Here is a 72,089-nt window from a genome sequence, read left to right as displayed (position 1 = left end):
CCCATAGGAGATAACTGATTTGGAGGTATCACAAGATCATCCTTTTTTGGAAAGCTTGGTAGCCACGTATTCTGAGGAGCCAAAATAATGAGAGACAAATCAGAAGTTGATGATTCACAACAAAAATTGGAACGGGCCTACCTGAAGGAATATTTGATACACCTGGCATTCTGTAGTGTTTTTTTTTGTCTTTTGTATGATGCTTTGTTCCTTGGACACTTGTCAGATCACAATTGCCCTTTGGTTATTGCAACTCATGCTATATAAATGAGTTTTCAAGGCATTGAGATGGTCTGAGACTTGTGAAATTTTTTGTTTCTTTCAAGAAGAGTGCATATTTAGTCGGTCCAATAGTATGTAGAGGTTTTGAGTTTGCTTCCATTGTACTTTCTAATAAGAAAATTGAAATGATAGAAATGACAATCGATTATGGGCATTCAATTGGTTTTCTATTGGTTATTGTATTAGTCATATGAAAAAGGATAATACAAAGGGGTATTTACACTATATTTGTGGATCATCAATTTCTATCTCTAGTTTATGGGTTTGTTTACTTTGAAGTCATTTAAATAAGGTTTATTTGGTTGAATGCAGTCTGGATGGGTTGTATGCTGGTTTTATTATTGCTTTTAATTCAAGCAATTATATAAATGCTTCAGTAAATTAGTAGGGTTTATGAGTTCATAAAAGGGATATTGCATAAGAATGGAGATGGGTGATTGCAGTTGATTAATTCTTATATAAGTTATTTGAATTAGATCTCCCGCCAATAGTCAATTTCTTGCCCAATGGATAAGGCACTGGTCCTATAAATCAGAAGTAAACAAGGATGAATTCTGCTGCTACATATCAAATCATCTTACAAAATCAAAATTATTTTCAATCCTGTTCAATAATTATAAATGCTGGTTTGAACTCATTTATATCTAATTCCTAAGTCTTAGGTAGCTACTATTTCTAGGAATATTTGTAAAATTTAGGAGAATTATGACCAGATCTACTAATAAGGGATGTGTATAAGTTTGAGAGCATTGAAGAATTGAAGTGAGCTGTATATGTATGTGAGGGTAACAGAGGAGAATCAGAATGAAACTAAGATAATTTCATTTTTGAATTCTACTACACCATGCACTTGTACAGATCCTTTCTTGTTCCTCTTTGTGCCCACCACTTAGCCCACATTATTGAGTGTCCTATACAAGAAATTCTTATAGCAAGTAATTTACCCAAGATTCTTGGAGTTGTTCCACTATAAGATATGATGAAATCATGAACTAATTGCCTGTTATTTAAGAAAATGAGAAACACTATAAGACACTTTGTAGTGTTGCAATAATAGCCAAATCACCAAAGTAGGCATGCTTTTTGGATCATATTCTCTCTTAGACATAGATGTAACATGCATTTTGGTTGCAGGTGATTTCTAGGAGCTTGGGGTTCACTATCAATTCCAACACCTTCGACTAAAATTTTTGAACAAGTCAAAAGTTGTTCCACTATAATGATTACTAATAAACTTTATCATTGTTCAAGTCAAAATTTTATCATTAGCAAAAATGGTAGATAATTTTGTTCATGGTCTCAAGGAAAACGAAGACTGCTTAACAATAGCAAGAAACAACATAGATGACTTAGAAACAGTCTATCACAATGAAAGACATATTTTTCCCATCATAACACTAGCAATGCTCTACTGTCTCATTTTTGGTAACAGAGAAACCCCCAAAATAGGAAGGATTCACCCCCCAAACATCTTCAAACATGAAATGATCCACTATCTATTAGACTGGTGTCTAATCCAGGTTAAACCTCCATCAGCAATTACCATCCAACACTACACTTGCACCAAGTTTTCCCACTCTCCTGCATTTGGTTAATATTGTACAAATAAATTATCACAACCTCATTGTCTCCCACCAATAACAATGACTACAGGTGGTAGGAGAGAATCTACATAGGAAACTTCAAAATAAGTACAGTTGACTGTGCCTAACTAGTCACTGGTTTGAATGCACCAGTCTATTATTCCTTACTCAACCCGCATTGAAAATTAAAAGAATGCATGGAAAAGATAACAAAAATAATAAAATGTTCTCACATTAAATATTAGTCAAAATGCATTTGATACATCATAGGAATTCACTATTCCATGGGACAGAGACTGAATTGCAGAGAACGGGATTATTTTATTGATTATACTTTTTTCACAATGCCTTGTCTCACCACCCCAACTCTACTTCTCCCCCAAACACTCGACAAATCCCTTCTAAATAACCAAACAAAAGTAAACAACCACTGCTGTCTAACTATCTGACTGTTACCAGTTAGTTATAAACTAAAATTTGTTGTCTAAGTTGACACAAAGTGTCAACTTCAACAACTTACAATCATATATGCCTTTAATATATTTCACTAACATTTTCAAAGGTTTTATAACTTCACTAACCCTTCCAAAGACACCTAAAACCCTTATGAGTTGTACTAGGCTTAAAGACACCTAAAACCCTTACAAGCTTTTCTTTGCATTTTTTCTACATTTGATACTTTTCTTATAGGTGGAAATGCCCATCAAAAACATCCAACATGTTTGTCCTTGGACGTCATGGCAAAAAAACTACAAACAACAAAAAAAAAAAAAAAAAGGACATGAACCATCTAAACATCTCTAATAGCTTGTGGATATCCCAAAGATGCATAAGTTCATGACTTGTGAAAACCAAAAAGATAAGACTAACTTGTATAACAAGTGAATAACCAAAATGATTTTATATCTAAATATATATAATAAAATATGCAAGTTTCTATGCCAAACTAACTCCAATGTGGAAAAATATCTAATGATTGGGATTTAACCTAAGCAAGAACAATATGTTCAAGGAACCAAAAGATGATTGCAATGAGACTATTACAAGCAAAAAAACTTCAGTCTCATTAAAGAGAATTGGGATGTGTGTTTGAAGACTTAACAAATTTGAGCTTCACTTGGTTTCAAGAATACTATAATATTCTCTACTTAACAAGGCCAACCACGTGAAGGTGGAAGCTCATCTGGCCTCACCCCCCTCCCCCTAACATCAATCTAAAGTACCCATTATCATCTAATTACATACTTCATTCATTCATTCATCCATTTATGAACTATAAAATTCAATCAATACAATCACATAACATTCATTAATATGATATAAAAATCATTAATACACAATAATAATCAAAACTTCATTAACACATAGTAATACTCATTAAAATAAAATAAAAATCTGTATTAATACGCATCATTCATACATAATTACTTAAAACAAAGTTCTTTCATTATCCAACAAGGTTTATCAAAGAATATTTTTAAAACATCATTTCTTTTTTTTGTTTTTTTGAGCTCTCTTAAGAAAAGTTCTCATAGGGACATCTATATCTACTTCATTCTCCTCCTCTTCTGGTACGTGTAATGTCAAATTATGATGGCTCCTTCTCTTTGGAGGAGCAGGAGGTTGCTACACTAAAGGGGGCTCTGTTGCAAGAACAAGTGAATGCGATAAATTGGCATACTCTTTTTCTTTTTCTAACTGTTACAAGTTTGTAATTAAGTACGAGTACAACATAAAATGCATTTTTCTTACCTGACAATGCCACATCATGTACATTAACATTTTGATCTACCACTGTGTCAACATGTTGAACACTTGGAACATGATCCAGTCCTTCAGCATGATGTTCAACATGCTCTGAAATATTCAAAAAAAGGATACATGTCAAATTCCAATTGAAGATGTTAAATTGTATTCATAATTGCATAATTAATTTCCAATAGAAAATTAATACCTCCACCACTATAATGCACATCATGGCCTTCATCAGGAGCAGGTTCTGTGGTAGGATATGAAGGCTACAGTAAAATATTATGCACATTGTTATATAGTCAATTTACATTTAAAACTAATATCAAAAAAGAATCTTCTGAACTATTTAATTTCATTTACTTTTCATATGACCAATTTACCTGTGAGATATCATTTGGTGCACTGGATTCTTGGGCAAGGCTTACAGATTCTTCACGTAGGCGTGCAACCACAACTTTATAGCCTTCCTTTAAGGAAATTTTTCTATCTTCATCTGTGACCTCCACATTGAAATCTGTGCCCTGTGGTTTTTTCTTGATAACGTCAATTTTCCATGTATGGTTTCATTAAACAAAATTGTTTGCAACATTATATTAAAAACAAAAAACAAAATTCATTGCTCTACTTACAAGTCGAGATTGTAGATTCATATAGCCACCCGAGCCAAGTTTGCGTTGGCCAACCTTTTCTATTCTCGCTTTTGTAGCCATGGATGTGTCCTGCAATCTATGAACAATTTCAAACATCTTAGATTATATATTTACAAATATCAATAATTAGTGCATGATTAGAATGTACTTTATACTATAATGGCATACCTCTTTTTTCCCTGTGCTGCTTCATTATCTCTATCTTCACATAGCCTTTTCTCCTTTGCATCTTCTATTATTTCATTCCACTCCATTGGTGGAATTATAGGAGGATGGTCGTACTTTGGGTTATCCTTAAGACCCCTTCTATATTTATCCCTCACAATCTTTATATGCTTTGCTACTCTTTTCAGAAGTAGGCTAGTGTCAAAAATGTTTTTCCCAAATTTCTCCTCAATGGATGCAATCAGCTGATTTTTTAAATCCCCAGCTTGTAAATTCCACCTTTTAAAAAAAAAATAGATTGTTAGATCAATAACTTTAATATATTACAATAAATAGAAGAAAATAAAAATTATGTAGCAATGATATGAAACTACGTACCTTTTACGTATGGTGGGTCCAAATAGTCTCAATGTCATATGAAAAAGATATTCAAAGAAAGCATTATTACCTACAAAAACATAAAGGATTTATCAGTCCAAAATGAGTAATGTAAAAGTAAACTAAATTTACACTTTAAAAAATATCAATTTTAAAGCACCTGGAAGCTTTCATTCTCTTAATGGAAACATAGTTTTCTTATTTAGCAACAATGTCCCTTCATACAAACTAGTACTAATCACACGAACTGCTCTAGGAAATGGATCAGCTTCAGTAGTACTACTCTCTGTTGCTCTATCAACTGAAACATCATAACAATTAAATGACAATTTAAGTGCTGCTCTCTGTTGGTCTACCTCCCTACCTATGTCCATGTCTCTCTATGTGTGGCTATATATGTATGTATGTATGTATGTATGTATGTGTGGTTTCTGTATGCATGTGTTTGTGTGTATGCAAGCTTCTGTAGACATCATTTAAGCACTAATGTGCTACTTCATTATTCATCAACTTGTAGAAAGACATTACAAAATATAGCAAAACAAGGTTTTACCAGTTCTACTAGGCGTAGACGATGATGTTTGCATGGTCCTTGTTGTTGACAATGCAGCAGACAATAGTGGACTGCCAACTGAAGGAGGAGTCCGCACTTCATCATGAGCTAAAGAATAGAATATTGTTAGCAAAGATATTTGCAATGGATAAAGATCAAATGGGATACTAGTGAGAAACATCAACAAAAAAAAAAGGTAAGTGTTATAATGTTGATCAAAACAAACAAAGTGTTACTTACATGAAGGTACTGTGAAACAACCCTGACCATGTTCAGCATGTAATGTCACAATTGGCACATATGTCTATACAAGAACACATAAAATCAGAGATCATAATCCATAAGATACTATAAAATATTAATATCTATTGAACTTCTATTACTGCTTTAGTCAAATTTTCGCTTACTTTCAAAGATTGGATTCTACGGTCCAATTCTATTCTCAGTGCCTCTTTCTCCTCACTTCTGTCACCCTTGATGATAATTTGAACAAGCTCATCAGTGTATCTTTGTGTAATTTTTTGGGTGATGACTACAAGGTTAGTACTAAGGCCAATGTCATGTAGATATGACGCCCGTATTTCAGATTGCATTTGATCAGCGATCATTGTAGCTTTTTCCTATCATTTGTGATATCAAATATTCGTATACTTTCATCAAAATAACTCCAAAGCCATAAAGAAAAGAACATAATAATAAGAAATTTTTTTCTATATTGACATTAAAATTTACAATAATTAATGTTTACCTCTACTGAAGGTGTCTGACATGGTGCATCCATATCGCCTTGTGAAAAAAATTAGTAAGTCATAGAAATCAGCAGTAAAATTAAAGTAATAGACTTACCAAAAAAAATATTAATAATAAGGTAGATTGTATATGTAAATCATTTGTCTTAAGTTAAAAATTTAGCGTAACTAATGTTTATATCTAAAAAAATATTTGGCATGTTCTACTTAATGTTTATATGTGCACATATGGTTTGGAAAGAAATATTTGGTCATACAAGACCCCATCATAGTTGACATTGATCATACCTGAAGATTTCATTGATCATCATGATCATCATCCATGTCATCATCATCATCATGATCATGATCATCATCACCATCATCATACTCGTCACTTTGATCATCATCATCACCACCACCATCTTCATCACCATCATCATCCTCTTGATCACTATCATCATCATGACCATCATTGCCATGATCATCACCATCTTCGTCACCATGATCATCATCATCATTAGCAACATCATCATCATTATCACCATTATCATTAGCATGACCAAAATCATCACCATCTTCTTCTTCTTCGTCACTGGGTAACTGTCATTCTTGATAATCATTTACTTTCTCTTGTGCTTCTTCAATATCTTCTTCTTCGATCACATTATACTTTACCAGCCTTCCTCTTGGGTCATGTCTAACAAAAAATGACCAACCTAGTTTGTCTAGAACACCAAAGTAAAACAGTTACTTGCATTGACTTGGAAGAACATAGGACTCATCTCTGACTGGCTCAAATGACCTTGTATTAATCATAGTAAATCCATTGTTGTGTTCAATAATAGTCCTATCAAGATCATTTCGATTCAGTCATAACCTAAACCATTTGACAAAAAATAGAACTATTTTGAATGAATTAAAGTTGCACTCAAGTATATCATCCAAAATGCCATAGTATCAATTTTCAGATTGTTGAGGATGTATGTCAGTTCTAGATGAAATATTGGTGACTACAAAGACAACACTTATCTCGGAATCACATGTTTTCTTCATTTCATCTAACTTTTTTGTGCAAAATTTATAGCCATGGTAGTACATAGCTTTGTGCTTTTTGACCTGGAATTATTCAAACATGTCAAGAATCTTCTCATTGATCTGTGAGTTGATATTAAACTTATGTCTCATGATTAGTAATCTTATGCATACCTTTGTATCTCTTAAGCCATATATTAGATCAAGTACCATTGGCGTAACATTGGGATCTCCATTATGATGAGCTTCTTTAACCAACGATGCAACACCATCCCATGTTAATGAGTGACCATTTTTTTGAGACTGTTCAATCCACACTGTCATCCAATCAAGATTGTTTGCAATATACAAGTGTAGTGCATCCCACTCACGACCAACTATAAAGAAGACAATTACACTAGTTAGAAACAAATTATATATATTGATGATGGATAAGAATTGTTAAATTACAAAAAAAAACTTATAATTACCTCTCACCCTCCTCAATCTACCTTTCCTTGTTAGGTACTCCCCTTTGAATTTGTCATTACGGTTGGGATCCCAAATGCGATCTAGATGGATACTTGTTGCAAACTTTGGAAGATATTCACTGATATACACCATGGTCTAGTATATCATATATCCCTCTATCATAGAACCCTCAAGACATGCTCTTTGTCAAAAAAAGCCCTTCATAAATTTCAAATGCCTCTCAACCATCCACATTGATCTAGCTTGTACAGGTCCACACAATTCAATCTCCTCAACTTGATGTATGAGGTAGTGTTCTTGAGCATTGAAAAATGTTCGAGATAAACACTTTTGCATTTGACACATAAGCTGTGGAATTTTTCTCTTCCAATATTTTATATCTTTTTTATCAATTTCTTTAGATGATAACCACCTAAATGAGATTCAACACGAAAAAACACATAGAGGAGATTTCAAATAAAATTATACAATAGATTTCAGATAAAAAGCTACAAATCTAAAAAATAACACTCTTCTAACCTCATGTATTTTCCAAGATCATATATAACTTGTTTAATACTATTGTCAAACTATTGTGGAAGGGATAGAAGTAGGACAAACTACAATCATTAAAAAATGATCATTTCAATATATTATTAAATAATGCAACTGGTACTACATTCAATCTTACAAATATACTGTAAATAGAAAACATGACTTACCTTGAGGAAGGTATGTCAATCATGTGTCTTCAACCCTGGCCCAAAATCACCTTTCTTTGATAGAAGAGTGCTTATATTTGCAGCAAATCCTGTTGGAAATTTTGTTTTTTTTATGACTTCTTTTAATGCATCACTTTGTTGCTCCATTAATAACCAAGGAAGGGCACTTGTATTTATGCGATCTCCATTCCTATTTGATTCAATGAAAACTTTTAGTGCATGATTAGATTCATGAATGTCAAATTTTTTTTTAGCAATTTGTTCTCTATGACGCCTTCCATCCAACATTTTTCATAGTGTCTCTGTTACATTCTTTCCAATATGCATAGTATCAAACAAATGTGCGATTGGGAGATCCTTGTAGTATGGTAACCTACTAAATTGAGTAGGATAACTTTTCATTCCTCTAGGAAGTTGGTCATTGATGCCTTGATGACCTTCATGAGCATCAATTACACATTAGTAAATATAAGACAATATCAAAATACAAATTGTAAACTTCGGACGACAAATTGGACATTACCTTGATGATTTAGTCGATCATATTCCAACTTCCATAAATGAGGTGTCATTCTTCGTGGCCTTGATGATGTTTCTTCTTTCCCATTGAAAAGATGTTTTTTAGCAATTTGACCCCTATGATTATTGTGGAGAAAGTGTCTAAACTCATCAAACACCTGCTTTCCTAAACTTCTCGAATTATGACATTTCATATTTGGACCACAAACTGGGCATGTAAATTTAATCTTTGTTTGAAGACCTAAAAGATCATGTATAATTGGATCATGTACAATTATCATGCATAACTTAAGAATTTGATAGTAATGTGTAAGCACTATAACAGACTAAAAATATGTGATCTTAACAATATAACATACCGCAAAAATGAGTTAGCGCAGGGGTATCATGTATTGTCCACACAAGCATTGCATGGAATTGAAATTGTTGATGTCTTATCGATCTAGAGATGTCATTCCATAACTTCAACAACTCGTCAATTAGGGGCTCTATATACACGTTCATATCTTTAACTTGGTATTTACCTAGCAATTGAATGAACATAAACATTACGTAATTATTATAACCATTTTCATGCACTATTTATAAATTAATTTAGATAAATATTAAAAAAAAATACCTGGCACAATCATTGACAACATTATGTGCTCCCTCTTTATGGACATCCAAGGAGAAATATTATTGTTAATAAGAAAAATAGGCCATATTGAGTAAACAGATCTCATATCTCCATATGGATTGACACCATCTGCCGCCAATGAAAGTTTTAGATTATGAGGTTCTTCTTTAAAGTGTGACCATGTTTCTTCTATCTTTTTAAATGCAAAACCATTGGCAGGCATTTGCATAATGTCATGTTGACTTCTATTGCGTGCATGGTAATCCATAAATTGTGCCAAGCTAGCGCACCTAAATAACCATTCCAGACGTGGAATAATAGGAATGTACCGAAGAACTTTGTAAGGCACTTTTTTTGTTATTTGATTTGATCGATATCTACTAACATGACAATTAGGACATTCTGTTGCAAATTCATGTTGTTTATAATATAGAATATGATCATTGGGACATGCATGTATTGTCTGATACTTCATTCCAATATGATCCATAATGTTAGATAATTCTCAGTACGAACAAGGCAAAATGTTTGATGGTGGTAAAAAAAATTCACTAATCAACCTATAACAACAAATATGCATTGTTAATATAATGAATAGTAATTGTATGCTAACATTGAAGATGAAAAAAATGACATACCTTAGCATACGTGACATTGCTACTTTGGATATGCTATTCATAACCTTTAAGTTCACCAACAACACTATAGCCAATAGTAGAGTTGTTTGGGAGCATGGGTATAAGGGCTCGTGTGCTTCTCAAGTAAAGGTATATCAAGACCATCTTCATCATTATTATCAGATTCGCTAGTACCATCATTGTGAGCCTCTTCATCACTTGCCCCAATACCATCTTCTTCAATCATGTCCTCTGGCACATTATCATCTTCTTCCATGGGAGTGTTATCTTCAACTTGGATATTCACACCTCCATGTTCCTCCAGTAGGAAATCCACATTTAGAAATGGACAAAAATCATGGCCCCCTTCAACATGACCATATTGCCTACAATGACTCTGGGCTATTGTGATTAGAATTCTTTGATTCTTTAAACCCTTACACTTTTTGCAAGGACAATAAAATTTATCAAGTTTTCTTCGGAATTGAGCCCACAATGCAGCCATTGTCTCATTATTTTCTTCTAGATTCATATTTTCAGGCATGGTCTTTCTTCACAAGAAAATATACCTACAAATAAGTTGGACATGTTGTGATTAATGTTTATATCTGCACATATGGTTTTTGTTAATTAATGTTTTCAAATGTAACTAAAATGATTACAAACATATCAAAAAGGACCTTCATAGGGTCTTATTACATCAACTATTCTAACATGGTCATGTTGGTTATCTTGAGACCTTAATGTCTTCTCATGCCTTCAACCTTGACCTTGATTCTCCTGCATCATTCTCCCAAGGATCAAAGAAAGTTGGATAATCATGGAATTGAGTAGGTAGACCTTCTAGGAAGTTATAATACTTCAACCTTGTAAGTGTCACATCAATGCAATGGGTACTAAACAAACAATTTAAGTTGATGAGAAATGGTTGTTATGAATTCAAATTGTAAGTGTCACCTCAATTCATTGGGTATTAAACAAACAATTCAAGCTAATGAGTAAGGGTTTTTATGAACCACAACCCATGAAATATGCATTAAGTCCATACCTTTTGTTTACAATGAGTATGGGTTTTTTTTCTAAGAACATAGCTATTGTTTACAGTCAGTAAGTTTCTATATCCTCTAAAAAATTTGAAGCAATGAGCCAAAGTCACATGGTTGAAGATGATCATTGTCCCCTCAAAATGCCATCGGTTGATAAATTGTTGCATTTAAATATGATCTAGAAAGGGCCTTTCCACATAGTATGTTGGCACTATTTGGCAATCATCGATCATGTGGTTATTGCAAAGAGGCTAAGGACCAAACATGGAATCATGGAGATAGTGCATGGATGTACAAGGAAATTTTGTTTCTCTTTAGCTACTAATCTTGCTTTGTGCTTGTCAATTAAAACATTATTTTTAAACTTGATCTTAATACTTTTTATAATCAATGGCTTTCTTTCCAATGTCCATCTCTCGACTCAACACATTTTTTCATTTTTCCTTCCTTCTTGCTTCATCATAAATACTTGGCTCACAAGCACTTATGGTGTTCTTCTTGCTAAGATTATGAAGTGGACAATGACTTTCAATCTAGATAATCAAATGTTTGGCTCAACTTTTTTGGGTAAGTGTGATAATATGTAGTGCACTATAAATTTTATGTTCAATGAAAGGATTAATACCTCTAATTTTCAAATGGTGATCAACCAGAACTAGCTAACAATCCAAACTAAAAAATACATTTTATGCCAAATTCAAATCACAATTAAAGACATTTAGCTATTGGAAAATGGCAAGATTATGTCTTATTTTAGATATCCAATAAAATGGGCAAGAAATGTGGAAGAACGTTAAGTTTTTATCCACCAAAACATGAGTAAAATTGTATAAACTAAATGTATTTTTAAAAATAATGTCAATTCCCTTCAAAAGAAATATTTTGCATGCAACTTACTTGCTGGAGATATTTCAAGTTCAGCAACTCTTTAATCACAGGATCCAAAATAGTTGGAAGCTTTGACTTGTCTATCAGCTGTGGCTTGGCCTGTATCAACAAAAAAAATTTAGTATATGCATCTCAACATTTAAAAAATACATCAAGAAATTCAGGTTAGTTACAGTCTATAAATTAACTAGCATTTGTTTCTTCTTTAACATATTTGACAATCAAGTACAATTAATAGGAATACAAGAGCAAAACTTGGAATTCTACTAATGTCATCAATGTTAATCTTGGGTACTAGTACAAAGCCAGTAAGAAATCTGCAATTGTACCAACCAAGATATTTACAAGACTTGATCACAAAAGGTTCATTTAGCACAAAAAAACTTCAAAAATATTGTATATATACACTCTTTGATGCTATCAAAGGGAACAATTATTTTAATGATGTTTTACATAAGAATTGCTAGAGGAAATGATAAGCATGAAATATATTCAAGTTTTGACACTAAGGAATTGAAACATCCACACTCAAGAATTTCTTGGAGTATTTAAATTCACTTGAATTATGCCTTACAACTTCTTTGAAAAATAAGGATTTAGATATTCAGTGGTATCTTAAGAACTATTTACTAGTGCTTGCACCAAGCATAGGTGCAAGAGTATAGACGATAGTGGCATGCAGTTGATCATTTTAGAAATGTGGCAGCTAGTAGCATTGTTTTATAGAAAAGCCCTATACTATTATTTGGTAGGAAGATAATTAGAACCAAAGTAAACATGGTGTACACAACTAGCATCATTTGATTGTTTTCTATTTTGAGTTGTAGAATATTTGGTGGATCTTAATTTTTGTGGAAACTATTTTGAGCAAGGATATGCTAAAAATGAGTTCTTCTTCTACAACCATAAAAACATTATCAGATTCACCATCCAAACTATTGAGTTTCAACCAAATATCAATATGTAGTTTACGAACAGTTGGCCTAAATGGTTGTTATTATAATTGAGAATAACACTGAGCTTGATTTGATGAGTTTTTTTTATTGACTCGTAAATTTTCTAATAATTCAGTAGATTAACCAATTGATAAAAAAACATGGAAACTCATTAGCTATTATTGTGGAGTTAGATCTCAACATTGGCTCTAGCATTTCTTTAGTTGGCAATCGTGCATTGGTTACATCTGGATTATCACTAGCTATTGCAGATGATGGAAGTGATACTATGTATGAAGCTTCTAATATAGGAACTCCATGAGAAGCTAGAGATCATTTAATGGAGAATTGGTGATGAAAAATGGGATCTCTAAAGATGAATAGAGCTCGTTGAAGTTAAGAGGGCTCGTCAAAGTGTTTGTTGAAGTGTCCTATGTGTTTTTTGACAAGTAGGATTGGTTTTTGACAAGTGTAATGTCCTCATTTTAGCTTGCCATGGTTTATGCTTGGATTGACCTATTATTGGCCCTCGTAGGTTAAGGCTGATGGCTAGAGGGCCCCATCTGGAAAAACAAGAGGATCTTTCCCTTCTATAGTACAGAAGTGTTTACAATTGCTCCTCATTTGTTTCAGTTAGGTACACTTACAATTTATAGTAAGTTATGTATCCAACATTTCTACATTTGGCAAGGCACCTGGACTGATCTCAATGCAGTGACAACCCTTGGCACTACTGATTTTATCAAATATTCAGAGAATTACTAGTTATAGTAGGTTAGGAGTTAATAGAGAGAATCATTAATATTTTTAGTAAGGCAGTTGGTTGTGCAATGGAAGCAATGGTTGACCAACTGGTTCAGATGAGACAGAGAGATGATGAGTAATCAATGAGATATTAAAATTATAGTAATAGTAATAAAGCTATCTATAATGGTTATATTGTAAATTTATTACTTCTCTTCATAAATTATTATTGAGGAGCCATTATATTTAATGGAAAAGTATGCCTTTAATAATGACATAACTTAATTCAAACACAAAAATAGTTATATAAGTCATTAAAGTGACATATTGGTGAAGCCTCATGAGTCAAACTTTATTGAGGAATTATAAAAGCCCTAGAAATGAAATTGATTGATTTTTTTTTTATGAGTTTTGACTTTTATATTGGTTGTTCTAGGGAAGAGTGCAATTTTGAGTTACAAAACATTATATGACTACTCTGAGTCTTTATTGCATTCAAAGCATTCAATTTAGTACTGGTCCTAAGTTTTCATAGCAATCAAACCATGGATTTTGTATTGATTGATTCTAAGACTTCATATTATTCAAACCATGGATTCTAATGTTAATTCTAGGTTTTTATGGCATTCAAAACATGAACTGTAGAAGAATTTATATTGTCTAAAGGAATGCTGCCCCACACTTCTTGTCACCACCCTTGTAGTCAAATGTTGTTCTTGGACTCCTGGGATATTATTATTGGGTAAAGCTTAAATGGTCTTGAATTTTTTTGTTTGCTTTTGCTATTTGGGGTTCTTTGGAAAGGGAGGAGATCCTGGCAGTGGCAAGACCAAACTTTAGATTGTTGTTCTTTCTATGGATTTTGGTGGAGCATTAATAAGTTTTGTTCATTCTATGAGAAGAAATACACATAAGAAAATAAATTCATTCAAAAAACCTGTGACAACTTATCATGACAGACAAAATGGAGATGATACCTTCTATTTGGCAAATAAGTAAATATCTCCAAGGAAATACCAAATTCAAACTCATGCTTAGGTTGCATGTGTCAACATTCCCCATTGACCTTAGTCGCAAGGCTAACTAACTTATCAAGAGTGTGTATCCCACAAATGAAATTGGTATAAATGTTACAACCACCAAATTTGGATGGCATGGAAATTTAGTCATCACTATCCTATGTAGTACACTTAATTTCATATGTTGGAATCATTTTGTGACTTGTACACATGATAGTCCAATAGTTTTTAATGTCATCTTCATCACAATTTTTCGATGATAGTCTAATAGTTGCAGGTGGCATCTTCGTCACAATTTTTCCATGATAGTTTTGTTGGTCTGAATTTTTGCATAATCGAATTCCTTTGTCCAAAGTATAGAAGAATTCAGATTAGGATCCACCTATGGTGAATAGGGTTTCTAGCTAAATCATATTTTGTAGTTCTTTGAAGCAATTTTTTGTCAAAACCCTAGGTCTTGTTTTCTTTTAAATTTTTCGGGTGTGAAACTAAAAATATGCGAAGATTCCCATCTTTTTCAAACTTTTCGCGCCCTGAGTCACATCTTTTCGGTGTAAATTTAAATATAGAAGGTGATGCCACCCTGTGCATTTATGAGAGAAGAAATCTTCGTGTGTGAAGAAAAATAGAGTACAACATAGAAGATTTTCTTAATTCCACCGTACTCAAACAAAGATTCACAGCATTTCTAAGCAGAAACAGTTGTTGAGAAGACTGTGCTGGATTCTGTAAGATTGTGAAGCAGTTTGTTTTTAGAAAGATTGTAGTAACACTAAGAAGAACTAGAGCAAAATTCAAAGTAATTACTTGCATTATAATCCTTCTGCTATTTCAATTCCTTTGAGAGTTAATTAAAATGGCTCCAAAATAGAAAGCATTTTCTGGTCAAGAGAACTATTTGGATAGGAATGTCCACGATGATTTGCTTGAACCGCTCCCTTCTTCCACTGTTGAAACTATAGAAATTAAGAGGCTAACTTCATTAAACCCTAGGCTAAAAATAGAAGATGGGCTATATGACAAAGGAAACTGGGTTAGGGATGCAACAACTTCATAGACTAGTCTTGTTTTATTCAAAAAATGGTTTTCAGAGAGGAACCTTTTTGCCCCACATGCCAACATCTAGAATTTTGTTCTAGGAAAATTGGTGGTTCCCAGTGTTTTCATGGATTATGATCTTTTGGAAACTGTAGCTAAGAATTATGACCAAGCCCTTAGGGTAGTGAGGAGAACTAATGGTGAAATCTTGATTACAATTAGCGCAAAGGAGATTAGGGAAGTTTTCAGTTTAGGGCCTGTCACTGATTATCATGTGCCCATTGATTTGAAATGGTTAGAAAATGAGTATATGTCTAAGAGAGATGCAGTTAGGCAAGGAGCATTGAGCACACACATAGATAGAATTGGAACACTACCAGCAATAACAACATCCTCCAAGGAGCCTTTTAAAAGGGCATACTTCAATTCTAGGGCTATAGGAATATATAGGTCCTTGTGTAAAGTTTTTGGGAGAGATGAAGAAGAGTTCATGCTTGTGGATTTTATGTATATGATTACTTAGATTTCCTCTTTTGGTGTGGATATAATTTTTGATTTTGCTTCTTACTTAGCTAAGGAGATTCACATTGGACTGATTGGAATTGCTAAGGGTAAGGTGGAAAAAACTTTTGGCCATTATTCTCTATTAATGCACATGTTCTTATTCAAGGGAGTAACATATTTTAGTAAAGAAATGGAATTAGACAGAGAAGAGAGTGGCGAAGCATTACTAGTTCAATTCTAGAGTGCAGATATGACTTGGGATGCAAAGAATGCCAGTTTTGTCAGGTTTGATAGGTATTTTGCTTCAAAGCTGAGATGCCTCCTATTAAGGGACAATCCCAGAATCCCCAAAGAATTAATGAATATCATTAGGCCTATGGACAACCCAAGTGGTTTGAAAGTTTCACATAATTGGGGAGATGTCATTCCATATTTTGTTTCTACTGTATTTAGAATATATGATTTTAAAGGAAGCCCTCACGTACTACCCTACCAAGTGCCTTTGAAGGTAGGAGTTCCTGAGATATTGTGGTAGCTGGGAAGAGTGGAGTCCAAGCCCTTCTATTGAAAAGACAAAAGGGGTCAATTTTTCCTACTTGCACAATGGCTCATCATTTTGTAATCACAAAAGGAGGTTGGCTTTCTTTGCACAAGATTTTGAATCCTTATAAGATGACCACTTCCCATCCTCATTTTTGTGATTCTGAAGGATTTTATCATTTGGCTCTGAGGTAGAGAATTAAGCTTGGTAAAATTGAGCATGAATTTTATTTTCCTAAAGACTTAATAAGGAATGAGTGCTCCTTTCAGGAGCAAGAGACTAGGAAAGAAAAGTGGAAAGTCTTTTTTTTAATTTTGGATTTCATTCATTGTTTTGATCTAGATTATAGTCCTTTGGACGATGCAGTTACAAATGTAGAAAGGATGAGAAAACTTATGAATAATTTTCCTGAAATAATAGAGGAAATGAATGAAAAGAAGCAATTCTTTATTAGGTTCTACCTAGATAAGGCCAGGGAAGTAATGGGAAGATTGGGTTTTACTCCCAATATAAGGGTAGGTCAATTAGCTGTCCAAAAAAGGTCGAGATATACTATTGTTCAAAATAAAAAGAATATAGTGGACAAAGGAAAACAAATAATTGAGTCCACTAGTAGGGTTTTGGAAGAGAGGCCTACTGAGCCCTCCCCTAAGAGGAGGAAAATAATAAGAGAGGAGGATTCTCATGTTGAGGAGTATTCACCTTCACAGATCCCTTTGAGAACTGGGGAGGAGTAGCTCACTATTGAGAAAATTGAACAAATTAGATCACAAGGGGGGGTTTTTATCACTCAAGCAAAGATCGATGAAGGGAACCTCCTGTGCCAAGCCTCAAGTTGAATGTAGCCGATTTTAAGGGAAGGGAATTGGACCCTATTTTGGAACAAGCCAGCCAACAATTTTTGTCAGATGACAATTTTGTAAGGTCTAGGGCTTTCCATCAATTTTCTTGGAGGGTAAACATCCACAATTTTGAGGAAAGATGTAAGAACATGAAAACAGAGCATCCAGAAATGGATGAAGCCTCCATGCAAAACCAAATAAAGGAGTAAATGATGCAAGAATTCTAGAACATTACCTCTAAGGAGGGAAGGAAAATGGTAAAAACTTCTAACATACTATTGTTGCCTAATTGGGATATTGCAGATGCATTGATTTTCAACTTTGTTTCTAATAGACTGGAGTTACAAGACCCAAATAAAAAGGAATTTGCAGGGACTTCTTTTAGTGATGATCAAGCTACTTTTGTTATGTGGTCATTAAGAAGAGGATCTAGGATTGTATCAACACAGCCTGATGGTTCAAGACTAATAGGGAATATTATTGTGAGGAGAGTTGTTGATACCTCACATGTACAAGTAGCCCACATGAATGTGGATTATTCTCAGTTTTCCTTGGCTACTGCTAAAAGGGAGGAAAAGGAAATGTTTGAATTACAAACTAAATATGAGGCCGTTGTGGATGCCTATAATAAAGAGGTAAAAAAGAGAGTTGATCTTGAGAACAAGCTACTGGGAAAATCCACCAGGCCTAAAATAACATACCCTCACCGCCCTATTGAACCTTTCAAATCTACCCCCCTCATTGAAATACCAGACATGCCACAAGGGCCACAGTATTACACTACTAAGGATTTTGAAGAAGAAAAGAGTAAATTGTGGGCCTTACATGTAGAGTTGGAATCTAAATATGAAGATAAACTAAGAATAGCTCTTACATATCTAGGAGACAAGGTTGAATGGCCACTAATCCATGATTAATTGGCTAGGGTGATTAACATCTGAGAGGAGTTAAAAGCAAATGATGAGGCTATAAAGCCTATTATGAACAAATGGGTGAGAAGGGAGAAAGCATTAACCTTATTGTGTCTATCTGGTATAAATAATTCTCGTGATCAGATTGATAAAACCTTTGACATTGTTTCTGATCTTGCTAATTTTGATAGCAAAAGGATACATGTATAGAAGATAATAATAGGCTACTTAGACAAATGTAAGAGCCAAAAATTCAATTTATTTCCTCATGCTCTAGATAAGAAAAATAGTTTGAAAAGCAAAGAGGAATGGGCAAAGGAACTTGATGATTTATTCTATTTAAGAATGAATCAAGTCATAAATGAAACATGGAATTCATGGTGGGTCATCACAACAGAAGAAATGGTGAAAGCCAAAATATTATTTGATTCTTTAAAAAAGGAATTTGTTGATATTGATAATGAGGTTGATTATATAATAAAGAAATAGAAGGATATTTTGCAATTCAATTGGCCAGATGACACATTAGTTGATAGGTGGATGGAAAAAATGGCTTTTAGTGAATATTTTGATGTAGATGAAACTAACAGTGATGAGGTGTAGGGTGAGGAAGTCCAAATCATTGATACCATCACTACTCAAACCCAATCAGAAGAAGAAGACAAGAAAAACCTGTCACTTTTAGTTGCAGAACCAGAACCGGGACCACAAGATGCCAATACAATTAAAGGAAAGGAAAAGGTAGAAGTTGTCCTTACCATGTAGAGTGAAGGTGGTGGAAGCCTACAGGTGGAGGTTAATGTGCCCTCATTAGAACAAGCTTCATCGTTGGCTAATTTAGCAGTTACATATGAAGATAAATCAGATCAATAGCCAACTCAACAACATCAGAACATGTAACAAAAGCTTACCCACCGAAAGGAATGATTTGATTTTGATATCTTCTGTTACCCATAGTTTTGTCATTTTGTGATAGGTGTATGTAGATATTCCTTGTAAAAGACACCTGTTAGTTTCTCTTAGCCTGAAGCTTGTTGCATTTCACACTATATAAGTGAAATTCCAGGGCAAGAGAAAAGGTTTGAATTCTATTTGCTAAGTGATACTTTTAGTCTATTTTTGGTCCACTATTTTTGAGCAAAAATTTGTGATGTATTTTCTCTGTCAGATCTTGAGAATACATGAATATAGAATGATCTGTGTTTCTTTCTGAAGGTCATTTTGAGTCTATTGTAAATTGTATACAATTTTCAAGGAAAATGAATACAAATTATGAACTGTCCCCATATCAGTTCTTTCTGAACTTTGTCTCCTTTTGATTACTTGGTTATCTTGATGTTGTATAAGTAAAGGCTTGTGCAATTGAATGCAGTTCAATTAGGTTGTATATCTATTTATCATGGCTGTTAATTCAATGGATTAAGTAAACGCTTTAATGAATTTGATAAGGTTGTTGCAATAGTGGAAAGGATTTTAAATGATGATTTCTGATAAGAATTACTAATAAAATTTGTTATAAGGAAACAAATTAGATCTAGTGATTTGTAGTAGACTCTGAACCCCAATGGATTAGGCACTAATCAAATTTAATCCAGCTGAAAGAGAAATGTGTCACACATGATTGTCAAAATGCAGAATTATAATCAACTTTACTTTTATTTCCTGTAGATCTTCAAAGTTGGCCTCTACTTGTTTGCATGGAATGTTTTAGCTTTAGTTAGTCATTATTGCTGAGAACATTTGTAGACCTATAGAAGATTTTTGGCCATATCTGTTATATGGGATGTGTTTATTAAAGTATCAAGAATTGTACATGTATTGGAGAATTTGAAATGAGAATCAGAATGAAACTAAGATAATTCTCATACAGTTTTCCTAGTCTTGTATCATCCCTGGCTATACCCACCCTGGTTTTGTAGAGCCAAAAGAGTAGAAAACCACCCTTGGTTTTGTAGAAGTTTGGCCCAAATTGTGTGCACATACAATTGATAATAAGAATTGGCTAGTCTTTAGACTGTGTGAGTATTGTCATCTTGGTATTAAGTATTTTGTTGCTTAGTAGTTTTAAAACACCAACAAGTTTGTTATTCATCCAAATGGAAACCCTTGTAGGAAGAGCTAATTGCAATGCAACAATTAAATGTAATGTTGAAATATAGGAGAGAGATTCTTTTGGTTGAACTAGAAGATAAATCATCTTCTAACAAAATGACAGAGACTTTCGGTCAAGGATCCAAAGTACATCAATTCAATTATAGTCTAGTAAATTTAGGTGCCATCTTCATCATAAGTTTTTGAAGATAGTCCAGTATTTGTAGGTTTCATCTTCATCAAAAATTTTTTGTGATAGTCTATTAGTTTGAGGAGTCATCTCCATCACAAGTTTTCCATGGCATACTTGTATTTAGAGGTGGAAGACCTTTTATCACTACATGAGCTAGTAGTAGTTGGTGATTATTCATTATCATCATCATCATCTAACATAGAATCACATGAATATCATGTTTTATAGCCCACATGGCCTATGTATTGAGGGTACAACTCCAAGCACTAAACACACTAGATTTCAAATTATTATCTTTATGTGTTGATGTTTAAGTTGAATGTTCTAGAGTTGAAGAGAGAAACACACTCAATTTTTTTTTTCTTTTTGTTCTTTTTTTGAATATAAAACTGTTGTCTAAATGATACAATATAATTATGTATTATTAAAATAAAAATAAAATAAAAATATGATACCAACACAACTATATTTATATTAAAAAAAAAATTGTCATTATTATTTCTTCTAAGCTTTTACAACTACAGCTTCTACATATATATTTCCTTTCTTTTCTTTCATTACTATAACAAAAAGTATAATAGTTGTTACAATAGACCAACATTCCAAATGATAAATCTGCATCTACACACTTTCAATAAAATGAAACAAGTACATTACATTCTTTTTGCAACTAGACTCTTTTTAACACTTATCATCAAAACATCACTGAGAAAAAACACTTGAGCGGAGACTCTCCAATTTATATTACACAACAATGGCCGAACTTTGGCATAAAAAATAATAATGATAGTAATAGTATTCACTTCCATCTTCAATATTATCATAAAAACCTACAACAAAAATACACATGTACTTATGGAAATATGATCGAAGAGAAATCTCTCTCCTTGACCACCGGAGATGTAGGTGTGATTAGAGGTCGTGAATGGAATAGCTTTTGAAGTCAAGCACATCAGGAAGAATGAAAGAAAGACAATATCGAGAGTTTTGAACTAATATTCTGCCCCCCCTATATTGATGCAAATGTAGGGCCCCCTTTCATATTATTCCCAGGGCTAGTAGGCATCATTAATCAAGTGGGTGGAGAAAACTTGAAACGAAACTGGGCTAAAAGAAAACCATGTGAAAATGCAGAGATAACCATGCGAAAATGCTCCAAAAATGTCAAATGAAACTAGGCGCGAAAAACATAATTGGGCAAATGTTTTTTGAACTTTGTGGATCTATAAGCCCTGTGTTGGTCAAAATTTTGACCAACACAGGTCTTATATTTTAAAAAATGAAATTTTTGTCTTTACATTTCGACCACCCTAAATTTATTTAGTTGATGGTCAAAATTTTTGGTCGAAAAATGATGTTAAATGTAGTAGTGTTTGCTGAAAAGGTTTGGCATCTGGTTTCAACGGAATGTCATGAGTTATAATCTTGGGGTCATATGTCTTTAATTCTTCATAGCTCCAAGCAATGACATCTTTATAGTCAATAAGAAACTTGAGCATTTCTTCCCTTTCTTGTGTATTGCATGCTTTCCCTATTTGGACCATCCTCGGCTCTTCTTCAGTTCCTAGGTTGTATTCATCACACTCCTTGATACCCTTTTCTTGGATCATTCTTTTATTAAGTTCTAACTCATTGCGATCAAAAATGTATTCTAGCTCAACCATCCCCTTGGGAATAGTGTTAGTCTTTAAATTCAGGATCTCATTTTCATCTTCAAGTTCATCATCCTTAGGCTTGTCATCCATATTGTCATCAATTTATTTTCCTTTAAAGTGACCATTGCACATGATAAATTCAAGTATGTGTTGATCATCATGAAAGACTTGAAAGATCATAATATTGTCTAGAATAGATGGGGCAGAAACCAACTCTAATGAAAATCTTTTCAACTTTGTTCTTTTGACTGGTTGTAATGAGCTTGCTAAAATAGCGAGAGCATTTGCCACCATGTTCTTCCTTCTTGGAATGGACCTTATGTTTAAAGCTTTAAAATCATCCAGTAAATCCCATACTCTCTTCCTGTAAGAAAATAACCTTTTTTCATTGCAAGAGTATAATGATTTTACTTGCCGAATAACCAAGTAAGAATCTCCTTCGATTATGAGAGCCACGACTCCTTTTTCAAGTGCAAAGAGAAGTCCTTAGATCAACGCTTCATATTTTGTAATCAGTACGCTATGTAAAAATATTTACCTTTTGGATTAACTAATTATATACCTACTCTAGCCCCTAATTTGCATATGGAACCATCAAAGAAAAGTGTCCAAATCAGATCTTCCTTGGGCTTCTTAACCTTGTGTTTGTTCCTTCTCAGCTTCTCTTTGATCTAAGAATTGAAAGATTGTTTCTTGGGAACCCATTGCAATTTCTTGTAGGGTGGACTTGATGATTCCCCAGTGTAAAATGTTGCTAAAGGAAATGTGTGTTTTTCTTGTTTGTCTTGAATTTCTTCTATCAATTCCTTAATTTTATCTATTTTGGGTCTAGGATGAATGACAACTGAAGTCCATCCTAGACCTTTCACATACCGTCTTCTTCTCTAAATCTTGATCATTCTTGGGGGAGAAGAAGACAAACCCCCACCATCAAAAGAGGTATCACTATATGATAAATTTAGATCTTCAATTTCCTCTTCGATCTACCCTGCCAACTCAGTTGAGTTTATATTACTTTGATCTTCCACAGGTCCCTTTTCTTGAATGTGGTTATCCTTGTCTTGCATTATATGTGTTAACACCTTCGCAACTACTTCTTGGCATGATGAGCATTCAAACTCAAAGTGACTAACTTTGTGTAATTGAAAGAATATGGGGAGAAGTAAGATGCTATGGTCAGCTTCTTCTCCCAAGCATTGCAAATTAGTCACCATATTATCTATGAATTGTGTCATTATCTCATCCTTATGGATTGATATCTTGAGTTCCTTATCCTAATCATGGGATGCTTTGATTGGAATAGTGTCGAATGCCATCACCTTGTATGAGCCCAAATCTAATTATAAGAATGATATCTCATTCAAGGCATTGTAATCTATAATCATCATTTTTAATTTGGGTCATGCATCTATCTTGATTTGATTGTTCAATCCTTTCCATGGTAACCATAACTGAGTGAAATCCATAGAAAACCATCCTCTTAGGCATTTTTTCCATTCTCTACTCAAGAGCAACCCATATGTCTCTGGAATGTCCACCACATGTCTATCAATGACATCTTGAATCTGGGGATCGACTATCAACTATATATGCCGATGACTTTCACCTTGATCTTGTCCAACTATATCACCATCCAATTGGAAGGTTGAGGACTTACCCCTAACCTTTGTGCTATTGATAGTGGCATGACATTACATGAGGCTCCTAAATCAATCATGTAATTGTGGAGATTCTTTCCATATATCCTAATGCTGAGTAGAAATGAGAGTACTTCAACCTTGTCTTTAAACAAGTGGGCATCGCTTCTACTACACTGACTTGTTGAGACACTATCTTTTGAGGGACAATATTCATATTGTGAGATACCTTTGTATTATCCAGAGTCTTCATGAGCACTTCTCATTGTTGTGGACAATTTTGCAACATGTCAAACATGGAGATATTTACTTTGGTTCATTTCAAGTCTTTGATGGCACTATACTTCTTAGTAGACCAAGCAAGATGCTTCAATATTGTTGGTACATTCACTTCATTTTGGTTTTGTTGTCATCCATATGGTGGCCTAATTGGCACCAAATTATTACTCACTCTCAAATTGAGAGAAGTTGGTTGTAAACCCAGAGGAATCCCATCCGTCAAAGGTTCCTTTCTATTTCTCAGATTATATGTATTTTGATTTTCATTGCAAAAAGAAAACACCTCATCATGTTGAAGATCAATTTCCTGACTGAATGTAAAAGAGAACTCTTCACTAGTGAGTTGTTCTACCTGCACATTCTGTATAGAATCATAGGATTCTAGTAGCATGGCATTGAATTATATAGGAGGAGCACTGTCATTTTCTTGAGAGTTTTGAGTCATCTCTTGATTCCCATTGTAATACAAACCATCATTGTTAGGTGCATTCTGAGGATTGTCATACTGATTAATATCTGCGTACTAGACATTGTTGTTTTTTTTTTGATAGGAATGCTTCCATTATTCAAATGAGTGTTCCACTGTCAGTTCTATCTTTGGAAGCCATTATTACGATTAGGAGGATTGAAGTTGTTTCCCCTATTGTTGTTTCCTGCATTGTTCTTGTTGTTCCCATTGAAGTTCTTGTTATTTTAGGGACTAGCATTGTTCCTTTGAAAGTTGATGTTCTGTCCTTGCAATAACCTTAAACGGGTCAATTCATTGTTCATTTGAGACATAGTCTTTTTCATCTAACCAAATTTAGAAACAAAACCATTGTCTGCTTCAGTAAGTGCTACTGCCTTTTGCTCAAAGAAAGCAACTTTTAGAGGTTCAAATCCTAGGTATGTTAGAGAAGGATTTTGTGAAGTAGGTGCCTATTGTAATTGAACTAGATTCATAGGTCTAAACTAACTAGGCATCATGGGTACTCCAACAAGGTATGTTGGCATCATTGTTATACCTAGAGTTGGAAGCATTAATCCTCCTCCATTAGGATTAGCTTTCTTAGTGAAGGTAATTGCCTCTGCAAAGACTTTATTCAATGTGTCAATATTTGCTACAGGAAGTCTTCTCATAAAAATTGCAGTAAGATAGTCCATAGCATTCAGATAAATCTGAATAGCAGCTTCAACTGGTATAGTGTATGATGTCTCTAGCTTGCGATATGCCATATGAAAGCAATGGTTGAAGTGAGAAACCATCTCAGCTGGGTCCCTTCTGATTGATATGAATTGTTGATGTGTCAAAGTTGGGTTGATGAATGTTTTGAATTGTTCCAAGAATAATTTTTTGAAAGTATCCCAATCTCTGATGCATCTAAAAGGCAAATTAATTTACTAGTTAAAGGAAATTTCCCCCAAAGAGTAGGGGAATAAATGAAGAACCACATCCTCATTAGCAACCTGCTTGCAATTGCAAATTTCTTTCAATACCTTGACATGATCTTCAAAAATTTGTGTCTCACCATAGATGAATCTTGGGCAAAACGTCTCGAGATTCTTAGGGAGGTCATGAAGTGCACCTCTCAAGTTGATGGGTGAGTCCACAACATTTGCAAAAAAGGCCATTAGAGGGTTTGGCAGACCTAAAGGTGGTTGTTGAGGAGTAGCTATTGGAATATGTGGTGGTCCACAAGGTGGTTGGAGTGGAGGTAGAGTTGAAGAAGATGATGAAAGTTTGAATGGAAGTGGTTGAATGTGGGATATTCCCTTGTCACTACATGTTTTGTAGAAGTGGGTAAGCTCAAGAAACTCATGTGCACTTGGTATAGACCTTAATGCTCACTAAAATGAGGATTTTGGATCAATATCCTCTAGTTTGCATCAATTCTAGAAAAAGCGCACCTCTGCAAAAGTACACTTTCTCACCTCTTTGAATTTTGTGCACCACAGAGTTTTGCACTCTTGCAAACCTACAAAATTGCAGATCTATGGACTTGCATACCTATGGATCTACAGACCTGTGTACTTGTGGATCTATGAACCTAAATTTCTCAAAAACTCAAAAAAAAAATTGAACTTGTGTGAAGCATAGATTTTTGCAAAAAGTGCAAAATTTTGAAATTTTGAAAAAATTTCTTTTCTTTTCTGAGAATCAAAAGTTAGGCCCTCCTTCTAGCACCACTTCTATTGAGTTGTCATTTTACATGATGCTAAATGGTAGGAATTATTGTGAACTCCTCTCTTGAAAAGCTAATTTTGTGAATCGACTCCAAGGTTCCGAGTGATCTTATGACCTACTGTAACCCACTCAGTTAAAGATAAATGTGAATGTTCATGAGGAGACCTTTGCTAGTTTGTTTTGATTTCAGATAGAATGTAGAATCTACACACTATTTCAAAAATAACACTAAAAGAAAACTATGTTTTTGTATTTTATGTTTTTAATGAATGCAATCTAATAATGCAACTAAAATGAATTCCTATTCTAACAAGGGGATTAGCAAAGAAAATAACAAAAATTTAAAATAAAATAACATGAATTTGAAAACAAATAACATGAAGTTGAAATCCTAATGGACATAAGCTATAGAAAACAACACACTGCAAGTTATGCTTTTGAAGAAATCAATGGGTAACCAAAGAAAATAGGAGCAACGCTTCCTAGATTCCACTGATGCAATCGTTGATGGGAAATTTCAATGACCAAATGATGTTTCACTCTTCATCAAATCACAAGGCCATGGAAAGTGCACTCATGTGAGACAAAGAGTTATGTAGGCACAATTTGGTGATTTCTTCTTGAGCTCATTACGTTAGCAAAATTCAAAAAAATTTAGCAAACACCATAACTAAAATATCAAACAATTAGGAACAATGCAATAAACCTTTGGCTCAATCACAATCTCATGAAAAAAATTCAAAAAACAATGACACATTCAGGAAAGAATCACTACACTCCAAATGCAAGCACCAAAAGAATAATTGTTTGTAATTGTCTACCTCAATTTGGGAGTTAGCAAAATCCCTGAGTTTGGTATCCATTTCTAATAGGGCTTCTTCTATCCTGAAGGCTTGCCAAATATCTTCATCACTGGATGCCTCCTCCAAAGTCTTCTTAAAATTCTCTACTACTACCTCAACTGGCAATAACTTCTCTCATTCCTCATCCTCAAAAATATCCAAGCATCCATCACTATAGAGTTTCTCTACCTCCAAATTTTTCTCTTAGGCTTTGTCCTTGAGGTGATGAATCTCCTCATGTAATGTTCCCATTACCTTATTGCTATCCACTATCTTTTCTATCCAATCATCAATCATATCTAGCTCTTCTCTTGTATATACATTAATCAAAATTTGGTACCTTTGCCCCTTTATGGCTTGTAGATTTTGCAAATCCTTACTACAGGCTTGTACTTCATCCATAATACTAAAGTCCTACTTCAAAATTACTACAATCTTATTCACATTCTCTTGCATAGCATATAGTAACTTCAAATTTCCCATAATTATCAAAACACCTTTCTCCTCAAGAATTTCCTACCACTTCTAACAGGCTCTCAAAAATGGGTCTAACTGTACACCTCCCCCTTCTCTGAGTATAGTATTCAAATTTTGCTCGAGGTGCTGAGGATCGAGTGGACCAACTACTTTGGCTAGATATCCTTTTAGGATCTCAACCTACCTTCAAAGAGTTTGGAGTTCAAACTCATCTTGCTCCATGTTTTTGAGGACCTCTTTGACCCCCATGGTCATCATTTTTTGCATTCATCCAATGATCTTCAATAGCATCCTCATGGTGAAATTCCTTTCTTGCTAGACTCTGCACTCTCCCAATATTATCAAAGTATGGTCGCAGAAAGTTATATTCTTTGAGAGGATAATTCTCCCATTCCCACTCAAAGGATGGAATATCTTATTTATGTTTCACCTAGTATGGTCCAATGACCAAAGGCTATGCCTAGCAAGGTCTTCATTATGTATTTATCTTCTCATATGCCAACTTAATTTTCCAGGAAATCTCCAATAGCACCAATTTGTCACTAGGATATCTGGGGAGCTTCTTAAGATTGATGGAGGCACCAGCTACCTATAGATATGTGAACATTTTGAACTGGATGAAGTAGGCTCTGAGAACTTTAATATGTGATTGGTTTCATTAGATATCCTCTTTCCATAATCTCCCTCAATGAATGGAATGATCGCAAAAATGCATCATTCATGATTCTATATTCCTTGCTCTATGCTGAGAGCTTCTTCTTTACTAACTCAGGGTAGACTATATATGGTCAGGCATTGGGATACTACATACCACATCTCCTATAAAAACTGGGGTAGTTTGTGGCCCTTGCTGCAAGTAGGTATACCATGCAAGAATTCATATAAAGCTTCTTCTTTTCCTTTATTGTCCTCAATTTCTCACACAAGTTTTCACTTAGTGTCGTGGCCTAATCTAGTGGTATCTTTGCTACTCTGATGGTCTCAATGAAGTTGACCATAAAAGTGTTGAGGTGGCTTGTTGTGGGTAAACCCATAGCTCTGCTCAAAAGAAAAATGGAATAACCAATATCCTCCTTCATGTATCCTCTGGTCATATCCTCTTTTCCTGTTATCTTTCCCCTAAGAAGCTTCTCAATGAGGTATGATGATTGTATAATGTCTATCACTTCCTGCTAGTGCTCCCTATACCATCTCTCTGCCTCTTCATATGAAAGTCTAATGAACTAGTTTTCTCTTGGGAGATGGAACACCCTCTCAATGTTGTAAGGTCATAGATCCAATACAACCTCTCTAGTGACACTCTTGACCACCCTTTTGTTAGAAACAAAATGTTGTGCCAGTGTCATGATTAATTTTGTTGATTGTACTGATAAGGGATGTGATGTTGCATTTACCAACCCGAAATGAATCAGTGAAGATACCAGAGCTGATCTCTTAGTTGGTTTGTTAAAGATTATGAGGAATTATCCTAGATTATTGTGCCCTAAATTAGTATCCCTGATTTCTATGTGGTCATCATGAAATCTCGATTTGGATGGTACACCTTGAAATTTGAAAACTACAGGCTTGGTGCCATTCCGGATGTGGATGCCATTTAATCTCCTGCATGTCATGAGAAAAAGAATTTATTAGCTTAATTGATAAAAACTAATTGCAAAATAAAATGTTTAATTCATGTCTAAATGAGCTTTGAATATAAAAAATGTGTTCTTTTTGGTTTATTTTATTTCTACTATTATTATTTTTTCTTTTTATGTTTTCTTTTTATATATTATTATTATTTTATTTTTATTTTTTGGCTTTTGGGTTTATTTATAAAAAAATTAAAATTAAAATTAAAATAATAAAAAAAGGGTAGAGCTAAGTGCACAAGCACACAAAACATCATGCATGGTGGAGGCAATGGGGGTGCATGGGCACCCAAAGCACCATGCACGGGTGAAGGTGTTGGAGGTGTGCAGGTGCACAAAGCACTGAGCATGATTGAAGAGCACCATAGAGGCAAGTGGGTAGAAGGTGGATCATGGTGGAGTTAATGGCCTACAACGTGTGGCAGGTGACAAAAGGCATAGGACCCATGGTGCACGGCTTGGGCTTGGAAGGGCACACAGTGTCATGATAGAACTCAGACATACCTCTTTGCATGGTGATCTCAAATGCAATGTGGAACAATGGTGAATGAGGGGTCTGGCAAGGGGTTTTATAACCTTTGCGCCCACTCACAACCTTGCACAAATGCATGGGTGCACAACATGCACCACGTGAATTTTTTTAAATTAATTAATTAATTTTTTTGATTTTTTAGTCTTTTTTTATTTTTTAATTTTTTGGGGTTTTTTCAACTTTATGACTCAAACATTTTCTCAAATCTTGAGCTGTGAGTTTGCGAGTCCAAAAAAAGTAGGGGGTCCAAATGGGGTGTGCATTGTGGGACCACAACAGTCTCTAAGATAAGGATTAAGTTTTTTTAGAGATGTATGTATAGAAAAATTCAAAGAAGATCTAATGGAGGTTATTTGATGATCAAATTTGTTGTGGTCTCACATCACATGCCCCATTTTGAGTCACAAAATAGGGACCCCCTATTTTCAAAATTCCCTACAAGGCATCTAGTCTGAAGCCTTAGTCATTTTGGACCCTCCCCTAGATCTAGGTCAAAACCTAGTCTCTGACCAAGAAGTGTTAAGAAGTCGAAGAGAAACAAAAATCAAGAATAGACTTGAAAGTGCACATATGTGCACTTGTACACATGTGCATGTGTGCCAAGTGTGTACAAGTGCACTTTACCCCACTCTAGGGATGCGCACAAGGCTCCCCCCCTTGAAGCCTAGAAAACACCTCCTCGCTTCCTCTCTTCACCATTTTCTCTCTCCTTCCTCTAGCAAGCATACCTCCACACATCCTCACTTTCTACAACTGTGATGCTCTATGTGTCCCCTTCACACATACCAAGGTAAAGATGACCTCTAAGAGGTGTGCATGTGCTCACCTTCAAAAGACACAAAACAACTAAACAAAAACTATGTCACCCTCTTAGAAAAAATATATGATGTGAGTTGTGCACATGCACACCATGTACACCTTGCTAAGGTGCTCAGGTGCACTAGTGCGCAACTAAACACTAAACCATTTCTAACGAAAAAGGTGTGCACTAGTGCAACTTGTGTAGATCCACTTTCTTGTCTATTTTGATTAGTTTTTGCTTATTTTTTCATTGGTCTGAGAACTAATTAGATCTCATTTTTTCCTTCCAATATCAATGGACTAATTTTTGCTTCTTTTGTGTAGATAAAATAGCATCATCATTATCTTCCATGGCTGAGAAAATGGCACCCAAGCCTATTGCATTCAAACACCAAGGAGCACCCAAGAAATCTAGATTCCAGGGCTGACATGCAAAGATTTGAGATATTGAGCTTGGTCACATCGATTGGAATGCCTCTCTGACAATATGCAACAGACCAAAGGAGAGGTCAAAAATGATATCTACCTTGATCTAGAGTGGGTTGGTTAATGTTGCATCACATCTTACATTAGTTTAATCCTCTGAACTAATCATGACACTGGTAGAACACTAGATGATAGAGGAGAAGGTTGTGAAGAGTGTTAGAAGAGAGATAGGCCTAGATCTTTGTGTAATATAGAGAAAATATTCCACATCCTGAGGGTAGACTAGTACCTTCAAATACCTTATGATGGATCAAAAAGGTGGTATAGACAAAATGAGATAGAGGTAAAAGGAATTGGTGTAAACCTCATTTTTTATTAATAGGACACCTCTGGGATGAAGAGTAGGCAAGGTAGACATGACTTGAGGATATATGAAAGATGACATTAGATGCTCAATATTCCTTCTCGGTAGAGTAATGGGCCTCCCTAAAATAGGTTCGCTTCATCGAGACCATTAGGACTACAAAGATGCCTATTGATTGGGCCACCATCCCAAGTGACAACTTGGGTGAGCAGTTAGTCGTAGTCAAGATAAACTTTAAGATATCCCCCTATAAAAAAGATATAAATTATTGGTGAATCTTTGATTATTTTGAAAAACCAATTTATTTTTATAGGTGATGTTGATATATCAGTCAAGTTTGTTATTAGTGACCTATACTTATTCAATTTGTAAGTATCTACTAAGCTTATTATATAGTTAAAAGTTTTAATTGAGCATTTTAGTTGTCACTAATTTCTATAGTTACTATAGAGTGCTTTGGAAAAATTCCAGTGTAAACCAAGCAGTTACAATTATTGTAAAGATCAGCAATGTAAACCAAGCATCTTAGTGTATGTCAAGTTTATAGTGCAAATTGAGTTGTGCAATGCTTACCAAGTTTGTAGTTAATGTGATGTGAGTCCAGTGTTAACTAAGCTACTCTATATTAACCAAATGACTTAGTTTATATTAAGCTTGTAGTGACAGTATTTATTGAGCTCTGTAGTGGTAAACAAGTGATTCAGTTTATATGTCGAGTTTCATAGTATTTTCTAAGTCACCAGTGCAGACCGAGTTCAAGACTACTTGGAAGTGATTAGTATGGACCAAGCTTCTATGTCTACCAAGTGAATGATGATGTTGAGCATTGACAATGGATGCCAAGTATCATTACCTAACCGAGTCAATCTTCAGAACCTGAGTGTCTACATTTGAGACAACTTTGTAATATTTGTGTAAACTTGTATTGTGGCCAAATTTGTAATTGTATAATTGGATTGGTATATATGTAATGTATTGTATCACATCCAATGTGTGTGAATTTATGCATGGAATTAATGTGATCATTAGAGAAGAGCAAAAAATGTGAATTACAAGGGCTACAACAATATAAGGAGCAACAAAGATTCATCTATCACAACAAGGTGATTTGTACACTTAAAAGAATCTCATTCAAAAAACCAAGTTGCAGATAAGAGATCAGCTACTGCTTCATCCTAATAGGTGGATTAGTCAAATTTTTTTATAAGGTAGACCTAACAGTCTTATGCAAATCTCTTTACCAAGTGCATACTTCATTGTAATTTTGTAAATCCTCTAATAAGGTGGATCTTGTAGTCCTTACTACTCTTAACAGGGTAGATCATCAAAAGTGATCAATGTAAGCCTTAACAGGCCAACTTTATACTATAGTACTAAAGCTTGTGGGTATCATCCCCACACTAGTTTTACTTTCTATTTGGAAAGTTTATGGGTCACCAAATCTTTGTGTCAAAGTGTTATGAATGCTTTCATGCTTTCAGTTTCTCATGCATGTAGTTAGATTAGTATTGGATTAATTGTTAATTGGATTAAATTTTTAAGAAGTTTTAGAAGTTACTAATTCACCCCTCCCCTCTTAGTAACTTAGCCTTTAAGAATATTTCCAATAGGTGAATCTCTCAAATTTCTTATTTAAATATTATTTACATTGGCAAATAATTTTGGAATCATAATTTTTGAGTACAACATACTGGAAAATCTCACTAATAATAGGAATTTTTCTAATCATCATGGAATATTACAAATCAAAATTGAACATGTTTTTATCTCATGGAAATTATGAGGATAATTACATTAGATTTTAAATCAATAGTGAAAACCAAATATTGGTAATATATCCCTAGAGAAACAAATGATTATGATAATTATTGGTGAATTAATTTTAATTTCTTTGATAATATATAATATTTAGGTGAATCAAATCTAATCATGTATCAAATATTGTGGCGAATCTTTGAGTTTAATTTTTTTAATAAAATATATTATTGAGAAATTTTAAATATTTTAGAACTAGGTTAATAAAAATGTTGCAATTTAGGTTGCATTAAATCTTAAATTATTAGCCAAATTACTAGCAATTTTTTGTAAAATTCACAATATTATGAATAGTCACCACTAAAAAACACCCTAGTCATGGTCAAGAAAGACCCTCACTTCTACATGACATCATGCATGGTGTACCTACTAGCAACCATAACCACTAACTACCTAGGGCTATACAGGAAGGGAAGCATGCAAGATGAAAATGCTTGGCCCTATGTGGTTTACCTACAACTGGACAAGAAGAGGCTCCCATTGCAAAGTGTGAAATACATGGTAGTCAATCATGGATTCATTTTTTTCATCGTTAGGTTCATTGAAGGAGATTATGCTAAAAGACTATTAGTAGAGGTAGCAACAAGAATAACCAAAGTAGGAGCCTACTACATTTAGCTCAAGACATTCACATAACTCTAGGTAGCTAGTACTCTTCTATGCCACAAAAATCTCCCAAGGTACCTTTTAGATCATATGATACTTTTAGATCATGTTTGCATATGACAAAGTGAGGAAGTAGCACAAGAAGACTTGGGTCTATCCAATCACTATTAGGGCATTCAAGGTAATGAAAAAATAGGATATTGCTACGTTTGATTTAGAATGGGAACAGTATCCCCTAGAATAATATAATTCTCCTTGTCCATATTTTGACAATATTGGGATGGTCTAGCATCTAATGGGAAAATAGTTCATCCATAAGAAAGCCCTAAAATATCACTGAATGAATGTGGTAGATGACTATGATGTCCACATTATGGACTATTCTAGGATGAGTCTATATCTGGCAAAAAATGCTCTTAAAATGAAGATTCTCTAAAGGTCATAGAGAAAGATATCCCGAAGTTAATGGATCTTTTGTATAAAAGGGATAAAATCTTTGATAGACCAATTATGAATGTAGAAATAGGGCATAAAGAGAATGATGCCATAGATCATCAGGCTAGACATGTGTTACAACTAATAAGGGAATTGATATAAAAGCCATTTCAAATGGATCTAGTTCCCCAAGCCATACCTCTACAAGCCACTTCCAGGCCTTAGAAAGGTAAAGGTACTAAGGTCACCATACCAACCTACCCTACTAAATCCCTAGTGAGGTTGGATATAGTGTATCAACATGAGCGAGAGGTTGAGTATTTCAAGGTGGACAAAGGTAAAGGTATGAGGAAAAGGGTAGCCCAAGGGAAAGGAAACTAAGAGTACAAGCCTTGCAAGCTGAGCTAGAATAGGAGAAAGGGAAAGCTAAGCCAGAGCTAGGTGATCAGCCTCAACCAAAGCAACAAGAGGAGGAATTTCTAGAGGAACAAGAGATACCCCCATCAACGAGCCATTAGGAGAGGGTTGGAATCAATTGACTCCTCTGCCTTAAGGACCCCTGGGTATTCCACCACCAACACCATGTTGGAATTCTTTAGAATAACTAAGAGGGGGGTGAACTAGTTATCCAAGGTATAGATGTATAATTAAAACTTTTCACATCTTAGTGAACCCATATCCATAAAACATTTTCATCATGCATGCATCCATTAGATTATGCACTCACTTAAACTTGTAGGTACTATCAAATCAACTTTGCAAAAATGTAAACATGAAAAATAACAAATTCAATAACACATTTAACATGGAAACCCAATTTGGGAAAAACCACTAGTAACATGCTACTCATTCTCAATCTTCTGAAGTGATGCCCTATGAAAGGCCAACACTATTAAAGGTTAAAATGCACACTATTAAATGTGACCTAGTTAAAGGATTTCAATCACCCTATTAGCAATGAGCCTTGTTAAAGGACTTTAGATCAATCACTTAGAATTTCACTTAGTTAAAGGATTTACAAATGACTGTTAGGTCAACCTTAATCCAAAGGATTTACCCTATATTGATACAATGATTAGAAAGTAACAATAAGGCTTGATCTTATAACAACTTACAACACACTTGCAAATTATAGATTTCTATTTTAGTTCTCCATTATGCTTGGCTTTCACACACTTCAGCTCTAATATCTTGTTTACCCTTCAAGCATCTATAACCTCAAGCCTTCTTGCTTTGCTTGCCAATGTAGTCTCTTCTCTTAGGTCACTAAATGAAATAATAACCTGGACTCCTTGTCTTCCTTAGGTTCCCACACATGAAAACCTTTGCTTCTAACCAGCCACCTTTATAAATAGAGAATTGAGATCTTTTTTTATTCACCCTCCATCATCCATTTTAGGGTTAGGTTAGATTAGGTATGATTCAATGAATCTACCTATGATTCCATTTCATTCCATTCTAGAAACTTCTCCTTCAATCCTCTTTGAATTTGCCTCAATATGGTTCATCGTGAATTTTGTGCCACTAGCTCATCAATCTTATCTTCCACATGGTTCACACAATTAAAGAAATCAAAATTGTTGGCTTATATTCATCAAGTTCTCAATATTTCTCATAATGTTGACCATCAACATTAACTGGCTTATGATGCTCAGTACATACTATGTTGCTCGACATCTTCTATCAAATCACTCGACATGAACTAAAGTTTACTGGTGCTCGACATCAACTAAACTTTAACTCATCTTGCATTATTTCACTCAAATTACACTAAAATTGAATTTTCTTGGCTCAAACTAATCTTCTTCTTGGCTTGCACTAACTTTTCTCAACAGCTACTATGCAGATTGTTAAGCTTGGTAGACAATCTTAGTTTAACTTGTTCTTCTGAACTTAATTAGTGTAACCAACCTTTGCAACCTTAATTAGATTATCAATGCACTATAATATCATTGCCTTAATTAATCCTTGTACTCCTTTTTCATATCATAACTCAACCTTTCATGTAGGTGCTATCATTACCTTATTTGATCAAATCCTCTTCATCAATCAAATAAATGATAGTACTTAAATCATATAACCAATTGTCTTACTAGAAAGTAACAAGTTTGACATTAGTGAAAAAAACATGATTGAAACATATTTATCATACTTATATCAATATATCTTCAACACACCACAATATTTGGCCACAATCTTGGATAAAGGGTCAGTAGCTCCACCTCCTCTAGCGATACAAGTATACCAAAAAGTCAAGAAATAGAGGAAGGAGAATACCAACAACTTCATGTTGATGAAGTATCTGAAGAGGGGAAAATAGAAGAAGAAACTCAACAAAATCCCTTAGATACAGAGGCTAGATCCTTAACCTAAAAAAGCATAAAAACTCATTATGAAGATCTTCCTTGACATGAGAAGACTCTAGAGAGTAGTAATAAGGGAAAGGAGCCTTCTTTAGAACCAAATTCTTCAGCCATGCACATGTCACCAATGGGGACCACACCATCATGGATAAAGAAGGAGGTTGTGTTTTGACAAAGGAAGCAATTGGACCTAATAGAAGAGGTGGGAATGAAGGAATTGATTAAAGTGATAAAGAATCTTGAGCCACCTAAGGGTGATGCTAGAACACTTGCCTTCATTATGAAGAACCAAGATTAGGACCTTCTAGCTCATATAGCCATTCCTCCTCCTTATGCCAACACCAAAGAACTAACTCATAAGGATTACTAAATGAAGGAGATCATATTGGGAAAGCCCATGGTGAACATGACTAAAGTCTTGATCATGACAGGCCTCAAGGAGGTATTCAAACACATGGATTAGGATGAGTCTAAATTGATAACGTTGCAAAAGCATAATGAGCTACTTAGAGGCTACTTAAATGAAGTGGTGGGACCCATTGACTTGGAAAATTTGGAGATTACTCTTGGTAATTCATTGGGAAGGAAGTAGGTAGGATTGTAAATGAACTCATTTTTGGAAGCATTTTAGCAATGGCATGACATTTTTGATAAAAGAAGAGTGTAGATAATACATGACAATTTGAACCCATTGCACAACATCTAATCAAATGTTGACAAGTTGGTTTCCATTGTAAATCAATATTTTTGGGCTAATGTATGAACTATGTACTTGGAAAAATGATCTACAAGCACTCAGATCAATAAAGGGTCAATGGTATCAAATGCTAATAGAAGTATATTGTACAAAGGAGCTAGATAAGCTTGATGACTAGATAGAGAAGATATTTTTAGGTAATAAAGTAATGTAGGGATTACATGAGGGATTCAAGCAAATAAAAGATAAAGCTCAAGAGCAATTTTTGGAAGTGGAAAGGTACTATAATACCACTAGCCTTGAGATTTTTTCATTGCAATTAGTAGTCCAAAAATTTAGAGACACATTTGAAGATTTGTCTTCAAAAGATGATGTTAGACAAGAATTTAGAACTAAAGAGGAATTGTTAGAATTGGACACCAAGCTTGAGGACTTTGTTGAGACTTAGAATAGAAGATAGTAACTACTAGCAAATAGTAAAGAATAAGTATGATGATTTAGATTTATCAAAATCTGGTGAAGTGGTGAAGATAATAGTTAAATTCTAAACATCTAGACATCATTTTGGTATTAAGGGGAAGAAAACCCAGATGCTAGAAATTTAGTTTTGATGCTTAGAGGATTATTTGGGTTTTTGGGTCCTATTACCAAGGTCTGAAGGTGCACATGTGTGCTGGAAATTTTGAAGAAGAAGAAGTGCATTGATAGTGAATTGCCAGTTTCTATTTTAGAGTATTCCATACATCAAAAACACATTTTGATGACAATTCAAATCCTAGAAACATCTAAAGAAGGCCAAGCTTCCATTTTTAGAGCCTCCAAAGACTTCCAAATCATCTTACAACTTCTATCTTCTTATATTATTATTCTTTCATTATTTTATGTCATGTAAAGGCTCATGCACTCATTAATGGATATAAAAAAGGGTGGAGACCTACTTAGCACCATTTAGCTAGAGATTCAGTTTGTATATAATTAGATTTTTTAAATTATTTTTTAGCATAAGTTTGATGTTAAAGAGCTCTCACTCCTAACACAAAAGGAGGAGATGATTTCTCATAAATACATGGATGTAATATGTACTCCAAGCCATTATTTTGATGCCATAATATATATTATTGGTGCTCTCATTCTAAGTGTAGTTATTCTTGCCAGAGGTGTTATTTTTGTGAATGCATGTTCATAAATAATAATGGAGCCCATGCTTTTATTGTTTTTTTATGATTTTGCGATCTTTTAGTACTAGCATTTTCCTTGTGTTAACAAATTTTGTTGCCATGATGAATTGGAGAAATGATCATCTTTTTTCTTTAATAGCATGTTATCTCATGTGAGCGCACTTTATGTGGCCTTGCAATTTGATGAAATGTGAAACATCTTTTGGTTATTATTGAAGTTCCCATTGATGATTGCATTAGTAGAATTTCCCTGTTGGTTATTTTCTTTAAATCTCTCATTACTCTATCTTTGTATTTTCCTTTCAAACACTTGGTTAAAATAGGAACTCATATAGTTGCATTGGTAGACTGCATTCATCATTAAATAGAAAATACAAAAATATTTGTTTTGTGGTTATATTTCAAACAACAATACATGGTTAAGATTTGTTAGATTTAACAAAGGCCTCCTCATGAATCTACACATTTATCTTCAGTTGAGTTATCCAGTAGGTTGAAAAATCATCCTAGAACCTTGGAGTTAGTCCTTGATCAGCTTTTCAAGAGATATTTGAAAGGATATCTACCATTCAACATTGTACAAAATGATAGCTCAACAAAAGTTAAAGCTCAAATTTCAAGGTCAAACTGTATTGACCTAGTGTCTAGATTCAACTAATACAAGTCAAAAGATGATCAGATGGTTGTGATTAAGCAGAAAAACATTGGAGAATATGGTTAAGTGGTAACAATGTTTCTATTTAGAGGACGAATGAGATGTTTATAGCTATTGATCAGAGTCATTTGTGAAGGAAAAGAAAGAAGTGGATACTAAGAAGAATTACATTGTAAGATCAAGCAAGAGAAGTGTGAAGTTGATGTGTGTGAGTGGATCAACCAAAGAGGAATAAAATGGGAAAGTAGATGATTTTAGTGGAGATCTAAAATAGAAAACATATTTGCATTTTTATCATATCATTTTCACAGTTACTCTCTAATAATTTTAGATAAAAATATATTAACCTAGTGGACTTAATAGTCTTATTTGTAAATCATTGTTAAGGTGACATTCCTTTGAATGTATGTAAGTCCTTTAGAGAAGACCAATCAATCAAGGAGTGATAAGGTCAAGATGGTACTTGGTGCAAATCCCCTAACAAGGTCACATCAACAATGTGCATGTAACCTTTAACCAGGTTGGTTCCTAACCAAACTCACATCATAAGAGTGAAAATATTGGGTTATCGGTTCCTAGGTGGGTTTTCTCTTAATAGGGCTTCCACGTTAAAAATACTTGTGTCAAAATGTGTTGATGATTGTGTTGCATTTTATTTTCATGTTTATTTGATGTTTACTATTGAACGTTGCAAATTGGTTTATGAAGAATATACTTAATAGTCAATTTCTCTGAGACTCGGTATAAGATAACAATTTATTGGTAAAGATTGAATTGGTTATGATTGTGAAGTTTAAATCAAATTACTAAGTTTACATATTGAAATTTTAAGTTGGTACATTGCTAAATTTGTTAAAAAGGGATCTAAGTATAACTAGTATGCCCCCTCTCAACGAACTAACAATTGGTGTCAAAGTTGAGTGCTTGAAGGAGAAAGTTTAAAGGGAGTTAAGAAAAATATTTGAAGATGTATAAGAGAGGTGTATCTAAGATGACTAGAGAGAAATTTGTATCATGGAAAAGAAGGATGAGACTATACCTATCAGGAATTGGAGACTATGCATTGTACTATATGAATAATGTGATATCCCCATTTTAGCATATAATTTAAATAATAAATAAATATTATATATAAAGAAAAATTAATAATGATATTATTTTATAAATTAATATTACATTATAATCATATAATAATATCATATATATCATGTGATTAAGATATGTAGCAACATACTCTATTAATAAAGTATTATTATCTAATAATATAGTTGATATATTATTAAATTAATATTAATATAAACTAAGCTTACTAATATAATTATATTATTATCAATATAATATAATTATTATGTTGTGAAAATATGTGACCCTTAGAATTATATATATATATATATATATATATATATATATATATATATATATATATATATAATGCAAATTTTGGTAAGGGTTATGAGAAGGAAAAAAATAAAGAAAATTTTATGTGCAGTCAGGTTTTAAAACCTAATGTTCGAATAGGGGACATTATAGTGGTATCAAAGCTTCGATCTTGCCATCCTATAAAATTTGTGCAAAAAAAAAATTACAAAAATTACAAAAGTTTTATCTGAGAAGTGTACCCTGCTAACCTATAAGATTTTGTTATCATGGAAGGGATTGTATTGCAATCAATGTAGAAACCAGTCTACATCATGACCACATTACTATCCACCAACAACAAGTGTGTCTTTGACTGCATATTTTTACTAGATGGAATTGATGAACAATTCAACTCATTAGACTAGTTCTTAGAATAGACAAAAGTCATCAAAGACTAATTTCTACCTTCCCTTCTTTGTGTCTGGCGAGAACTTAATGGGAAATTGCCTATGATGCATATTCTAATTTAGGATATCGAAGAGACCATTGTAGTATTCAGGAGGAGGTTTAGAGCTAGCTAATGTATTGGATTTGAGTTACCAGCTGCACCATTTAATGAATTTAGATATGGAACTTTGAGCTTTGGGTTTCTTCTATACAAATTCATCCTAAGATGAAGTCTAAATTATGGAGGATAGTGCACTGGCTTTGTATGTTTGAAGATTTTTATCATATCTACAAATTGAATTCCTCTATGGTAAGGAATCTTAAGAGGGCAGAGGAGAGGTGCTTCTTAAAGTACATTTTAGCTATAACTATAATGAAGGATCCCTTGGTCACACTGGCTTTTATTATGTGGATTTTTGTATATGATATTAAGCCTACATGATTTGAGATCTTATTTCCTTCAATATCAGACCAATCATGCATCTCCACCAAGGAAGTAGAAACATATGCAAAAGAAAATGGTCTATTTTTCATGGAAACATCAATAAAGACTGCACATAATATCAATGACCATTTCTATGAAATTGAACCATCAGCAAGTATAGTCTGAGGCAATATCACAATACATGAAGTCCATAGTATTAGGAAAGGAAGGCAGTTGCAAGACAGATTTAAAGCATTAAAGATATAACATAGTAGGTTAAAGTACCTTCTTCAAAGGAAGTGTTAGATTAATCAACACATCTTAAACCATACAATGTTTGCTTGGTTATGGCTTAAGGAATGATAGGCATATAGTGACTATGAGGTGGTAATTTATAAGGCCATATAGATAAATCCATCATCATCATTATGCTCGTCATAGATAGTAGACATCATAGCAGCAATTAGAGGCAATATATTCTTCACAAAAATAAAGATTGCTTTCTCAACACCTAGTTTTATCCTTTTTTGGACAACATAAACAAATTAACCTATAGTCAAGTCTATTGAAACCAAATAATTATTTTTATCAATATCTAGGATGTCACTTCTCTCAACCTTTTCCACAATAACTAGAATCCTATTTGGGTACTTCTCTCAAATTCAGCAGATTTATCTTGTCATCTCTCTAGAGGATGCTCCTGCTTGAATGAGCTCTTCACCATGGTCAATTGTATCTCTCCTTCCTCCAAAAATCAGAGGCAATACAACTTGTAGGGATTGTGTCAAAGGCCATCACACATTCGATGGAATTGAAGAAAAGCAAAAGGGCATAGGGTCAATTTGAAACAAAACACAGATTGGATTAGAAACAATCCATGGGAAATAAAAAATGGAAAAGTTAAATGGAAGAACAATCCCAAAGACAAGGTAGATCCAATCCCACACAGAAAGTTTTTCCACCACCTTTCTTTCCTATTGGGCACTCAACTACATGAGAGACAGTATCAACCCTTCCAATTATATATGAAGGATTTTCTACTTGCTCACAAGTCCATTTTTAACTTCAACTACAGAAGTGAGATAAAGCTACCACATTAAGGTATAAGGTATGAAATCTTAATCCTTTTCATATATGGAATTATATCTCTTCCTGCCATGTAATTATGAAATATAACCTTTATCATATATGGGATTATATTTCTTTCCACCATGTAATAATGAATGTAAATAAATAAGACCTTTAATAATATTAAAATAAAACATACAATTATAAATTTAATATTATTAAGATCATATGACTCTTGTATTAGTCACATGATGGATAGGGAGTGTGCATAGGGGGAGGAGTAAATTGGTCATGTTGGGGCAAAAGTGAATTTGAATATGGAGTAAGGTCTGAGGGAGCCCCAAGTTGAGTGTGTCCAAACCCAGAGCTATAGTAAATCTTCCATTCATCATGGGACCTACTGCAAGGGAAAAAATTATAAAAATCTACCATCCACATCAAATTAAACATTTTCCTATTGGGTAGGGAGTGTGCATAGGGGGAGGAGTAAATTAGTCACGTTGAGGCAAAATGAATCCCAATATGGACTAAGGTCTAAGGGAGCCCCAAGCTGAGTGTGTCCAAACTCAAAGCCACAGTAAATCTACCATCCACTATGCAATTATACACCCTATTATAGTACTAGCTATAGAAAATATGCATCTTCAATCTAACTCTTTATTTGAAGACAGGGGGAAAGGATCATGAAATTCATGATCAAAGTGGTAAAACATTTCCTTACCCTTTTCTTATTTCAATTTTTAAGCTAGATTCTAACATGTATACTATGTGTCTACATCATGTCTTCATGTATCAATGTGTTTGCTTCGTATCTTCTTCCTCTCTTCATGCATTTGTGTGTCTACCTCATGTTTGCTTCATGTCTTCATGCATTAATGTGTCTACTTTGTGTCTTCATTCATATGTTGTTGTACATGCTATTATGTATTAACATGTTTACTTTGCAAGTTTCTAACTCATATGTAGGAAAGAAAATGAATCTGGACTATGAGGATTAGATCAATTGCTTGAAGACAAGCAAATTCGAGAGGGAAGGACTATGATATCCCCATTTTAGCATATAATTTAAATAATAAATAGATATTATATATAAAGTAATATTAATAATTATATTAAAATAATAATATTTTATAAATTAATATTACATTATAATCATATAATAATATCAAATATATCATGTGATTAAGATATGTAGCAACATACTATATTAATAAAGTATTATAATATAATAATATAGTTGATATATTATTAAATTAATATTAATATAATATATTCTATGATATTAATTAATATAAACTAAGCTTATTAATATAATTATATTATTATTAATATAATTATATTATTATTAATATAATAGAATTATTATATTTTGAAAAGACGTGACCTTTAGAATATATATATATAGAATGAAAATTTTGGTAAGGGATATGAGAAGGAAAAAAAAAAAAAAAAAAAATCATATTCGTAATCAAGTTTTAAAACCTTATGCCTGAATAGGGGACATTACAAATAATTAGTACAATTCACCACCACTTGGACTAATTACAATTGAGAAGATAAAAGAAAACAAGAACACATAATCTAATGATAGAGATTGCTTCTTCTCTTAATGACGTTGAATTTTATGATTTCAAGGATTGTGTTATTGACAAAGAGATGTGGGATAAGCTTACACTTATTTATGGAGCATATCAAAATATGTCGAGGGAAAAAGATTAAATTCTAAGAGAAATTTGATGAAATGCATATGAAAGAATGAGATATTAACATTGCACAATATAGTAACTAGATCAAGAACATGGTTAGTGCTATTAAAGTTGTTGAAGGAATTATAAGTGATGAATATGACATAAATAAAGTACTAAGACATTTTTTACCTATTTATGCTATTAGAGTTTCATCTATTCAAAAACTAAGATCCATCCCTGGTAATGTCTTTCCTCTTGATGCCTTGATTGGTAGATTGACTACTTTCAAAATGAGTAACTTTAATAATAGTTTATTGAAGGTATAATATGCTTTCAAGTCATCACTAACTATTGGAATTTCAAGGAGAGATAAGAGTAGCCACAATAGAAAATATGAAATTGGTGATGATTCAAATGAGAAAGAACAAGATGAGATAGAAGCATTGCTAGTCGAAGGCTGCTGAGAGGAAAATGAAACTTCAAAGGTAAATTACCCTTGATATGTTTTAAATGTAATGAATTTGGTCATATTGCATCTAAATTTCCTAAGAATAATAGGTATGATAAGAATTACAAGAGGGATAAAAAATACCAAAGGAATAATGATTATGGAGATAAAGAAAAGAAGCCATGTTACATAGTTGAGGAAGAATACACAAAGTTAGAATTTGATGATGAAAATTAAGGTGAAAGAAGATTTATGGGAGGAAAGGTATGAAGAAGATAAATACCTTATATCTCATATTAGTAAGAATTATACTTTGGTTCTTGATAGTGGATGTTCATATCATATGACTGGTGATATAGATAAGTTTGATAAACTAGAAGAGTATGATGATGAATTTATTAAACTTGGAAATGATGTTCCATGTCCTATGAAAGGAAGAGGTTCACTAATGTTGAATGAAAAGATTATATGTGATGATTCTTTTTAGGTTAAAGTTCTAAAGTACAATTTTTTGAGTGTTTTACAACTAAATAACATAGGTCACTAACTAGAATTTCAAAGCAAAAAAGTGAAAAATCTTTAATGTTGATGGAGAATTGTTTGGGACTAGTGAAAAAATAAGAGATAACTTATTTTACATAGATTACGCTATAGAGACATGCTTTTTTCTAGAGTTGAAGATGTTTCTTATGGCATAAGAGACTTTGTTATGTGAACTTTGATAATATGGTTAAAGTTAGTCAGAAGCAGAAAGTGAGAGGTTTACCGAACTTGCATAAGACTGATAATGCTATGTGTAAATAATGTCAAATTAGTAAGATGACTAAGTTAAGTTTCTCAAGAAAGTCATATTCATCTAATGATATATTAGATTTGGTTCATACTAACCTTTTTGGTCCTATGAATGTTGAAAGCTATTATGTGATAGATACTTTATTTTATTTGTTGATGGTTATTCAAGAATGGTGACTATGATGTTTCTAAAAGTTAAATATTATACATTTGATATGTTCAAATGCTACAAGGAAATAGTTAAGAAGGAATATGATAAGTAATTGAAATGCTTAACATCTAATAGAGAAGGTGAGTTCATGTCTGATGAATTCACTAACTTTTGTAATGATAAAGAAATTAAAAGACAATTATCTACACTGAGTATACTATGATAAAATAACATTGCTAAAAGGAGGAATCAATCCATTGTTAATTATGCTAGATCAATGATGATTGAGAAAGGAGTCACACCAATGTTATGGGAGAGGTAATAAGTACTTTTTTTTACACCCTCAATCGAGTGCAATTAAAGAAAGGCATAAACAAAACACCTTATGAATTTCGGTATGGAAACACACCGAATGTAAGTTATTTCAAAATATTTGGAAGTAGGTGTTATATATACAAGGATGCTAGAAATGGGAAGTTTGATTCAAAAGGAGATGAAGGAATATTCCTAGGATAATCTACTAGGAGAAGAACATATAAGTGTTTGAATAAATTTAATGACACTATGATTGAAAGTAAAAATGTGAGAATTGATGAGTTTGTAGAGACAAATGTTAAGGAAAGCAAGAAGGAACCTAAAGACTACAATAGATTTGTTTGTGTTCAGGAAGGAACACATGACACTTTACTTGATCAAAAAATTGAGTCACAACAAAATATAACCAAATCACAACAAGAGCACACTAATAAAAATGTTGATCCCACACCAAATGATGGAAATGATGGATAGCCTAGACCCAAACCTATTTTAGAAAAATATGTCAGAAGGCACCATTACCAAAATTAGATAATTAGAGATAAGAATGTTGGAGTCATGACAAGAAGTAAGTTATTAAAAGATAACACATGCTTGATTTTTGAGCTTGAGCCTAGAAAAGTCAAAGATGCACTTGAAGATGAAGATTCAATCAATGCAATAAATGATGAGATAGAGCAGGTCAAGAAGAATAGCACATGGACGCTGGTATCTAGACCTACAAACAAGAGTGTGATTAGAACAAAATGTATTTTCAGGAAAAAGTTGAATGAAAAATGAGAAGTTGTATGGAACAAAGCAAGATTGATATGTAAAGGATATGCTCAAGAGGAAGGAATTGGCTATGGTGAAATACTTAACTCTGATATGAGACTAGGAGTGAGAATAGTACTTGCATATGCAACATACAAATGGATGTCAAGATTGAATTTTTGAATGGAATTGTGGAGGAAGAGGTCTACATTAAAAAACCTAAAGGAATTGTGGAAACCAATCAGAGGAACATGGTATGTAAATTGCACAAAGCTCTGTATGGATTGAAGCAGGAGCCTCAAGCATGATATGAAAGACTACATTCTTATAAGATCATAACTAGTTTCATTTGAACTAGTGACAAGAGTAACTTGTATTTGAAGAGTAAAGTTGAAGATAATTTCTTAATGATAGAGATATTTTTTGATGACATTATATTTGAAGGAAATGAATTGATGTGTAAGTCATTTTCTAATGAAACAAGGAAAGAATTTGAAATATCAATTTTGGGTGAGATATAATTCTTCATTGCTTTGCAATTTTGTCAAACTAATTGTGGAATATATATTACTCAGTCCAAATACATTAAGGAGATACTAAAAACACTTGGTATGGAAGAGTCAAGACTAGTAGCTACACCATTGGTCACTAGATGTAAATTGTCTAAGGAAGACAATTCCACAAAGGTGAATGAGACATTGTATAGATCGATGATTGGGAAGTTGTAGTATGTAGTTCATAGAAGATCTGATATTGCAAACATAGTTGGAATAGTAGAAATATTTTTAGTTGAATTTAAGGAGACACATTTGACTACAGTGAAAAGAATCTTTAGATATCTTAAGGGAATTGAAATTTATGGATTATGGTATAAGAAATATGGATATTTTGAGTTGAGAGTATACATTGATATTGACTGGGTAGAAAATGTAGATGACAAAAAATGTACTAGTGGATAAGTAAGAAATGGATTTGTATCTTATAGTCCACTGATGAAGTTGGATATGTAGTTGTTATTATCAATTGCTCAAATATTATATGGATCAAAAAATTGTTAAAAGATATGCAAGAGGAAGTCACTAATCCTATTAAAATATATTGTGATAACACCAATGCTTTTAACATATCAAATAATCCATTGATGCATGCAAAGACAAAGAACATTATATCAAATATTATTATTAGAGAGAACAAGTTCAAGAAAAATAAGTCATAATTGGAATATGTGAGGTCTAAAGAATAGATTGTAGATATATTCACCAAGTTATTACCTAAGTATGGATTTGGGTATCTAAGAGGTAAATTAGGGGTCATTTCCCTATCCAATGTTCACTAATTGAATATGTATAATTGCATAAATTTATTGTTTATTAGAATACCTTTGTGGATTTGATGTAGGAGTTCACTCTTTAGGAATTTTCCTAGAGTTGTGAAAAGGATTTAATGCAAAGAAGTGATCAATACATGCAAGGTACAATATATAACTATGAGGTTTTATAAGTTTTCAACTGAAGCTTATAGTGACCTTTATCATTGTTATCAAAGGGGAGAGAATGAACATAAAGGGGAGAGAATGACTAAAAGGGAGAGAATGAATATAAATGGGAGATATGTATATGTATATGTATGTTGGAGAGATTATATGAATCAAAGGGGGAGATAATAAGTAAAGGAGGAGAATACAATGACATAGTTAGTTGAAGGAGATGCTAAATAGAAGGTGAGGTATATCCTAAGGGGTGGTATATGGAGTTGTAGACCAAAAAGAGAACCTAATGAAGATAGAGTAGAAGATGAAGATCAAGTTGAACACAACTAACCAAGTAGAGAACTTGATGAAGACATAGTAGAAGATGAAAATTAAGTTGAATAGAACTAACCAAGTAGAGAATCTGATGAAGATAGAGTAGAAGATGAAAATAAATTTCAACACAATTAATTTTTTTTGTACATGAAATTTTTGATCTCTGGTAGTGGATGGTTTGTTTCATAATGTGTTACCATTAATGCCAAAGGTGGAGATTGTTAGCTCCAACTGATCATGCTAAAGATAAGGGAGATAATGTATGTGAAAGGAACATACCAATTTTATTTTTTTTATTGATGTCAAACCTAAAAAGGTAAGACATTATGCTAATTTAGTACGATGCAAAATCATCTTAAGGATATAGTGTTGATTGACGAAGATGATTTACAAAGATAGTGATGAAGAAGGAAATAGAATGGAAGAAAGGGTTTATAAATCATATGGATTTCATTAATGGGTAGTTGATCAATTATAATTTCATGAGTATAATGTTGGTTTTATTGTTTTACATAATTTGATTAAGTGTTGAGATATTACACAAGCAAGTTACTTTGGTTAGAAAGAAAGATAAGAAGTTATGAAGTGGGAAGATAAGGAAATAATGATGTGCACCAAACTAATCATTAAAGTTAATAAATGAAGGACTAATGGTCACTGAGATATCACAACAGTCACTAAGAACATGTTAAGTGAATGAAGAATAATTAGTGTTAATTGATCAAGTGTAGTATTAACCGAGCCTAGTTTGATTAAGCGAGTGTAGTGATAACTAAGAAAGGGGAAGATGAATAGTTTTTGAAACAATCAATGGAAGGCTGAGATTTGATAAAAACATGGATTGATCAAGAAGTTTCTAAGGTAAGGACAATATTTTTTGAGAGATGTATGACTAGAGAAATTCAAAGAAGATTTGATGGAGGAGATTTGATGATCAAAGATGAAGCTCAAAGTTCAAGGTCAAACTGTGTTGATTGAGTGTCTAGATTTAAGGTAAACTAGAAGATGATCAGATGGTTGCGATTAAGAAAAAAATATTGGAGAATCTAGTCAAGTGATAATATTAGGTCTATTCATAGGATGAACAAGATGTTTACAACTGCTGATTAGAGTCATTTATGAAGGAAAAGAAAGAAGTGGATACCAAGCACAAGTGCATTGATAGATCAAGCAAGAAAAGTGTGAAGTTGGTGTGTGTGTGAGTGGATCATCCAAAAAGGAATAAACTAGGATATACAATGAGTGAAGTGGAGATCTAAAACAAAAAAGGTAGTTGCATCTTTATCAGATCATTTTTACAGTTACTTTCTAACAATTATAGTAGAAAAACTCTCAACTGAGTGGACTTAATAGTCTTATTTGTAAATCCTATTTAAGGTGAAATTCCTTTAAATGTTTGTAAGTCCTTTAGAGCAAGCTGCTAAATTGAGGAGTGAAAATTTATAGATGACATTTGATGTAAATACCCTAATAGGGGCGCATAAACAATGTGGTTCTAACTCAACTTTCATAAAAAATTCCCCTTTAGATTTGAGAAAATGTGGACTCTTCATCTGGACTTGGAGACTCTCATTAAGGAGTGGTGGAGTATTAAAGTGGAAGGTACAACAATGTTTAGAGTGGTTGCTAAATCAAAAAATGTCAAGAAGAACATTAAGAAATGGAATAAACATACCTTTGGCAACATCTTTGAGAACAAAAAAAGATTTCAAAGGAACTTAAAGATATTGAAGATAGGATTCAAACTAATGGTTATGAGGTGGTCTCAAGGGAGGAGGAAAGTGGTAAACTGGTTGAACTTCATGACCTTATTACCAAGGAGGAGATGTTCTGGAGACAACGCTCTAGAAAGGTATTTTTGAAGGAAGGTGACTGAAATACTAAGTTCTTTCATATGATTACTTCAAAGCATAGGATGGGTAATAGAATATTTAGACTCAATACAGATGAGGGTGTGACTGACAATGAAGAGATTATCAAAAGGGAGGCTGTGGAGTTTTTCAACAGACTGCTTCAAGGTGACCCCAATTTGGATTTCGATAAGTAGAATATATTTCTTGAGTGCATTCCAACTTGTATCTTTGAGGATTAGAATTTTTCTGTCACTTCTATTCCTTCCTTGGATGAGATTTCTATGGTTTTTTTCTCTTTTGTGGTTGAGAAAGCCCCTAGTCCTAATGGGTTTCCATTTTTTTTCTTTCATAATTATGGGAATATCATTTGTGCTAATATTCATAATGGTGTGAACGAATTTTTTGGTACCAAGAATATCCTTGAAGAGTTAAATGGAACCTTCATTGCTCTTATTATGAAGAAGCCAGGCATGGATAGATTGGATCAGTTTAGGCCTATTAGCTTGTGTAATTCTTTTTATAAAATTATCTCTAAGGTTCTTACCCTCAAAATTTTGTCCCTCCTTCCAGCTATCATCTCAATGCAACAAAATGGGTTTGTTCCTGGGAGATAGATTTTGGATTCCATTATTATAGTTCATGAAAAATATTCATTCTCTTTCGGTGTCTAAGAAGGAAGGATTTCTTCTAAAGCTTGATCTCTCTAAAGCTTATGACAGAGTGGAGTGGAACTTTCTTCTCCATGGTCTAGAAGTTTTTGGCTTTAATAAGAGATTTCAAGATCTTATCTTCATGTTAGTTTTGTTGGCCTCCTTCTCAGTGCTTGTAAATGGTTCCCCTACTTCCTTCTTTAAAGCTTCTAGGGGTCTTAGACAAGGAGACCTGATCTATCCTATTCTTTTTTTTATTCTAGCTAAATGTTTGGGGAGATTTGTGGATAATATGGTGTTGAAAGGGGACTTCATGGGCCTTAATCCCTCATCTTCTTCTTTAGGTTGCTCTCACCAACAATTTGTCGATGATTCTATTGTTATGGGGGAGGATTTGGTGAGAAATGCTAGGAACATTAAGAAGGCTTTGGTTGACTATGAGATGACCACTGGTCAAATCATTAACTAGAGCAAAAGTCTTATCTACTCTATTAATGTTAGTGAGGCAAGGAAAAATAAGATCAAAAAGATAATTGGTTGTGAGATTGGCTCTCTACCTGGATCCTATTTGGGTCTACATTTGGGTTTAGCCCCTTCCGACATCTTTTGGAACTCGATGATTTATAAAATCCACTCAAAACTTGCTAGTTGGAAAGGTTCTCTCCTCAGTCAGGCTGGTAAGGTTATTGTTTTGAAGTCTATCAAGCAAAGTGTTCTGCTTTATGCTTTGAGTTTTTTCAAAATTTTGATAAACTTTTCTCTTTCTATTGAGAAAATTCAGAAGACTTTCTTGTGGACTAGAATGGAGAACAAAAAAAGACTCCCTCTAATTGCATGGGAAAATGTTTGTATGCCCCAAGAGAAGGGAGGGCCTGGCTTGCGAAGGGTTACTACAATGAATGAATTTTTATTGGAACAATTATTATGGAGATGGCATAAGGTGGAGGGGGAATGGAAGAATATTTGGGTTGATAAATATAATAGGGACCACTATGATTTTAATCATTTCTTTAATAGTTACTTAGAACAAGGGGGGTCTATGATCTAGAAGAATGCTCAGAAATTCAAAATTATTTTAAGGAAAGGGGTTAAATGGATGGTGGATAATGGTAGAAGAGTTATTTTTTGGGAAGACATTTGGATCTTGGACCACCCACTTTGTGATGATCCAAGGTGGAATAGGTATATGGAGTAGTGTAAGAATCAAATTGGTACTTTTGTGGCTAATTATTGGAAGGATAATATGTGGGTGGATCTTAATAGTGTGGACCACAACTTGGTTGAGCTTGGTAAGTTCTTGAATACATTCTTTTTAAACCATAAAGAGGATGATCTAATATAGAAAACTGACCCCAATGGAATGTATTCTATTGCCTCTGCCTATGCTAATTCTTTCAATGATCATGATGAAACCTGTTGGGCCAAGGCTTGGGTGAAAGGCATGACACCCAAAGTTAATATCTTCTTTTGGATTCTTCTGTAGAATAAAATTTTGACTCTTGATAATCTTAAGAAGAGAGGTTTCATCATTGTAAATTGATGTGTTCTCTTCAAGAATGATGGGGAATCAGTTGATCATATCACGCTGCATTGCCCCTTTACCAAGAAGCTTTGGGATAAAGTTTGTAGCTTATTGAAAGTGGTTTGGGTTTTCCCTGCTACTATTCAATTATTCTTCACTAATTGGATGGCCCCTTCCAAGAATGCTTTGATTGTCAAACTATGGGCTTCATTCCTCCTTATCTATGTTGGGAATTTGGAAGGAGCACAATGATAGGATTTTTAGAGGAATGAAATCTAGTCTTGATTAGGTTTTCTATAAAATTAAGGTCCTTATGATTGAGAATATTAAGATAACTAGTTCTAAACAGTAACCGTGTAATGAGTGGGAAGATTGGGTGTTTAATAGTTGGAACCTAAGGAGTTTGGGAATGGATATTCAGGAACCTAATCCATGGGATAATACTAGATGGGACTGTCCTCAAATGAATTGGTTCAAGATGAACTTTGACAGGGCCTTGAAAGGGAACCCAAGCAAAGTAGAGTGTGGAGTTGTTATTAGAAACTCTAATGGTGACTATGTGGGATGCATGGCTATTCCAATTAGGGATCAAACTGATCATGTGGCAGAAGCCTGTGCTGCTCTTCATGGTCTTCTCTATGCTAAGAGTATGAATTTGAGGAGGATATGGGTGGAAGGTGACTCCCTACACATTATTAATTGTTTAAATAAAATTACTAAACCATCATGGACAATTAGCAATATTATCTCCAAGGCTATTCACATTATAAATTCTTTTCAAACATGCATTATAACTCATAAATCAGAGAAGCCAACTGTACTAGTGATTGGGTTGTGAATGTAGCTTTTAGTGATCATAAAATCATTTGGGATCATTATGAGTTCTTACTTCCAGATGGCCACCAATTTATCAATTATGATAAATGGAGATCAATGCAAAAATATTTTAAATATGATGGTGTTAGTAATTTGTAATTATGAGGAGAACTCTTTCAGAGTGTGGTGGGTAATAATTTTTAGAAAGTCGAGGATTTATTTGAATGGATTCTAGGTAGTTTTTCCATTTTTCTCTTTGAATGTGGTGTTGTCTTTTATTATAGAGTGAATTAGGAGTTTCAAAGTAAGTAAACAAGTGAAATTGGTGAAGGGAATATGGGAGGAGAAAGGGAAAGGGTTGAGTCGGCAAGCTGTTCAGAGTGGATGAATAAGACAGAGGTCTGGGATATTTTAAGGTGCAAAAATTTCATAGGGTACATGGAAAGGCTTAAAGGTAACAATCTTGTTGGATTATGCATCAATTTATTAAATCTTGGAAGGATGTCTAGTGCCTCTCCCATTTGACTTCTATAAGTCATCCTGATGGATGTAACCTTGCTGATCTTTTGTTGTGATGGGATCATGATTGTGACCCTGAGTGGTCTACACCATCAAGGTGTTTGGATTTATGTTTATGTATATCAGTGGGTTGTGGACTTAGATGATCCATTTGGATATCAGTCAGACCACTTTTGCATTTTTTTTTGCATTAGGATGCATGTCACACTCGTACTCCTGACATGTTCGGTTGAGTGATTTTGTACCTGGTGTTATTGTTTCTTTTAGGCCTTTGTTGTTGTTTCATGAGTGCTAGGATTCATGTAGAATCCATACTCTCAGATTGAGGCCAGTTAGGTGAGTTCATGATGTTTGGTCTTGTTGCATCATTGGGATTCATGTAGAATCCATACTCTCAGATTGAGGCCGGTTGAGTGATTTTATGATGTATGGTTTTGTTGGCTTTGGGATTCGTGTAGAATCCATCCTTCCCATGTTGCTTTCAGTTGGGTGTTCTCTTTGCATTGTGTTCTCATCCTGTCCTTATGTTTTAATCTTTGTGATGGTGGTGCACCACACATGAGTACGTGTGCGTACATTTGTCAAAGGACTTGTGGGTCTTGACCTTCCATGTCTTTTCTAGAAGTTTTGATCATTGGGGGTTGGGATGGGAGTATGCATGCCCATGGGAACTTGTCATAGGATGAGCATGGGTAGGGTAGGGTAGCATCTGGAGGGGGCTTCTATCTCACAGCTCAACGTTTATGGTGCCAGAGGTTGACAGAGGATAGGAAGTTTTAAATAAGTGATAACTAAATTAAAATCTTTGAGTGTTAATAAAACATAAGATAATGAAAAGATCTTCATTCGTGTAATGGTTCCAAGGGAGTCCCTTGAGAGTGTTGCCACACATGATCCAAGCTTGGGCTTTTCGATGCCAAGCGACTCTCTAGGATGTTAGCCCCTACTTAGTAGCCTATTGAGTGTCTAACTAGGACCTTTACTTCTTGCATTGTCATAGGTTCTTGGTTTAGCCATCATACTGTCTGGCGTGACTGTTAGCCTTGGATGTTGTGCTTTATTTGTGGTTGTGGTTGGATCTTTATCTCCATTAGCACAGTGGGTGTGGACCTACAGGTTCCACATGGTTGGGAGGCATAGCTACTTCACCACTACCATTGCTAGATGTTTTCACTTGGTACTTTGGGTTCTAGAGTATGCTTTCTTGTGATTTATGCTTTCATTGGGATGCTTGCATGTCATGTTTAGATGATGTTATTTTATTTGATGCATTCCCTTATTATGATGTTTAGCATATGATTAGATGTTGTGAATTGTTGTATTAGCATATCTATTGCTTATTGTTGTTTAGCATGTGATAGGTGATGTTATCTACTGTAGGATTATCTTATGCTTTACTACTAGCATGTTAGATTTCCTTATGCTTATATTGTTGCATGTTGTAGTAGTGACGTCCCTATTATGATACTATCGATGATCTGGTCGGTGGCTTGGGATGTTATGCATGGGGGATGGCTAGGATCCATAATGATCTTATGATGCTATTGATAGTTGGGAGGAATCGCATACTTAGTTTGGTTGTTTTGTTGCTGAGATGTATTTATGTTCATTGCAACGTTACTTTTGTTTACTGTGATGTTTATTTCAATATGTTCCTTACTATTATGGTTTAGTTGGATATATGTTCCTCTTTCCTTGTTGTTAATGCTCTTGAGTGTTCATTCCTCAATTTACGTGGATTTGGTACTCCCTGGTGTGGAGGTTTACTTGTTTTTAAGCTTTTTGTTTGCATTTTGTTCTTGTGCTGATTTGTTTTCTCATGTGGAAAGGTAGTTCCTTGCGCAAGAATGTATTTTCTTGCACGAGAGAATACACTTTTTCATGCGAGAATGTAAATCCTCACGCGGTGCGTAGGGAATCCTCGTGCGAGAGTGAAAGCCCTCACACGATGCTTAGTAGTCCTCGTGCGAAGCTGTGCACTTTCTTGTGCGTAGCAGTGAAAGATCGTGTGCAAAACTCGAGACCAATTTTCTTTCTCATGCAAGAAATAGGGGCTATCTAGGCTTGTCAAATGAAAGTTCGAAAGTTGGTTTTGGACACCCTTTTGGTTTTTACACCTTCCTTGTTCAAAATAGATTTCCTAGGTGTTTAAAATATATTTTTTAAGTATAAGGTTAATTCCTTATACTTAAGATATATTTTAATATATGCGAAAAATCTTTTGAGATAGGTTTTAGACCTCTCAGAGACAAGTTAAGGATTCTAGGAAGTTTCAGGGCTTCAAAAATCCAGACTTAGCCAATTTTTAGGGCTTCAGGATTTCAAGCTTGGCCAAATTTTAGGTTTCTACATTCTACTCTAGCTTGGTGTTTTGTTGATGAGTGGTTGTTTCTTGTGCCCTCATCATGTGCATTGTCGTTGTTGGCTTTGGTTGTGTGTGTTAGTTTGGTTGTGGTGTTTAGAGATTTTTTGGTTACCAGGATTGTGGTAAAGTTTTTCATTGTGATCTTTGTGATCCCTGTATGATGTTATCATGTGCATTAATACTTGTTATAAAAAAATTGCGGCTTGTATTTCATCCTTGTTTCCAAGGATCTTCGGGTAGGGCATTATAGGATGGCTCTATTATAGTTGGTAACCAATGAATGGATGTTATCGAAGAAGTAATTATGGAGGCCATAGGGCTGCACATGGATGAGATTAACATTTATTAGGAAAGGAAGCTCTTGGATAGGGCCATAGATGAATTTGTGGAGATAGAATAGGAGAAAAGCCGCTTTGTGAAAATAGGTAATTTGTATTTCAACCTGGCCTCTATTTCTCAACCATGGTGATTTGTGCTTTTTGTGATAATGGAATATCTCACTTTAGATGGGAGATTTACTAAGTTGTATGGGTACCATTTCATGTTGGCCATTCACTTTATGCATGATGTTAGGATCAATTTCCCATTTTACTTAATGCATTCTCTTAGCATCTCCATTCAGGCTATTCAGAAAGACCTGAATGGTGAGCATGTTTGCCACGAGGGTCTTATGGTCCTAATAATGAATGTATTAAAATCCAAAAAGATTGTGAAACCCAGAGGCAATTTGAAAGGGGCAGACTATGATATGGAAGGGAGTCTCCTGAATAAGGGTTATGATTCAAATACCCAAGATGAAGCTAAGGGGGGTATGAGGAGTTTTAAAAAGGGCTCTAGTTGTAGTTCTAGAAAGAAGAAAAAGATGGTTGTTGACTATGATTCTAACTAGGAAAGTGATTTCATGGAGGAATTAGTGAGAGATCACTATAAAAAGAGGAGTGGAGGTAAAGGAAATGGTATTAAGGGTTTTCAAGATGACCGAGCCTCTCCCCCTTCTGATGATGAGCCTCTAACTCACCGGTTGGAAAGGAAAATAAAATCTTTGAGGTGACAGGAGGAGAGGTTACAGAATATGAAGAATGAGGATTCAAAAAATGAAGATGATGGGGAACAAGGGCATCTTCTATATTTGGATGATAATATTGATGGTGGGCTTGGGTCGTCCAAATGTCTTTTTGGTAACCTAGTACATTCATGAAGGAGATTGGCTTCATGAAGCAACAAATGCAGATGCTTGCCAATGAAATGGAGCAAGTTAGTAAAACTGCCAAAAGTGAGCGCACATTTGGCCAACACATAGACAAGCTTTCAGAGGTTATTGGAAATGTAAAAGAAGTTAAAAACCTTATGCATAAGATACCATAGCTCGAGGCCAAACACAGGGTGCTAGATAAAGTGATTAGAAGTATTTAGGGGAAGGTGTCTAAAATGGATGCTAAGTTGGGTAATTTGGAAAATTTGTTCAAATAGATGGCTAATAATGTGGGTAACCTCTTGAAGTGGCTTGAGCATGACAAAGGGTAGGACTCCCCTCCGAGCTCATTCTGAGAAGAATGAGGAAGTGAGTAAAATGGATGAGGTGAAGGCCATTGGTGAAAATATGCATATTCTGGAAGATCAAGTTGTTAACCTAATAAAGACTTCTTAGCTGGTTGGTTGCTTTTTTTTTGCTATTCTTTTGTTGTCTTTTCTAGCTTTGTCTTGGGTGACCTCATGGCTGTTCTTTTTGTAGGTTTGTCTCATGTTGTCTTGTAGTACTTTTCTATGTTGTTCACTTCTCTTTTTTATCTCTAGACTCTTGGTTTTATGTAAATGGTTTCAGGTCCTTTAAAACCTATTTTTACTTAATCAAAACAATCTGGTTCTAACCTTTAACTAGGTTGGCTCCTAACCAAGCTCACTTCAGAAGAGTAAAAATTATGGGTTATTGATTCCTAGGTGATTTTTCCCTTAACAAGGCTTCCATGTTAAAAATACTTGTGTCAAAATGTGTGGATGATTGTGTTGCATTTTATTTTCATGTTTATTTGGATTTTACTGTTGAATGTTACAAATTGGTTTATGAAGAATATAGTTAATGGTCAATTGCTTTAATACTCAATATAAACTAATAGTTTACTTGTAAAGATTGAATTGATTATGATTATGAAGTTTGAATCAAGTTACCAAGTTTATATGTATATTGAAATTTTAAGTTGGTAGATTGTTAGATTCTTTTAAAAGGGACCTGGGGATAATTGATTCACTCCTCTCTCAGTTATCTAACAATTGTATCTTGGAAACCTTTCAAAATAAAAGGATTTCATTAGTATAATTCATCTAATATGTTCAAATCCTTAGTTTTATCCCTTGAGGTACAAAATAAAAATATCGTTGGAAACCTTACACTAAATGAAAGGAGGTATTGTAAAAGAATGTGTTTTTGTTGGAATAGTTAAGTGGTTTTGAGTACAAGGAGATCAAGATTATAGGTAAACTTAATGTGTAAACGTTAGTACAAAATGTAAGAATTTTCCTAAGGAAATGAATATAATGCCAAGATCAAGAAGCTCAAGCACAAGAGAGGCAAATGATATGATAAAATGAATTATTCAATATTAATCAATTGATAATGGGTTTCATATGAATACATCACAAAACTACCTTGTATATAGGGCAATCAAGATGACTAGAAGTTATGCAACTGATAAGCATCACAACTAAGCACATTTCCATCATGAGTGGATTATCCTCCATTGTGCATGAAAGTACTTGCAATAATAAGAGGATAAGAATACAAAGGTGTATCTCATAAATAGATGTAGTAGACCACATGTGCTCAATTAGAGTGCAAACTACTATGTTGTCTACATGACAACTAATATGAAAATGCATTTTCCTAAGTAAACTCAAATAAAGTGTAAATAGTAAATACTTATTTACACCAATACAAACAACCATTCCTCTTTGCCTTAAAATTTTGAATAATATAACAATGAATCTTAATACTTTTTTTCTTTTGTTAGGTCACTTATGAGGATTTTTTTTAATCGGTATAACATCAACAAAGATTGGGAAACTTCTGAATGAAAGAGAACCTCTAATATAATTCACTTGGTCAAGGATGAGGTAGAAACAAAACACATATCCTATGGCACCCTTACATTGAGCATAAATTAGGTTACAAGAATGTATTTATTGTCAATACATTTCAATGGTTTGAATTTGGTGTAGGGGAACTTGGATTCATTTAGTAGGTATGGTCCAATCATGATTTTTTGGAATGATTTGAGTCATTCAATCATTGAAATGTAATGATGTGCAAAAAATGGCAAAGTTTCTCTTATCATCAAATTGATCAAATTTTGGATATCTCATTCACACGAAAAATTATGCTTATTTTAGATCAAGGTTCTAAGTATGTAAAGTTTGGTTTTTTTTTGAGTTAGTTTTGATTTATTCATATTCAAACTCCCTTATGCTTATTTTAGATCAAGGTTCTAAGTATGTAAAGTTTGGTTTTTTTGAGTTAGTTTTGATTTATTCATATTCAAACTCCCTATCTTTGCATCATAATTTGAGGGAAATTGAGTAAGTTCATTATAGTTTGAGCTGACAACAAACTATAGGTGTGAATAGAACATTCATAAGTGCCACAAATTCTGAGATACATTGTGTCAAAATTTGGTTTGTCAAGAGATTTTAAAAATAAAATTGTAGCCTAGAAGAATTAAGATCATGGTAATGAATAGAGATATCCATCATAATTCACCTCCCCAATCTAACATCTTCCCCCCTTTATTTAGGCCAAGAGGATCAACATAAAAATATGGCTCTTGAAACCCTATGCTAAATGTAAATGTGACATTTTTGTAAATAGAATTTTTTTTGGCATGATTAAGCAATTTAGAGTAAATTAAGGAAACTAAGATAGGTTATTATAGTCATACTAGACATCCACCTATTACAAATAGGAAATAATGAGGGTGGTGGTGGTGAATCAATATTCTACAAAAAAATTCCCAACTATGGATATCATTAACAATATTATAACATGTACATGAGAATATGTAAACATAGAAATAACACAATGCAACTCATAACACCAATATTTGTTAACCAGGGAAACCATGGCTAAGGGAAAACTCTGTTGGGGATGGTACCCACAAAATGATGCACTAATGAAAACTATCTTGTGAAAGATATTGATCCTGTTTGGAGTCTATCACATCTATGTAGTGTCTTAGTCCTTGTTAGAGGACTAGGCCTTGTTAGAAATCTCAAACCTATTAGGAGTTATATTACAATTACAAAATACATTCAAGATGATCCCACTTCCCAAACATGCAATAAACAATAAGATTTGTACACAAAAGTAAAGAATAGTAAAACCCTTTGACAATGTTGATATCTTCTATTTCTAATTTTTCCTTTGTAGCTCATTGTACATAACTTTGCATATATGATCTTTCTCTACTCTAACATAAAGTTTACATCACAATGCACATACAGAGTAATCAGAAAAACATTACACAACTTTACATCCAAAGTTCTATCCTTATTTCCAAGTTATTATGTTTTGTTAGCCTTCTTGTCTTCACATGTGTCCCAATATAGAAAATCATACTTTTTTTACTTACGGTTAACATCTAGGATGTCATCCCTAATTGGTTAAGTAATTATTTTTCTAAAAATACAATTCCTTAAATTAAAATACACCTTTCCTTATCTCTCTCTTGTTCTTCCTATGGATACCTACAATCACTAAATCATCCATATCTTTGTTTGTACTACTCATCAAGACTTGCACTCTTTCATATAGGATCCTCATAACCTATTCTTGATTCCCTCAAATGTGCACATGCTAATTCATTGTATATCATATTTGCAAGCCAAAATTGTGTCTATGCTAACAATTAAATTCTGTAATACTTAGACAGTTATCTATGTCTTTAACCCAAAACTTTATCTTCAAGATATGCTGACTTTATACAAGTGATATGTTTCCATTAATGACAAACTCAATGCATTTCTATATTTACCTCTTAGCAAAATTTCCAACACCACCTATATTTCTAAATAAAATATTCTTAGGTGCCATAAAATTTAAGAACCAATATATCTAATTTTTACACTATGCTTCTCCTACTCTCTTAGGATATTTCATTAGGTCATTCTAGCTTGAAAGAATTGATAAATAGTGGAAAAAAGTGGCATCTATTAGAAGTTACCCAACTCAATTTGATCTTACAAGGTGTAGGAAAAGAAACATCTCACATTTATTGTGTATGAGATATCTTACATGAATACACTTGTCATTAGTTAGTCAAGTAGTTTAGACTTGAGAGAATGTGAAGTTTTATTATTTTATCCATATTTATTATGTTAATCTAAGATTGGTTTTGACATATAAGTGTCTATACACTTAAGTCATTTACAAGTTAGAACTCGGTTCATGTCAAACAAGTAATGCATTGCAAGAATAACATGTAAGATAATACATGTCGAGTGTGATATTTAGTATGTGAAAAATAAACAATTAGTGTTGAGTCACTCAAGTGTCGAGAAGATAGATAATGCTGAGTGATTTATATGCCAAGTAACCAATGGATGTTAAGTTGTTCAGATGTTGAGTTATAGCATTGAAGTCATAGTCAATGCCAAGCATCAAGGACTTCAAGTTTCAAGTAATACAATTTTGACATAGTAGTTTGTGATGGCACAAACTACTACATCAACTATTTTGGAGCTAACTTGAGGATTTTTTTGTGATCCTAGTTAATAAGAACAAATCTTAATTGAGAATCCCTATGCAGTACATGTAGCCAATCAATTAAAGGGAAGGATTAAGTGGAAATATAGGTGAATCATCATTTTTGATTCATACTTAACCCTAAGTCACCTAGGTCTTCTTGAGGATAAGCCTTAAACTTTTTATTGAATGTGGAAGGAGTAAAGAGAGATGTTTCCATACGTAAATAGAGCATTCATGGTGACTATGGTGTTGTGAATTGAGATAAATTATAGAAATATTTAGAAGAGAATAGATAAAAGAGGTCAGACGACAGAAGAGATACATTTGATCAATGAAGGATCAAGAATACATGCAAAGAGGTGATCTGTTATCTAGCTATAGAGTGTTAACCATAGGATCATTGTTGAGACATCTTGATAGGTGAATTAGTTAGATCTCTTAACAAAGTAGGCTTAACAGTTTGGTGTAAATCCTTTAACAAAGTGCTTACTTCATTGTAAGTTAAATTCCTTTTACCAGGAACACTTCTAACAAGGTGTTGGAATCCTCTAATAGGGTAAGATCTAACAATCTTGTAAGCCTTTAACAGGGAAGACCTTTCACATGGTAGATCATGTTTCATGATCAAATTTTGTAACCTTCATTGGATACACTTTACAACTGTAGTGGTGAAGATTTGTGGGTGTAATCCCCACCCCAATTTTACCTTTTCATTATAGGGTTTCTAGGTAACCAAATATCTTGTGTCACACATGTGTTAAATGCTATTTTCTTTCATATTATGGATGAATATGTTTAGCTAGCTATTTTAGTTTACATGCACAATTATGAGATGAATGTGTGGTGAATAATTTTATGGTTAAAGTTTTGAAGGTTTGATTCAACACCCCCTCCCCCCCCCCCCCAACTCTTAGAATTTACTTTTGCTATATTGTATTTCCAACAATTGGTATCAGAGCATAGTTCTCTAGAAAGGAAAGATTTTTAGCTTTGAGGAAAGCTATTGGAGATGGAAGTCTACAAGTTGGGAAAGACTATTAAGAACTAGAAGATTGGAATCTAGCTTGCCCTAAATCAATTGAATAGAGCAAGAGATGAGTTAAAGCAATCATTGAAGAGAAGGAAAGAGATAGCTATTGAAGAGAATGACACATACTACAAAGAGATTGACACTACTTGACTATTTATAGAAGGAAAATCAAGTGAATTTGAAGCAGTAGTTGCAAATCTAATGGAAAAGAATGCAACCCTAACTAAAGAGGTCAGAAATTTTTTAAATATAACAAGAATTCCAATCAGTATTGCTATGTGAGGTGACCAAGAAAAAAAAGAAAGTTGAAGAGGACAAAGTCGTCATTGAAGATGACAAAAGGATACAGATCAACAGACTAGAAGAGAAGTCATCAAAAGTGTAAATAATTGCTAGCATGTAGTTGGAGACAATGAATCAGGTCATTATTTCCAAACATGAATTGAATGGAAAAGATATTGAAATCACAACTCTAAAATTGTAGAATGAAAAACTGAGAAATGATCTAAAAAGAGAAAAATAATTTGCTAAAAGTTCCAGTAGACCTAGTTAAGCCATCAAGTATTTTGAGCGATTGATGAGATCTCCTAGATCCAATAGTGATACTACTAGATTGGGTTACACTAATACTGAAGAAGAAGAATCATCTAAAAGTGGTGAACAAAGGAATATCAATGGTAAGAACTCCAAACCTATTTGTCATCATTATGGAAAATTAGAACATATTGCTAATGTTTGTAGAAGCAAGACTACATATCAAAAACTTAATCAAAAGTTCATGGGTCACTTCCACAACTGAAATAAGCACGGACATCAGGTATATGAATGTAGATGCAAGACCATAAGCACGCAAATATTTGAAGCATACTACTATAACTATTATTAGTATGGACATAGAACATATGAATGCAAATCCAATCCTAAGTGGTCATTAAACAAGCAGACAAAGGTAAAGCACAATGGTAATTCTTATAATTGGGATTATAACACTAGGAATAGTTGTCACTATAGTCAAGAATATGGACATGTTCTTGAGAACTGCATAAGAACACATTTTAGAAGTGATTACAGTAGATGGTTAAGTCAGACTACATGTTTTAGTTGTTTAAAGACTAGTCACATAAGCTATCATAGTCCAACAAAGTCAAAGGCACCAAGAAGCGAGTTCAAAAAAGGTAAAGGAAAGGCAGGTGTTGAAGAAGCCAAAGTGTAGATGAACAAAACATGGGAGAAAAAGGAAAATTGCAATACATCAAGTTGAGATGGGATCACTTCACCCAAGGGTCAAGTGATCACACCAACCCCAATTAAGCAATCAAAAGATATATGTGGAACTAATATTTAAATGATATACCATGCATTAGTTCCAAGGATTTAATTCTAAAAAGATTATATATGCATGAAGAAAGATGTATTATTTAGAACCTAGTAGAAATCTCTAAGTTTTATCAATCTTCATGTTGTTGTGATACATGAAATGTTTCACCTAAGTTGTCTAGTGAAATCTAGTTGATGCTGAGCTATCATAAGTGATAGTGTTGGCCAAGCTCATAGTGGTTGTTGAGCATGAAGAAAACTACATGGAAGTTGAGTGAGTCAAAATTGCTATTATAGCCAAGCTTACAGTTGTGTAAGCACTAAGCAATAATTACAAAGTTTTGAGGGCTATATGGTTGACATCATTCCAAGAATTTGTAGACTAAATTCAATCACTAGTTGACACTATTCATCAAATTTGTGAAGGTATTAATTGTGTGTCGAGCTACATTGTTTGAATTTGTGCAAACCCTAGGAATAAAATATGGCATCTAGTTCTTTTTCTTCTAAGGTTAGAGAGGGAAAGAAATTTTTAAATGTTTAATTAATCAATAATGAGATCAGACAACTAAACTTTAAAGGAATTCTTGACATTGCATACAAACAAGACCCATTTGGTAAGTTATACATGATATCACCACAAGTTTTAATGATTCAAGATGTAAGATGTTGTTACGCATGTAAGGTGGGTAGAATAGCTGACATGGAGATAAGGGATGTTTATGGAAAATGTGTGAGAATGGTGTATTGAAAGAAGAATTCAAGGTTGTAGAGAGAAAAGGGTTAACTCATGCCCTAGATTTTCCAAACATATTTAAAACAGAATGGATTAAGATTGTTCTTAGTAGAATTCATGACAATTATGTATGATTGGAGGATGGCCTTATAAAAATAACCAAGACAATTTTGCAGAGGGTAATAGGGTATCCAACCCTAGATAGACTTAAGACCATGAGAAGTGATGCAAAAGAGGTTATTGAGAAAAAAAAAGGGTAATTTGGAATAAGAGAGGAATGACAATTGAAACCATCATGGATCCCCTAATTGCTTTTTTAGTAAGGATAATTTCACATAAATTCTTTCAATCTAGTGGATTGAAAAATGTACCTTACATAGTTCTTGATGTAGGATACAAGATAGTCAAGAAGGATCATTTGTATGACCTTGCTGAGTTATCATTAGAACAATTATCAGAAACCCTGGTAGCCATAAGGTGAACCAAGAGTGCATGGTACAAGTGTGATTCAATACTTGTATGTATATTTTTCTATGTGTAGAACACATTCCCTTCTTTTGGCAAAGTTGCATGGAAGACAAATAGATCTATTGCAATAAAGATAGGAGAATACATTAAGCAACTTGGAGAAAACTTTGAGTGTATAATTACTAGCTATTTTGAAGACTTTAAGAAGTCAATCAAACAAAGAAAATGGATTCTAGTGTTACCAATTGAGAAGAACTTCAATGATGTTTTCTTTCTAGTTGATACTGATTTCACATATGTATAGGTTGTAGTTCCAAGGGTGAGAAGGTTAAAGCCTCTAGGTTATGAGATAAATGTGGATGAGGCATCTATAGCAATTACCACATTACTGGTTGAAGAAGTAGATAAAGAAGCTACATCTTTTGGTAATTATGATGTATCCAAGTCAAAGATAACCATGGATTTGAAGATAGCCTATATTATAAGGAAAAAGAACAAAAAGTTTAAGAAGCTCAAAAAAAGTTTGGTGAAGGGATAGAAGAATAAGAAGAAGAAGAAAATGATGATGATGATGATGAAGGTGAAGATGCACCTACCTAAGCACCATTGGAAATTACTCAAGGTTAAGGAGAACACCAAGGTGAAGAGGAAGCCAAGCTAGATGAAGGCATCAAGAGAGAAGAAGCCAATGAAGCACCTCTAAAAAAAGAAATGGAGAAAAGAAAATATAAAGCTCTAGCAGTTAGCAAACCAAAGAAGGTCATAAAACTTACACAACCTAAGCCTATAGTTCCTGCCACTAAGGCTAGCACAAGGGCTACTACTAAGAAGGTTCAAGAAGTGGAAAAGCCAAAAGGGAAGAGAACCAAGACAAGTACATATGAAGATGATTTTGAGAAGAGACAAAGAAGAAAGTACATTGCTATAGTGGAGTCAGATGAAGAGGGGATAGAATCTGATGACAATAGCCAATTTAAAGTGGTAAGTCAGTATTTCTTTTGATTTTGACAACTTCTATGAAAATATAAATATTAATGCTGACTTATCTAGATTCACACATGTTAAGTTTCACAAACTTGGAAAGATTGAGATGAACCAAGTGCAAGAGTCAATAGATGCCATGATGGCAACATTCATGAAGACTCCAATTGTACTTCCCAACTCTATACCTAAAATTGTATATGAAAGATTTGAGAAAAAATGGCAATACAGTCTCACTATAGAAAGGTAAATCAAAGAGACTACACTTTCTTAAGTGATTCCAAAATTGGATAAGGCCACAATGTCAAAGGCCATTAATAAATATAAAGGGAGATTTCCTCCTAAATATAGAGCATTTAGTATTTTAAAAAAGGATATTGAGGGTGTTGTTCAAAAGTCCACTTAGATATGGAAGCCAATATATGGACTAACAACACCTAAGGCAATTGAGTAGACACCTATTGAGGTAAGTGAAGAAAAAGGTGAACAAGAAGTAACTAAGATAACTAAAGATGAAATTGAGAAAGATGCACATGTGGAAGGCACTAAGATAAATGTAATAACATGAGAAATAGTTGAAGATGAGCAGCAAATAGAATAGAGTATACCAAATTTACAAATTTCAAGTGTCATTCTACAATATGTGACAGATACCAACACTAATACAGTAAAGATCAAGGATGTTTCTTATATTGTAGCTTAGAACATCAATCCACTAATACAGGAGGACATCAAGAAGATATTGTTAGACACCACAACCAAGGCACAATTATGTAGTCATCCTATATTAGTGAGTATAGATGAACTTGAGAAGGCAGAAAAGATATCTATGGAGGAAGGAAAACAAGTCATAACTCGAACTCCTCAATTTACTATGGTACAACTTACAATACCTATTCTAGTGTACCAAATGAAATAGAGAACAATGGAAAATATCAAAACAATGGTGCAAAATGTGTCAGTATAAGAAGTTGTTATAGAAGTATAGGAAGGGACACAAGTTCAAATAGGTCAAGATGATACTTTTGTACCTACAGTACAAACTCAAGGTGTTTTTGAGATTGAAAAGAAAGAAAAGAATAAGACTAAAGAGTTAGTCTTGACTACCAATCCTAAGGAGTAATTAGCAATACAAACACTAGTTACTTTTCCAAAAATTGATACTCCTCCAAGTCAAGCTCTTCATAGGCCGAGTGTAGAAGCTACACCATTGTAGTAATCAAGGCCTAGTCCTAGGACATCTAAGGTAGATGAAGTTACATCATATGGTGATGTCAACTTGGATGAGGTAATTGTGTTGCCAAAATTTTATCTTGCAAAATCACTATTGAACAAATGAGCATACTTTAGGATGCTCTTACAAGGAAAAAGCACCAAGAACTACTCAAAAAGGAGCACAAGTAGAAGAAAGCATTGCAAGATATCAATGAAATATTTCTTGATGCATTCAGCTTGCCTGCACCTACAAAAAGAAAGCCTACCATGGAGTATTTGGTGAATATAGTAGAGTAGGTAAATGATACAAAATTGGATTCAAATATTGAACTACTTGAATGGTCTAAGAGGAAATTTCAAAACCAAGACAATGAAAAGATATCAAGTGTCATTTCACTTAATCACATTGAGTTAGCAACCAAGATTGATAGTGTAAAGGAAGTTTTAGAGGACATTTTCTCACTTTAGACCAAGTTGTGTGATACAACTCTGTTCACACAAGAAGTGCAATGCCATATTGAAAATCTATAAGGAGATATGAAGATGATAGGTACTACTCTACCAAATTCTCCAACTTAGAGTCAAAAACACTTTAGGAATTTGATGGTTTCCCAAGGTCAGTTGGTAGCCCTACATGCTCAAGATGAAAATATTTAGGCTACATTGATATGCATCTAATCCATGTTGACCCTAAACATGGAAATATTATGTATCAGGAGCTAGCCTACGTAGAAAGATTAATGCAGAAAGATCATCATCTTTCTACACATGTAGTCTTAGTTCATCTTGTTGCTAGGTTAGCCATCTAAATCAAATCATTGGTAGTAGCTTGTGATAACTAGGATGCAGCTTTGAAGATCATACTTGAGGTCCATAAATCTTTCTTGGAAAAACACACTATACGTGTATAACCATTTGATGTCAGTGTCAAAAAGGGGGAGTAATAAGTTTTTGAGAGAGATAATGACTCCAAGGAACGAATGAATACAACATTGAGGGAGACCAAATAGAGGGGGAGTCAAAGATAGAAATAGAGTACAATACAATTCATCATATGCATATTTACTTAATAGGAGTATAGGTTCAAATTTAGAATAGAACAAAAAACTCAAGGGGAGTTATAAGATTTTGAGGTATGATTTTTAAGTCAAGTATTGCAAAATTTTGAAATTTTGAAATTTTGTACATATGTTGAATAGAGATAGTGAGTATCTGAGTTATGCTCATAAGTTAAGATCATTCATGCATGACCAAGTGTTTTTGTCACTCATGTAAAAGGGGGAGATTTTTAATCTCATATTGGTTTTGACATATGAGTGTCTATTCACTTAAGTCATTTACAAGTTAGAACTTAGTTCATGTTCAACAAGTAATGCATGTCGAGCATAACATGTCAGATAGTGCATGTTGAGTGAGATACTTAGTATGTGCTAAGTAAATAGTTAGTGTTGAGTAGATAGATGATGTTGAGTGATTTAGAAGTTGAGTAACCAATGGATCTCAAGTCATTTAGATGCCAAGTTACAGCATTGAAGTTGCAGTTGATGTCGAGCATCAGGGACTCCAAGTGTCGAGTAATATATTTTTGACATGGTTATTTGTAATGGCACAAAATACCATGTAAACTATTTTGGAGCTGACTTGAGGATTTCTTTACAATCTTACATGATAAGAATGAATCTTAATTGAGAATCCCTATGTAGTACATGTAGCCAATTAGTTAAACGAAAGGATTAAGTGGTAATATGGGTGAATCATTGTCATTGATTCGTACCTAATCCTAAGCCACCTAGGTCTTCTTAAGGAGGAAAAACCCTAAAAAATTTATTGAATGTGGAATGAGTGAAGAGAGAATTTTGCATGGGCAAACAGAGTATTCATGGTGACTAAGGTGTTGTGAATTGAGATACATTGTAGAATAAGTTAGAAGAGAACATTGAAAAGAGGTTAGAGGATAGACGGGGTATATTTGATCAAAGGAGGATCAAGAATACATAAAAAGAGGTGATTTTTATATCTAGCACCAAAGTTCTAACCACATGATCATTGTTGAGACATTCTAATAGATGAATCAGTTAAATCTCTTAATAGAGTAGTCTTAATTAGTTGTTGTAAATCCTTTAATAGGGTGCTTACTTCATTGTAAGTTAAAGTCCTTTTACCAAGCACACTTCTAATAGGGTGTTGAAATTCTTTAATAGGGTAAGATCTAACAATCTTGTAAGCCTTTAATAGGGTAGACCTTTCATAGGGTAGATCATGTTTCATGATCAAACATTGTAACCTTCATTACACTTTACAACTGCAGCAGTGAAGTTTTGTGGGTGTCATCCCCACCCCAATTTTACCTTCTCATTAGAGGGCTTTTGGGTAACCAAATATTTTGTGTCATACATGTGTTGAATATAATTTTCTTTCATATTATGGATGAATATTTTTATGTAGATATTTCAGTTTACATGCACAATAATGAGATGGATGTATGGTGAATAATTTTATGGTTAAAGTTTTGAAGTACTGATTCACCCCCCCACCTTAGACTTTATTTTTCCCATATTGTATTTCCAACACAATATTCACTCGTGGTTGTTATGTAACATTCTTGTGTATCTTGGAATCCAAGAAAATATGTGACAAAATTTTATATCGTTCACTCTTATATCTTAAGATACTATACCATATCATTATATCTAAGAAGGATCAATTCAATTTCACAAAAAAGGAGGCATCTAATAGAATTCACCTTCACACCTCAACAAGTTATACCCTTCCATCTAGTCCCTCAAAGAGTAAAATAAAAATAGTTCTTTTTTCTAACCTAACATTGAATACAATTTTTTGTACTAATATTAGCACTTCTTCCCTCTTAGGCTTTTAAGAGACTTGTTAGATTGTTATACCCTAAAAGAATCAATATCTTATGATAATGAAAGGATACCTTCATTAATATTCACTTTCCTAACCATTTTTTAAACCCTTGATTTAATATCATGAGATACAAAAGATAAAATAGGCCTTTTGCACTCTCATACTAGAAAGAAATGAGGCATTTTACCAAAATGCATTCATTATTAGCACAATCAAATAGTTTGGGGTTGAGGGAAGTCAAGATAGATTATTTTATTCTATTTGGATTGTGCCCCATGTAAAGATATAATTTATACTTTTTACTCATTATACTATTGCTTAAAATAATTTTCTTTACTTTTAAATTATCATTTGTTAAAATGTTTCACAAATTAGAGTAGAAGAAAGGAAGGTCATGCCAGAAGTGTCTCATCTACAAGAGTTTCTTGATCATTAGGGTAGTAACCCTTTCATTATTTGTAATGTCTCTTGTTGAGACTTTACCTAATTTTATCCTAAGTTTCTCAATGTTTGGATTGTAATGTCCTCTAGTAAGGTTGGATGTAATTATTACATAAATAATTCAACTTAATATTATATGTCCAAATAATCAAATATTCATGAGCAAAAAGTAGTTATTAATCTAGCATACCCAATCTTATTACTATTTTTTTAAAGAAACATGGGTATAGATGTTATCCAAGTTTCCTAGATACTAAATGTGTAATAGATTCCCTCAAAGTTGACAGGTCCATGTTCATATCCCAAAGTATTACAAAATGCTAACCCCTACCTTATCTTAGGAAAAAGATAAAGTTACTTGGAGTTATACAAGCCCCTCCTTGGTAGAATCACACCCTTCCTCCCATAAATTAAACAATAATATTAGAAATTAATTCTATTTTCAATAATTATTCAACATAATAATATTAAGATATTCAATTTTGATATAGATTATTCAAATAACTAATTTAACTATATACTTAATATCCCATACATATTTAATAATTCATTCCTTATGAATACTAAATATATTTTATAATTTACAATATCTCCCACACTAGTCATAGACAATTCCCCAAACTATGTCCATTTAAACAAGAGACATGAAGCATCATAGTTCCTATCATATGTTTAGTGCTTATTTTTTTGTGGAGCGAGGGAGAAAGGAGGATTGAATATCTAAACCAAAACTATTATACTATACTGGTAAAAAATCATAGAACCAAAAGACATACATAATCTAAAATAGTTCATACTTAGACATGTGCATGGCTTAATCTTTGAGACAAGCATATGACTATTGGTAGGATCAACTAGGTAGCTTCTAACAAAGAGGGGACCCCCAAGACTTGCTATAGCCAAGGGATGCCCACCACAATGGGAAACCAAAATTTGCATTCACTCTATCATGCATCCAAACAT

This window comes from Cupressus sempervirens, chromosome 7 (assembly GCF_028749045.1).
Source record: "Cupressus sempervirens isolate cs-2001-9-10 chromosome 7, ASM2874904v1, whole genome shotgun sequence".
Taxonomy (NCBI): domain Eukaryota; kingdom Viridiplantae; phylum Streptophyta; class Pinopsida; order Cupressales; family Cupressaceae; genus Cupressus; species Cupressus sempervirens.
Note: the sequence above shows the minus strand (reverse complement) of the source record.